This window comes from Lactuca saligna, chromosome 4 (assembly GCF_052625555.1).
Source record: "Lactuca saligna cultivar CGN05327 chromosome 4, ASM5262555v1, whole genome shotgun sequence".
Taxonomy (NCBI): domain Eukaryota; kingdom Viridiplantae; phylum Streptophyta; class Magnoliopsida; order Asterales; family Asteraceae; genus Lactuca; species Lactuca saligna.
Window position 1 is genome coordinate 52,790,945 of NC_136420.1, and position 72,089 is coordinate 52,863,033.

General features: G+C 36.5%; 4 protein-coding genes and 1 pseudogene across 6 annotated transcripts; 3 read left to right on the top strand and 2 right to left on the bottom strand.

Moving 5' to 3' along the window:
• The first annotated feature begins 1,791 nt into the window (after nt 1-1,791).
• Nucleotides 1,792-5,278, top strand: LOC145041849 (cell division control protein 48 homolog C-like; annotated as a pseudogene). The gene is made up of 9 exons (XR_013680439.1): nt 1,792-2,615; nt 2,755-3,479; nt 3,576-3,692; nt 3,781-3,885; nt 4,011-4,076; nt 4,183-4,247; nt 4,325-4,526; nt 4,765-4,929; nt 5,034-5,278. The product of XR_013680439.1 is annotated as a cell division control protein 48 homolog C-like (transcript).
• Nucleotides 5,279-6,102: 824 nt separating this feature from the next.
• LOC145041848 (conserved oligomeric Golgi complex subunit 4-like) lies at nt 6,103-8,559 on the bottom strand. Its single transcript, XM_078990054.1, has 2 exons — nt 6,904-8,559; nt 6,103-6,824 (listed from the first exon to the last, which is right to left on the bottom strand). Exons 1-2 carry the CDS (start codon nt 8,485-8,487, stop codon nt 6,195-6,197), a joined length of 2,214 nt encoding a protein of 737 aa, XP_078846180.1. The 5' UTR covers nt 8,488-8,559; the 3' UTR covers nt 6,103-6,194.
• Nucleotides 8,560-23,767: 15,208 nt separating this feature from the next.
• Nucleotides 23,768-27,499, top strand: LOC145041850 (cell division control protein 48 homolog C-like). The gene is made up of 9 exons (XM_078990056.1): nt 23,768-24,795; nt 24,948-25,711; nt 25,812-25,928; nt 26,014-26,118; nt 26,235-26,300; nt 26,456-26,520; nt 26,616-26,817; nt 26,958-27,122; nt 27,229-27,499. The coding sequence occupies exons 1-9, from the start codon at nt 23,820-23,822 to the stop codon at nt 27,274-27,276; spliced, it is 2,508 nt and encodes an 835-aa protein (XP_078846182.1). The 5' UTR covers nt 23,768-23,819; the 3' UTR covers nt 27,277-27,499.
• A 2,266-nt stretch (nt 27,500-29,765) lies between these two features.
• LOC145041851 (uncharacterized) lies at nt 29,766-32,024 on the top strand. Of its 2 annotated transcripts, XR_013680440.1 has the most exons (5): nt 29,766-29,780; nt 30,235-30,440; nt 30,714-30,793; nt 30,990-31,113; nt 31,710-32,024. XR_013680440.1 is itself a non-coding variant. In XM_078990057.1 (4 exons), the coding sequence occupies exons 1-4, from the start codon at nt 30,418-30,420 to the stop codon at nt 31,827-31,829; spliced, it is 336 nt and encodes a 111-aa protein (XP_078846183.1). In that variant the 5' UTR covers nt 30,241-30,417; the 3' UTR covers nt 31,830-32,024. The 2 variants fall into 2 exon arrangements, 1 of the variants encoding a protein (XP_078846183.1); XM_078990057.1 differs by lacking the exon at nt 29,766-29,780 and having other exon boundaries at nt 30,241-30,429.
• Nucleotides 32,025-46,003: 13,979 nt separating this feature from the next.
• LOC145041852 (Mitochondrial transcription termination factor family protein) lies at nt 46,004-47,855 on the bottom strand. Its single transcript, XM_078990058.1, has one exon. It carries the CDS (start codon nt 47,607-47,609, stop codon nt 46,080-46,082), a length of 1,530 nt encoding a protein of 509 aa, XP_078846184.1. The 5' UTR covers nt 47,610-47,855; the 3' UTR covers nt 46,004-46,079.
• Nucleotides 47,856-72,089: the final 24,234 nt, after the last annotated feature.

The window sequence follows — 72,089 nt, forward strand, 5'->3', positions numbered from 1 at the left end:
CCTAATTAAATACTTCCCATTTACTTTGTAATTAAATATTTACAAATAGTTTTTAAGAATGCAATATTAAAATTCATAAGTTATCAGAATTAATGAAATATAATATTATTAAATAATTAATTTTTAAATTCAATTCAAAATCAAGAGGGTTAACCTAGTATTATAATAGGAAAAAGGCAAAAACTATCTCAATTTCTCAATCGACGCCTCTAGTATCGACAGAATACAGAGAGAACCCGTTTGCAACCCAAACTCCAAACAATGTCGACAAACACAATCGACTGAAGAGTACCTTCGATTTTCAATTTCTCCGATTTTCTATCGACCGAAGGGGCAAGGATTCCTCCGATTTGCGCTCCACCACCGGCGACTCGGTGAGGATTTCCACCAGAGTGATAGAATCGACACTTCCATAATACAAAGGTAAGTATTCAACACTTCCTATCAGGCTATAACTGTTTCAGTGTTACTCTTTTGTGTAGACTAAAACCAATGTTCTATGATTCTGAAAATAGACCCGACCCCAACACACGAGCCATATATAGGCGTTTAGCTTTAGACTTTTAGTCACTGTTTTGGAGCTTTTGTACAGTTAACAGCTTAACATTGATGCCAACCTGACTTGCTATATAGTTAACATTTAACAACGATAAATTGGTTATTATTTTCGGAAATCATTTGGATTTTTTAGCATGTTTACTTGTTTATGATTGCTTAGGATTGTTTAGCATGTTCATTGTTTCTCAGTTAATATCTACTTTTCTTTTATGAATTTTTATGATTGTTTAGGATTACTAAGGCCAAATGGTATACATTGCACGAGATGGTCCGTGGTCTAGGTGGCCACGAACCACGACCGTGCACACCACCCAGGTGGTTCGTGGTGGGTCGTGGTCGTGGTCGTGGCCTTCCGTGCTCTGGACAACGAATTCAAACGGCCAATAGCTTCATTTCTTGCATTAAATCACGTTTGACCTTTCTTCCCCCTTCGTAACGGCTATTTTTCAATTTCTTCAATATTTATCTATAAATACTACCAATATCTTCTTATTTTTCATATAATTCTACTCCATTTAGATATATTTTTGTTGTTTGATCCTTTAAAAATCATGTCTCCCAAAAATAAGAAATGGTCAGAAGAAGAAGAAGAGAAATTAGCACAAGCTTGGTTGACGATTTCGGAAGAAGACGTTGGTGAAACTTCCGATTCTTTTTGGAGAAATGTTGAAAGTGTTTTCAATGGTTTAATGGGTGGTGCAGTTCGAAATGTTGATGAAATATGCTTGAAGTGGCACGATATGAGGGTCAAGTGTTCTGAGTTCAATGGAATTTACAACTTTGTTATAAACAACGTTCATGAAGCCGAAATCGATCCGGTTAATATGATCATGGAGCAATATGAAAACACAAATCAGCAACGTTTTAGACATGTCAAAGCTTGGCAAAAATTGAAGAATTCCCCAAAATGGAATAATCTTGCTTAAAAAAACACAAATTAGAAGTTTGGTATTTTTAGCTTTTTAATTATTAATGTATTTTTTATTGTTTTTTTTATTTTACTTAATGTAGTTTTTAGTTTTAACGTAATTTTTTTCGTTTTAGTTAATGTAGTTTTTAATTAATGTAATTTAGTATTTTAAATTAATGAAAAATAGTATTTAAAAAAACAATTATATGAATTTTTTAATTAAAATAATAAGTTGGAGTGGTGTGTTAGCGATAGGTATGCTAGGTATGCTATGTGGTCTAATAATACGATATAAATGTAACATTGATTGTTTGTGTTTCTATATAATAAACTTCTTAAACCTAATTTAATAGAGAAGCCACAGTGTCGCCGGCGGCTGCCTTCGAGCATGCTCCGATGAGGAAAGCAGGCCGTACCTCTCTGTTGAAGGACGTCCTTTGGGTACAAGAAACCTACGGTAATGACGCGTCATCAGTCGACCAACTTGTCGACCGCCTCCGCTCCACTTTTAACATATACAGTCGTCACAAGCTCCAACCTTTCACCAGAAAGGTGAAACAAACCCTAGCTTCCAGCAACATAACACGAAAGAAAAGACGAATTGAGTTACATGAATCAGAGTCTTCATCCTCGCAATCGCAATCAGATGATGGAGACGAAGAAGATAGAAATGCAGTTTTGACATCTGAGGATGATGTCCATAGCCTGGAATTAGAACCGGAGTTTGATTTAACAAAGTCGAGACTTAGAAACACGTACAGAAAAGAAACAAAAACGGTTGGTTCAGCGAAAGAATATACATATAGACGTCTTAAGGCACAAAAACAGAGCAACTTATCAAATGATGTTGATGCGAATGTAAGACACAATGATGATGGTGTTGATGCGAATGGAAGACACAATGATGGGCCAAGGTTTAAGGACTTTGGTGGAATGGATGATGTGATAAATATGTTGAAGAAACAGGTGATTATTCCTTTATATCATCCAGAGTTACCTCGTAGGCATGGAGTTAGGCCAACGGTTGGCATTTAGTTACATGGTCCACCAGGGTGTGGAAAGTCAACGCTAGCTCGAGCCATTGCTAACGAAACTGGATTTCCATTCTATGAGGTTGCAGCCAGTGAGATTGTCTCTGGTATATCAGGTAATTAATGTAACGTGAATAAATCATGTAAGTTCACCAAAGATCCATTTCATGTTAATTTACACATTTTCAAACATAAGTTATTAATTAGTTCGTGAATAGTTTCATTGTAATTTATTTTCCGTTGCAAAAATTTCAGGTGCATCAGAAGAGAACATACGAGAGCTATTTTCAAAAGCATACAGAACAACACCATCTATAGTTTTCATCGATGAAATCGATGCAATCGCTTCAAAAAGAGAAAATCATCAAACGAAAATGGAAAGCCGGATTGTGACACAATTATTGGCATGCATGGATCAATCCCACAGAGGTGAAAAACAAGGATACGTCTTAGTAATCGGTGCTACTAACAGACCTGATGTTCTTGACCCAGCATTAAGAAGGACTGGAAGGTTTGATCGCGAGATTGCTTTAGGTGTTCCAGATGAAAAAGGAAGATTCCAGATTCTTAAAGTTCTTACACGTGAATTGAGAGTGTCAGGTGATCTTGATCTAGTGAAAGTTTCTAGGGCGACTTCAGGGTTTGTTGGTGCTGATTTGGAAGGACTGGTGACTGAAGCTGGGAGTCTTGCAATGGCAAGAGTCATAGATGAAAGAGAGTTGGAACTTTGTAAAGGAAGTGAGAAAAATGAACGTTGGTGGGAGAAAGGGTGGTATGTTGAGGAATTAGAGAAACTTGAAGGCGTGAGAATGTTGGATTTTGAGGTAGCAATAAAAAATGTTGTCGCTTCTTCCAAAAGAGAAGGGTTTTCTATGATTCCAAATGTTAAATGGGAAGTTGTTGGAGGTCTTGATACTTTGAGAAGGGAGTTTAATCGTAATATAATTGGGCCTATAAAATTTCCTGATGAGTTTGATCAGGTAATTAATTAATAATGAAACTTACGTGATCACTACTCTTGATTTATTTAGCGTGAAAAAAGAAATAGTCTTTGTTCATACAACTTATATTTTCAGAAATGTGGAGTTGATATGGAGATGGGGTTTTTGCTATATGGACCACCTGGTTGTGGGAAAACATTAATCGCACAAGCTGTTGCTAATGAATCAGGAGCAAATTTCATATACGTTAAGGTTTTTCACAAACTCTCTCTATATATATATTTTTACTCATGTGGCTATTTTTTATCAATACTTTTTGATTATTTTTTCAACTGTGAAGGGTCCTGAGCTTTTGAGCAAATATGTTGGTGAGGCGGAATCGGCAATTCGAAAAATATTCAGTCGTGCTAGGACGTGTTCCCCATGCATAGTGTTCTTCGATGAGGTTTTCCTTTTTCAGATTTTTCTCCTTTTTTTTATTATCAAATTTTGGATTTGAAAATTTAGATGGGTGATTCAAGGTTGATAGCCATGTTTTTGGGATTAATGTTGGTGCTTTGTTTATTGCAGATAGATGCTCTGACAACAAACCGTGGAAAAGAAGGGGGACACGTGGTTCAGGGAGTTGTGACCCAGGTGTGACACGTCATTCTACTCATAAAAGACTTAATGGAAAAACAAAAAGAAACAACCCTTAAGTTCATTTATTTAGTCAAAACGAAAAGCTCTTTTATTTTTGCAGCTTTTGGTAGAGCTAGATGGTGTTGACCAAAGAAAGGGCGTTTATGTAATTGGTGCTACAAACAGGTGTGACACGTCATCATTGATTTTCTTTATAAATTACTTTATTTATGACTGATCCTGTTGATTTGATTTGATTTTAGGCCTGAGATGGTGGACAAGGCACTCTTAAGACCCAAAAGAATGGAGAAACTTGTGTATGTGCCTCTGCCAAATCCAGATGAACGTGGGTTGATCTTGAAAGCTCTTGCTAGGAATAAGCCAATAGATGCTGACGTGGACTTGATTGCTATTGGTCAGAGTGAGGCTTGTGCAAATTTTAGTGGAGCCGATCTTTTTGCATTGGTTCGCATCTCTTCCATACACATGCATATGACAAATTATAAGCATCATAAAGATTTAAAATAGTAATGGCTTTTCAATATACCTATCAAGCTATTTTAATTTAATACTAAAAACTAATAATCATGTACTATATCACACAAAAAGTTCAACATTTAATTTGATGTAAGATATAATAAAAAATATAGATAGTCAATGCTCGAATGTTTAGCCTTGACGTCAATTTTTGTCCAAATTTCAGATGAAAGAAGCTATCATGATTGTTCGTGAAGAGAGATTAAACATAAAGCAAGCTGCAACAGCTACTGATGAACCAGAAAGCTCATTACGTGGGTTGCCACATACTATTAAAGCTATACATTTTGAGCAAGCTTTGGGGAAAATCTCCCCTTCTGTCTCAGATAAGGTATATGATTTAGCTTGTAAATCATGCATTGAAAGTTGTACTTTGCTCTTGGAAGCCTATAACATAAAGAGATCTACTTCTAATATGTGTGTTTTTTGCTGTAGCAAAAACAGTATTTCCATCGACTATCAAAGACGTTTGGAACATCGTAAATGTGGAAAAAGTATGGGTTTATTGCACCTTATTTTTGATACTTCATATTTGATAATAGATAAAGCAGTTTGGGTGCTTTGACTTGAGGATGTTAAAATTATCGACTATTTACTATTTACATAGGTTGTTTAAAAAATAGAATCAGTTTTATTTTCATGGGTCAACAACCTATGTACCACTTCATACAACCTTATACACATTTTTTGTGGTATTTCTCTCTGGTGGTTTTAAGTTATTATCAAAAATTTATTGCATAATAGTCTTTTTATGATTTTGAATATTTTTTAGTTGGGTATTTGCTTTTAGTTCATATATAATTAAACGTAAGATAAATCAATGTTATAACTCAATCATACATGACTCGTAATTTGGGTATTTGATGCCCTCACCTCATTTCTGTATTCTGGCCTCCTTACCTCTATGGCAAACATGTGGGTGTATATTTAAAGGGCTTAATACAAGAAATAACAACGTAGTTCCATTCGTTTATGGATTATAGCATCCTAGTTAATTTTTCTATTACAACATTCTACTTTCATTATCTTATCAACGCATCTTATTTTAAGAAAATTAACCAATCACAACGCATCTTATTTTAAGAAAATTAACCAATCACAACATTACACTCGGTTTTTTTATTCTTTTTGAAAAATCTATTCAGTCATAGTAGTGAAAATTACATTCTTCTTGGATGATACTTGCTATAATTTGGTAGAGTTTTGAAAACATTGTGCTTTAATCAGAAAACATCATATAACAGGATGACAACAGGAACTAGGTTCAAAACAAAGCAAAATTATAAGGCCAAACCACATAATTCAAATTAAATCTCAGCCGTTTGATCAAAAAATCAATGACTATAAAAGTCATGACCCCTTTCAAATCACGTATGTCGGATGAATTTCATCAACGCATGAGTTTGGGTGTAGAATTTGGTTCCCTTAAAACTTAAAACCCACCCCTAATAAACAAATCAAGATAAGTATATTTCTATTTCTTGCATTTAACTTGTAGGATAACTAAGAAGCAATAGAAAGATATCCCGCTTTACTTTTTAACAAAATACAAGATACAAAGAACATTACGGATTACAAATTGATTCAAATCCTACATCACAACTTTAAAGCAGCAATAGCCTCCGGTTTAAAATCAACTCTCATCCCCAAAACCCTCCTAACCTCAGCAGGAGTCAACCTCCAAGTCATAGGCCCCGAATTCTCCCCCCAAAAGTCCAAAATCTCCGACACCTTCTCCAAATTCAAAATCGTAGCCATTTGTGTCAACCTCGCAAACTTATCCCTCACAGTCCTCTGAGTCATCCCCGAGAAATGACTCACCAGGGCCCGCACGTCCCGGTCAAGTTGCAAACCTCCAAGCTGACTGAACCTTTTTTGCATCATGATAAGTTCGAGTCTTTTTACAATAAAGTCGATCACCAAATGAACAAAAGAGTCATAGTTGTTGGCAGTCATTAGTGGTTGGAGCCACGATGTGTTGGTTTCGACTGCGTGAAGGAGGCGTTGGACCCACGGGTCGTTTACCTCGTTTTCCGCGTATTCCGATTCGGAAAGCTCGTAGGATACGGTTGCTACGGTGTCTAGGACCGGACGGATTCGGTGGGTCACGGTGCCTACGAGGTGTTCTAGACTGGAATTTAGGGTTTTTTTGAAGCTGTTGCTCATTTCTCCTAATTCTGATAGACATGATTTGATTCTTTCTCTGTCATTTGGTGTGGGGAATACCTGATTAAGAAAACCAAAAACTATTAGAGTCGATAGTGGAGGAAATGTAGGTTTAGATGATAAATACAATAATACATACCTCAGCACATTGCTCTTCAATCTCATGTCTTAATTTCAGGGCATACTCACTGCTCACATCCATGTTATTCAAGGCAGTAGAAATATCAATTCCTGTTTTCTGCACTCCAACACCACCCAAAAACAGCTTTCCTCCAAGGTTAGGCTCTCTCATTTTCTGCTGCAGAGCATCATTATACTCACCACCCAGCAAACTTACAGCACTGCTCAAAACTGCAATAACAGAATTAATATTGGATGTGGATATGGACCTGCGACAGCAACTCTGAAGAACATAGAACACATCATCAACCATGGAAGTTGTGAGGCTGTCCATTACATGCTCATCAATCTTAATAGCCTTCCTCACATTTTCAACCATGAAGAATCCCTCCAAGATCACGTAATAACTGGTTATGTCTTGAATAACTTTGCTAAAATTCCCACTCCTGAAAGCTTTGGTGGCTCTTGGTGTCAGTTCTGGATCAACTTGACTTAGGCCCTTTATCTTTGAAACCATGTACTCTGTGTAGTCCTCACCTAGCTGTGTGAGTGACAATATTTCTTCCAGATATAACTCAATTTCCCTGGGGTCTGGCCCTTCCTCCCCAGCAGATAGCAAATCGTTCTTGTAAGTATTGATTTCAGATGTCAATTTGGAAAGCTTACGAAATTCCATGTACTTCTTTAAGATCAAAGAACCCCTGGAATCACACTCTTCTTGGAGCTCGCAGATTGCATAGACAATGCCATCTTCTCCACACAGACTTCTCAATATATCTTCATTCTCTTCGATTGCTAGAACAATGTCTTTAAATAAATTGGTCAAACAGGCAACGAAATTTACCTGGCTCTGATTCTGCCCCATGAGTTCCACTAACTGCTCGAATTCAAGTTTAGATCTCAAGGATATCACCTTCTTTAAGTAACTAACGTAGACCTGCAATCCCTCTTCCTCTAGAGAAAGGGGGGAATAAAGTCTGATGAAACGGAGGACAGTTTGGTGGTCTCTCTGGTCGACAGCCGCAGATAGTCTTCGCCTAACAATTGATTCGAGTTGTTTCTTGGAAGCAAAGAGCTGCTCCCTCTGATCTGAACCGGAATCCTTGTATTTGGCGTCGATTTGAAGAAATGTTTGGACGTAATTAGCAGCCGACTCAAAGTATTCATTCTCCAAGGCCTTCTGAACGCCATCAATGCAATTGGATCTCTCTACGATGGCGTCGATGCGGTGGAGGGTTTCATTGACGCGAGATTGTGCAAGGTCGAGTTCGCGGACCTTCCCGGAGACCTGATCGGCGAGAACACAAGTGGAATCGACGTTCGAGAGCATGTGATCTGATTCAGCTTTGACAATTTCTAGAACGTCGGCGGATTTCTGGAGGAAAGAAAGATGCTTGTCAAGATCAGGTCGGAGAGAGAGGATGTTCTCGAGTTGGAGATCAAGGCCTCGCTGGTATGCAATGCACTCATGGAGAAGGCGAGTCATCGCTCCAACGTCGGTGAGCTGCTGGACGTGTTCAAGGGATTCGGGGGTCCCAAATTTAACTGAAGAAGAAGAGTTAAAGGTTTCTTCCTCTTCCGTCAACGACGGAGACGACGCCATAGTGAACCGCTGATCCGAATTCTTCCTACACCGAAAATTTGCAGATCAGATATCGCCGTGGGAAGACATCCCAAAACCCAAATTTTCATTATTCCTTTTCAAGTAAAAAGACAAAACTACCCTTTCATAACCTATATAATTACCTTTTAAACCTAAAAATTTCATATGATGTGTTGCTTCCTACATGCTCGTCATCCTCTGGCGGAAGCAGGTAAGCCGCATGTGAAGTCGTCGTTGTTCGACAAAGTCCTACGTTGCTGTAAGAAATCTACGGTAATGCCACTTCACCCGTCACCCAACTTGCCTACCGCCTCTGTGCCAATTTTCTTGAATACAGACGCTACAAACTCCAAACTTTTCGTATGCCAGATAGTTACTTGTATTTCATATATTTTGTTTATTATTTAGGTTCGCAGTTTAGGCTGTTGATTTAGGTATCATGACCTCATAGATCAGAGCCTAACCGATTCTTTTCTCACATTGTATATATAGGAGGGTTAATTAGATATAGAGAGTATCTTTTAAGAGATAGGTTCTTACGTCAAAACTAAGGTCAAAATTACCAACAACAGCCATCCACGATATAGCCTTCCTTGGCCACGTCGTGGGCACAAAATGCAAAAATAGTCGTTGATTCCTTAGTCGCCACACTGTGGCAGCCTAAGGCCACACCCTAGGGACCGGCCTGAACAACTCAAGCGAGCTTTAATCCATTTTCTTCCAATTTCAAGAGCTCCAAAGCTTATATATGATTATATCCAAGGTCTTAATGGATAAAGTTTCTAACTTTATCCATTAGGAAGGTCCAAACCACCAAGATGTAGACTTTAAGTCTCAAAGGGACCCACTTTCAAATCTGAATCAACAAGATGTCTAAATAGATAAAGTTTCTAACCTTATCCATAATAATGCCACAATCTTTCAAGATCTAAACTTTAATACACCAAAATGGCCTAAAGGACCAAGATAACTTGCATGGCTAAAAGGGAAGGCAAAAGATCATAACTTTCCTAATCTATGAGGTCCAAGAAATATTCCAAAATGATCAAAAAGATGTTGGAGTCCACTTAACTCCAAGATCACCCATAAAATGGACCAAGAGTGACAAAAACCCCAAATAACAAGATCTAAAGAACTAGATAGCAAGATTGGAACTTTATACTTGCAATAGTTCAGTAATGTAATGTCTTTGATGGATCTAAACTTTAAGCGTCATTCCTTGCAACCAAAAGAGCCTTCTTGATCTTTAAATTCACCAAAATATCATAAAAAGCACCCAAAAAAGGAGAGAGGAGAGAGGAGAAGCCCAAATCTTGAAGGTGGAGACTAGGGTTTCTCCTAAGGGGTTCTAGAGGTGATGGAGGCTGATAAAATGGTCAAAAAGTCAGAACCTTATGCTTAAATATGTTGAAAACCCTAAAAATCACGGGCTTAGGTCTAATTGATCGTCGTGTCCATGTCGTGGCGACTGCCACGCTGTGGGATCTGATCCCCACTTCGTGGTTATGGTTTTCACCCAAATTCTTATTATTTATAATAGGAACTAAAACAAAATGCCTAGAAGGAGTAATCGGCTAAACCCTAACCGACCATCAACACCACAACAACAACAACCGCAACCACCACCAGAAATAAACCCCTCAATAAGTACAGTACAATTTGAAGAAATCACATCTCAAAGAATTGTTGCGGCTCTATCTAATGTCACAAGAGATGGAGTTAGAAATGAAGGCCATGTAGGGACCACCAGAACATGTACCTACAAAGATTTTATGAATTGCAGGCCAAAAAGCTTTCATGGAAATGAAGGGGTAGTTAATTTGACGAGGTGGATAGAAAAGACAGAGTCCGTCTTTCAAATAAGCTTTCGTCCAAACGATTGTAAAGTACAATTTGCAGCATGTACTTTCGCTGATGCAACACTTAAATGGTGGGATAGCCATGTGAATACAATGAGGATTGATACTGCAAATTCCATGAAATGGGAAGAGCTAAAAATGATGCTAGTAGAGGAGTATTGTCCTAGGGAGGAAATACATAAGCTGGAACAAGAATTGTGGACCCTAACCATGAAGGGTTCAGAGATAAAAGCTTATACCGCTAGATTTGATGATCTTGCAGTAATGTGTCCAGCACTTGTAACCCATGAATATAAGAAGATTGAGCGATATATCTGGGGTTTAGCATCGCAAATCAAAGGCATGGTGATCGCATCAAAGCCTACGACTTGTGACAGCACCAAAAGGATAGCTCATCAGCTAACCCTCACAGAGATCCAAGGAACATAAGTAATCTCAAAGGCTGAGTCTCCCAAATCTAGAACAAACAAGCGTAAGTTTAATAGGAAGAATCCCAAACAATCATCTGATAAAAGACAAGAAGTGGCAACCAATTATGCAGCCACAACAATAGTACCTACACAACCAAAATCTTCATTGTGCAATCAGTGCAACCGTCATCATCCAGGTGACTATTTTGTCTGCATGAAGTGCAAGAAAAAGGAGCATATTGCTAGTTACTGCAGGATCACAACACCTACAACAGTTGATCAACAAACCAATAATGGGACAGGCCATGGTGAAGGAAGAAAATGCTACGAGTGTGGGGAGGTTGGACATATCAAGAAAGAATGTCCAAAGTTAAGGAGTAAAGGAGGCATAGGACGTGGCAGGGCGTTTGTGATCGGAAGCAGAGAGGCTACCAGGACCCTTCGGTCGTATTTGGTACGTTTCTCATAGATAATTTATATGCTACCATACTCTTCGACTCTGGAGCAGATCAAAGTTTTATAACTCCGACATTTAGAAAGTTGTTAAGTCATAAGTCTAGCATATTAAAAGAAATCTATGAAGTAGAATCTGAGAAAACACATGAAATCCTAGAAAACTATTTGTTAACTCTTAATAACTACCTTTTTCACGTCAACCTCATGCCAATGCCTATCGGTAGTTTTGATGTCATAATTGGCATGGATTGGTTATCTTCACACCGAACCGAAATTTTATGTCATGAGAAAGCCATACGACTACCCTTACCAAACGGCGAAGCCCTGATTATCTATGGTGATAAATCTAGGAAGAACCTCAAAGTCATCTCTTGTACTAAGACCTAGAAATATCTACATAAGAAATGTAGCGCATTCTTAGCCCACATTGTAGATAGGAAGATAAAGACAAAAGAAATCAAGGACATACCTCAAGTATGTAATTTCCCTGATGTGTTTCCTGAAGATCTACCTGGAATACCTCCCGTCCGACAAGTTGAGTTTCGAATCGACTTAATTCCATGAGCAGTTCCAGTAGCGAAATCTCCTTATCGATTGGCTCCATCTGAAATGCAAGAATTGTCTAGTCAACTACAAGAACTTCTTGAAAAAGGCTTTATCCGACCAAGTTTTTCACCTTGGGGAGCACCAATCTTGTTTGTCAAGAAGAAGGACAAATCCTTTTGAATGTGTATTGATTATCGGGAGCTGAACAAGCTAACAATCAAGAATCCTTATCCGCTTCCAAGAATTGATGATCTATTCGATCAACTGCAAGGATCTAGCTACTACTCAAAGATAGATCTTAGATCAGGATACCATCACCTCAGGGTACAAGAAGACGACACTCCAAAAACAACATTTAGAACTCGTTATGGTCATTATGAGTTCTTAGTTATGTCTTTTGGATTGACCAATGCCCCAGCAGTGTTTATGGATCTCATGAATCGCATTTGCAAACCATACTTGGATAAATTTGTGATCGTATTTATCGATGATATATTGATATATTCACGAACCAATGAAGAACATGGTCAACACCTGCAAATAATCTTGGAGCTACTAAGAAAAGAAAATTTGCACGCTAAATTCTCCAAATGCGAGTTTTGGATTAGAGAAGTACAATTTTTAGGTCATGTAGTTAGCAATGAAGTAATTCATGTTGACCCATCCAAAGTCGAGGCAATTAGGAATTGGAACGCACCAAAGACACCAACAGAAGTGCGTTATTTCCTAGGACTGGCTGGCTATTACCGCAAATGCATAGATAATTTCTCTAAAATAGCCAAGTCGCTTACAACACTAACCCAGAAGGATACGAAGTTCAAATGGGAAGACAAACATGAAGCTGCTTTTCAGAAACTGAAGCAAATGTTGTGTAGTGCACCAATCCTATCCCTTCCAAATGGGACATAAGATTTCGTTGTGTACTGCGACGCATCAAATCAAGGATTGGATGCATCACGACAACTTAAGGTGCATGAGAATAATTACACTACCCATGATCTTGAATTGGGAGTTGTAGTTTTTTCACTAAAAATTTGGAGACATTACTTATATGGTACTAAGTGTACTATTTTTACCGACCACAAGAGTCTCCAACACATATTAGACCAAAAAGATCTTAATATGAGACAAAGAAGATGGGTTGAATTGTTGAATGATTACGAATGTGAGATTTGTTATCATCCAGGAAAACCAAACGTGGTAGCAGATGTCTTGAGCCGGAAAGAATATATTAAACCCCGACTGGTACGAGCATTAACTATAACTATCCATTCTAACTTTACTACACAAATTAGAGAATCTCAACTTAAGGATCTAAAAGAAGACATCAAGAACGAAGCTTTGCGAGGAATGGAAAAGCAACTTATACAAAAAGATGATGGAATGAGACACTTTATGAACCGAATTTGGACGCCTAAGTTCGGTGGAGTCAGGGACTTGGTCTTAGAAGAAGCCCACAAGTCCAGATTTTCCGTGCATCTAGGCTCTGACAAAATGTACTCGGATTTAAAAGTACATTATTGGTGGCCAAACATGAAGGTGGAAATTGCTACTTATGAGAGCAAATGTTTGACTTGTTCTAGAGTAAAGGCAGAACATCAAAAGCCTTCAGGTTTACTTTAACAACCGGAAATACCAGAATGGAAATGGGAGCAGATTTCAATGGACTTCATCACTAAGTTACCCAAAACTCCTAGTGGGTTCGACACTATTTGGGTAATTGTCGATAGATTGACTAAGTCCGCCCATTTCTTACTAATTAAGGAGAACGACAAGATGGAGAAGCTGACTAGAGTTTATCTTAAGGAAATTGTCAGATTGCATGGAGTTCCAAATTCTATTATTTCTGACCGAGATAGTAGATTCACTTCACGATTTTGGCAATCTCTACAAAAATCCTTAGGAACACGTCTAGATATGAGTACAACTTACAATCCACAGACTGATGGTCAGAGTGAGAGAACCATTCAAAAATTAGAAGACATGCTACGAGCCTGTGTAATAGACTTTGGAAATGCATGAGATACTCATTTACCATTAATTGAGTTTTCCTACAGCAATAGTCATCCCACCAGCATCAAGGCTGCACCGTTTGAGGCTCTTTATGGACGAAAATGTCGTTCCCCTATATGATGGGCAGAAGTTGGAGATACACAAATGGCCAGAGAAACGTACAAGCGATACCTTACGTACTGGACCAGAAATAATCCACGAGACAACTGAAAAGATCGTGCAAATTAAGGATCGATTAAAGGTTGCACGTGATCGTCAAAAGAGTTATGCCGACGTAAGACGTAAGCCTTTAGAATTCCAAGTTGGAGACAAAGTAATGTTGAGGATCTCTCCTTGGAAAGGTGTAATTCGATTCGGGAAGTGAGGCAAACTAAATCCACGATATATAGGACCTTTTGAAATTCTAGCAAGAATTGGTTCTGTCGTATACCAACTCAAGTTTCCTCAAGAGCTAAGTAAGGTACACGATGTTTTTCACATATCAAATCTCAAAAGATGTCTATCTGATGACACTCTTTTTGTACCTCTCGATGAGATACAATTCAATACTAAAATCAACTTTGTAGAAGAACCTGTCGAGATCATGGATCGAGAAGTCAAACGATTAAAGCAAAGTCGTATTCCCATAGTGAAAGTTCGATGGAACTCTTTACGAGGACCTGAATTTACTTGGGAACGTAAAGATCAGATGAAAGAAAATTACCCCCCAACTATTTGACAAAATCCCATCCACAAGATAAATTTCGGGATGAAATTATTCTAACGGGGGGAGAATGTAACACCAGTCAAAATAGATTAATAGACAATCACATTTGATTATACCAATCATATAATTTTGTAAACTAGTAATGTGATAAACGTACTATGTAGTTCATGATAAATTCTAATACAAATATGAACTTTCTTGATAATACAACTCAAAGTATATGTCCATACGATTCCAAAGATATAGAGAACGTCTGAATCTGACTTCACATAAGGAAGTTGTGATAAACCGAACACTATATATATATATATATATATATATATATATATATATATATATATAATAAGAGTAATTTAAAATAGACTTAGAATTAGCCATTGGAGTATAAAAGACAGTTGTAGTACTCATAAATACCTACACGTGGATATAAAGAACGTTAAAAACAAAGTTCGTATGTGAAAGTTATGACCTTCCGAATATTCAGCTATCAGAAACCCTAATCTGACTGAACTCACGACGTGAACAAAGGTTTATTCACGACGTGAGGTGTCATTTTGCCACATCTCGGAATCTAGAAGGTGTGTGATGAGGCTACGAAGGGATAAGATCCAAACTCACGACGTGAGGAGTCACATGGCCACCCTCCGAAGCTAGGGATACAAATGGCAAGTCTACGGGATGAGCATGCAAGACTCACGACGTGAGTTTTATAAAACTCACGACATGAGAGTCCAAAATCCTTACTATAAATAGCAGTTCTGACCTCAGCTATTCCTTACACCATTTCCCTTTCTCCTTTCTCCCTTGCTGAAGCCATCTTGCATCCCGGGCCCCGACGACCTCGTATCGCTGACTGTTTCTGCTTAGATACATAAAATCACGCTACTAGGGTGAGTTTCACGGCCCCACTTTCTAATATTTTCGGGGGAAAACGCATGTTATATATTGTATATACGTTACTATTATGTCTATATGATGGTTTATTTGTATCAATATAGATAGTTATATTAACCGAGATATAGTTGTTCTAAATATAATATTTTAAATATATACAACTATTATCAACTTGTTAGCATGTTATTGTTATGGAAATATATTAATGTAGATCTTGAGTTATACTTAAGATTCTATATATGTTGTGTGTGATATAGTCCCGAAGTTATATTCAGAAGTTCTATATGTTAAAAAGTATGTACATTGTTATTGTTGGTTTTATGTTAATATAAAACTTGTTATGTTATATGTTGTTGTTATTGGTTTTATGTCACGATAAAACTTGGTTTTACTTAAAGTTATAGTTGTTATACTGCCAAAATGTTATGAAGTTACAAGTAATGTTTAAAAGAAAAGTCTAGTAACTTAGGGTTTTAGACACGAAAATGCTTTTGTTGTTAGGGCTATAGGAAGTCGTCGAAGTCTACATGAGTAATTGTATTCATCAACTAAGATTGGGGATCTTAGCGAAAATCCTCTGAACTGTAACCGTTAATCCCGTGTGAGCGAGGAAGTCATGTATAATTAGTATACGGGTTGACAACCCCACTTGTGATTGTTAATTACAGTCAACCATAAACAAGTGACGAACTATCCTTTTACTTGTTATTATTCCGGCGTCGATGAAGCGTACGGTGTTGTTTCTCATAGAAATTATGAGTGTATTGTTTCTCATGGAAATCATGAGTGTGTTTTATCAGAGGTATTGTGTCGTAGCAGCGGTTACAGGCTCAGGGTAGCAATTTGTTAGAAACATTATACTTTGTCGTATATAAGTATTAATGTTATGTATAAGTTTCCCCCTACTTATACTCTAGGTTCAAAGAACATTTAGGTATAGCACTTATTTGATAAGTAGAATATTATACCTAATATATATACTAAATGTTGAAGAGTCAAAATGATACTTTCAAAACTATATTTTTGAACTTGGAAAATGTGTTATTTTTATATAGAGTCAAAACTTGTGGACTCACCAACTTTATGTTGACGTATTTTAAAATGTATGTGTTTTCAGGATCTTGAAAAGCTGGTATGTATTCGAACAAGAGAAGTTTTACTATTATCTTTCTGTTCGTTAAGAAGTATGCCATAGTCGGATATTATGTAATAGTTTCTAGAAAAACAGTTATGTAACTTTCAATTATCAATAAAGGTATGTATTTTCTTTAATAATGTTCATTGTATGTTATATAACTGTGATACGAAGAATGATGTTACACCACCCGGTGTTTCCGCCAACGGCCAGGGTGTGACAATCAAGACCGCTAAGAAACTATATTAGTTTCATTAGCTTTGAATGATCACTAAGCTTAGTAGCAGCCTCACAAACACACTCACTGTTAAGCCATCAAACTATTTCCACAAAGAATCAAGTTTATTGTAATAATCGAAAAGAGAAGAGCCATTTTGTTTTGAAGTATTAATTTGTTGATGAATATTAAAGATTACAGACCCATCAGATTTGTTATACGTTTCAAACAACTCAGTCCAAATATCCTCAACTTTATCAAAATATACATCACTAGCATATATAGTTTCCTAGATTGGTCCTCTTGGGTTATGAGCATATCTACAATCCTATGTGATCAATCAACCCTAATTGCTTTGGATCTAAGTTTTTCATAATTGAACATGCAAATTGAATACCAAAGCAATAACCCTAGATCTAGCATACAATTTCGAAATTCATGTGTAAATTAGGGTTAGAAGATTACCTTGCTTGTTATGTAGTAATAACAAGAACAACCTTTGAAGATCCTTAACTCTTGAAAGCTTGGTGCCCCAAATGTTGCACCTGTAATGGTTCACAAACACCTAATGTAATAAGATGAATGGAGAGAGGAGGAGGCACTCTATGATTTTCAGCTATGCTAGGGTTAGCTTCCAGTGGCTGAAATTCAAGGAGTAAGCCTCCTTAAATACTTGTGGTTACTAGGGTTTTCAGGTGGAAACCCTAATTTCCTGCTTAGGGACTAAGCAACCTACAAACCGCTCCTTTAGAAGCCCTTGGACGAAAATCTATAGGGCCTCCCTATAGTTTTCATTCACTCGTATCCAAGGGATCCAAGAGCCTAGTTTTACAACTATCAATGATTTGCAAAAAGCCCTTGCATTATTAATCAGTTTCTTTAATCACAAAATTAATCCCAGATTAATTTCTGATTAATCACAAATTAATAATATGATTTCTAATTAATATATTATTTTCATAATACATTAATAAATCAATTATTCCAATTTATTATTCTAAATAATAAATTCAACATTTCTCTCCAAAAATCATCCTGTCAAGTTGCATGAGTGAAGACAACTCAAAAGGACCTTGCTACCATTAAATCAAATACATATCAATTATAGTTATTGGCTTAGACACCTAATCCAACATATCCTATGATCCAATTACAAACAACAACATTAACTAGTTCCCATTTGGAAGCTTTAGAATAGCTCTTTTGTTTTTATTTATTTATTTATTTATAGTCTTCTATGTTTATTTTGTGTTATTAAAGCATGCATTGTGCTTTTTAGTTATTTCTTACTGGGGAATTGTAGTTTAAAAGTTCAACCCATTGTAGCAATGTGGTAAACGATTTAAAACATAGCAGGTTGCCTATTTCAAAATTTGGGTAGATATTCATATTACAATGCTTTCATAAGATATGATAGGGAAATAAGAAGAATGAAAGTCCAATGCTTCCATTGATTTGTGTATTTTAGCATCCTATATTTATTTATTTCTATTACAACGTTGTGCTTTGGAAGATCTATTCGAAGTATAGCAAAGTCATCCAAATCCAAAGCAATTTTTATTGCTATGATTGCGTAAATTTTTTAAAATACATTCGTCAATTTTGAACAAAATTGAAACTACAATGTTATAGTACACAAAAAAATGAAAAGACATTTCTACCCCAAAAGATTTACAAAGTACATTGCTTTTTCCATTCATTTAGTCCTAAAAAAATTGGAAAGTACATTGCTATTTTTTGCGTTTAGTCTTGGCGTCATGTTTTGGCAAAAATTTAGATGCACGAAGCTGCTTTGGTTGCTGTTGAGGAGAGATTCAACGACTTTGAAGCTGAATTCAAAACTAGACATTTTGAGCAAGTATTGCTGTATTGGGAAAAATCTTCCATTCTGTCTCAAGGTATGATTTGGCTTGGCTTGTAAATCATGCAATGAAAGTTGTACCTTGGTCTTGGAAGCCCTTAAAATAAAGAGATATGCTAGTTCTAATATGGGTGTTTTTTTTTGTTGCAGCAAAAACGACATTATGGTAAACTGTCAAAGAGCTTTAGAGCATCGTGAATATATTTATCAGATTCAGAGTTATTGCTAACAAAGAGTCGCAACCAGTTTTGTTCCTCGAGAATTCAGATATAGAATTTTAGGTATAAGTTTTGATTATTGATATTAAGTCTAGGTGCCGTTTTGGTTGATTAAATTAGTACACATAACCATTTGATTAAACATTATTCAGATTTTTTGTGGCATTTAGTTTTAAAGGTTATTAATTAGAAAAATATTATATCGATGTTAATTGTTTATTTATGATGGAGTTGTTTGGTAACTATAACGAGAATCATGTTTTTATTTTTAGTAAACCCATTAATAAATTAATATACTAGAGTTGTTTATTTTCGGAATTAAAAGGTCAATCTATAAACCTTTTTATTAATGACTTGTAAATTGTAACAGAGGTTTATCAAATTTATCTTCTATAAGACTATAACATTCAAACATTCATAGGGAAGTACCACAAGTGTGCCTTATTGAAACTGTCTTCCCGATTTTTATGAGGGTGTCGTTCCCTCTTCGTAAAATTCTTAGTTTCGAGTAAAGTCAATTTGGGCGTAACATATTTATAGGTATGCTTCTTTGTGGGTTTCGTCTCTTATTTTAACCATTTTTTGATTTCATCCTTCAGCGACTTCATGTGCCCCTTGCATGAGGAGTTTTAAAAAAAAAAAGAATATATGGCTAGAATTTGATAATCCAAATAAGTCGTATGAAGGTATAAGGAACTAAACAGAGTTTCTAAAAATGGCTAATGCAAACTAGGTCACGTTCGATATCCCATATTAGGCCATGGGGTATGGTTACAATGTGTTTACTAGAAAAGTGATACCACGTATGTGTCACATTACCCACCACTATATGTTCACCACATATTCATTAGTCTTGGAAATGGTTATCACTAGACAATGTTTTTTTTTTTTTTTTTTTTTTTTTTTTTTTTTTTTGTATTTTTTAAATATATTTAGATTAAAATTAAAAAAAAAAACTAAATTAATAACATAATTAGATATTTCACGTTATATAAAAACATAAAACATAAAGTTTCAAATCTAGATTCCGAATAATCATAAAAAATAAAACTTAAAACCTAAATAACAAAAATCCATAGATAAACATAAATATTAAAAACGTTAAAACCTAAAATCCATGCTTTTCCCAAACTTCTTTTTGGATTTTCAGAAACACTGCTAAATTTTCCGGGTCGATATCTGGTTGCGGCTTCATGTTTAAAATTTGAAGATCGGTGAGTACTTAGAGTTTTGTCAATTTTGTCCACAAGCACGTCTTCGTTAATCGCTTTTTCGCTTGAAGACGCCGCTTTTTTCCCTTTATCCCTTCCCGGAGGCCGACGAAGTTGGACTTCCGGTGGACCCTCCCCTTCGGTCCCATCGAAGTTGTCATTGAGGTCGACAGTAAAACCCACATCAGATTGTGAAGTTCTTGGCCTTTTGTTGGAGCCGATGGTCGATTCCAAATGCGAAGTCTCCGGGTTAAGGACCCATTTTGGACCCTTATGACAAATTTCCCACGCTTTTTGGTGGCCGAACGCTTTACCGTCGGTGGTAACTTTGAATTGTTGGCATGTGGTTGATAACATATTCAAATTGTTGCTACCACTTTTATGCATATTTTTCATATTTTCAAATATGTCGTTAAACTTGGTGCATGCCGCTCGTAGTTCACGCCATTTTCCGTTGACCGTGTCGTGCATTCGACCCGTTTGCCTTCCCAAAAGCGAGTGAAAGTGATCTAAAACACGAACCCCAAAACTGGTTCCGTTTGCGCGTTGCTCGTCCTTGAGACACACGATATAGAAATCCAAGTTTTAGCTAAAGTTTCCTCCTCCTCTTCGATCCAAGTTGTTCCTCTTCTATTTGTAGCTTTTCCTTTTTATTTCCTACGCCTAGATGGTTGTGTTTCTTCGACCCGATCGTCCTCGTCGTTGTCCAAGTTTATAGTTGGGGATTGAGAACAAGGGACTTAAGATGGTTGTGTTTGGAATTGTTGAGATGGTTGTGTTTGGAATTGTTGGGGTCGAAATTGTTGAAAACCTTGGAATTGGGATTGTGGTAATTATTGTTGGAAGTAGTTTGGTTGAAATGGAATGTTAGTAAATAGAGATTGATGTTGGATTGGGGATGTTAGCATTTGAATGTAACCTTGATATTGATCATTTGGAGTGGTTGGGGTTTTTTGGGTGTTTGGAGTGGTAGAGGTATTTTAATTTTGCTTTATATTTTTGAGAGATAATGAGATAGTAGAGAGATATTATTTGTAGAGAGAGATATGTTTTGTGTGTTTATATGTTTGTGTATATATAGTAGAGGAAATACATTGAATTTTTTTTAATTCACCAAACGGTCAAAAAAGAACGATAAAAAACCTTCAGCCAATCACAATTCACGTAACCGTCCATGATACCCATCAATCCGCGTCACATTCACCGGTAGGGGGGCGGTGTTCACGCGTGAATACCCCCTACACGTCATCCCTTACGCGTCAAAACATACCCCATACCCCATGGCCTTAGCGAAAACTTTTGAATAAACGAGTGAATACTTACTTTTTGAGATATCATGTCCTTCAACAAACTCTAAAATAGTTTGTTCTTGGTCTCTTCACCTTATCCCTAAAAGAGAAGTTCATTATATGAATAGGGAAAAGTTTGGACAATAAGATCGTAATTCATGATCAATTCTTCACATGCTTGGTGGTTATTTGTGTTAATTTTGAAAATTTTGATTATTTTATAGGGTTTTTGCTATAAAAGCCCATAATTTTACACAAAATGTTTGGTTATACCCAAAGTCAGATTTTTGGTGCATTAATGCCTCAATTACCGTAAAATATGTTCAGTTTTGAACTCTAACCGCTTTTTACCTTCTAAAGTCGGTTACCCGTTTGTTGACTTGGAAGAGATGTTGACTTTAAGCACGTCAGCATTGCTGATTTCCTTCCTCAAGAGAAAATAAAAATAAACAGAAGAAAGGAGCTGGTGGCTTTCAAACCCACAACCCTCCGACTCCGAATGCAACACTCCTACCACTAGGCTGAGATGATTTTTGGTTCTTATATTCTAATAGAAATTATTTAATGTCTATTACACAAACGTCTACTACACAACAACAATTTAATAATATGTATTATTATTATTATTATTATTATTATTATTATTATTATTATTACTATTATTATTAAAATACATTTTTAAACGTATAAAAGATGTATTTATATATTTAAAATCGTATTCGTACATTTAGAAATATGTATTATTATTATTATTATTATTATTATTATTATTATTTTATGAATTTATACATACATTTTATATGTTTATATATGTTTTTATACGTATGAATAATTTTATATGTATGAAAAAAGTTTTTATATGTATATTATTATAATATTATTATATGTATTGAAAAAACATATTTATATATTTAAAATCATATTTATGTGTATTAAAAATGTTTTTATATGATAAATATTTTTTTATATGTTTATATATGTTTTGAAAAAAGTTTTTATATGTATACTATTATTATGTGTATTCTATATATAATCATATTTATTTGTATATATAGGTATTTATGTGTATGAAAAGAAATTAAGGAATGAAGATTACGGTGGTTTGGATATTTTTTTAATATACATAAATACGTATATATATACAAATAAATATGATATATATATATATATATATATATATATATATATATATATATATATATATAATAAATAATAAATAAATAAATAAATAAATAATAAATAACCTACGTGACATCTATTAAGTACAATATTTCAGGATAAGTTTTCAAGAAACCTATTTGATTTGATGGTGAAGATCTTTTGTTTTATAAGGAGGAGACTTGGGTTCGAAACCCCCTAGCTCCAATTTTCCTTCCATAAGTGTTTTTTCCTAACAATGTCAACAACGCTTATGTGGCTTGCCATGTAAAATTTGACTTAACAATCTCACCCAATCAGCTAAAGGATCTCCAATTTTCCTTCCATGAGTGTTTTTTCCTAACAATGCCAACAATGCTTACGTGGCTTGCCATGTAATATCTTACTCAACAATCTTGCCCAATCAGCTAAAGGGTGACCGGGTAACTAAGGTAAAATCCAATTGTGGGGTAAAAATGAACCAATTTTCCCGTATGTTGGGGTTTTATCGCACCAAAAAACTCACTTAGGACATAACCAAACATTTTGTGTAAAATTGGAGACTTTTATGACAAAAAACCCTATGTTATAATATGAGCTCCTCTACAAATAAAAAAAAAGTTTAAAATAAAGCAATTACCAACACATGCGATAATATTTCCACCTTTCTGTTGCTTCACGTCCTCTTTAGTTATAAATATCCTCAAATGGTCTAGGCGAGCCAGAAAAAATGATCTTTATTGTTATTATAAATTTTTTTATTTTTGTATGAGTATAGATTCATATATAATATAATAAAAAAATTGAGCCAAAAAAAAAAAGTTAAGCACTGTATAGTTGCCCACTTTTTGATCGACTTTCCAAAAAACGCAAAAAGTGAAGCTTAAGATGAGTTTTGTTTAAGGGTTCTTTGCTAATTTTTATATAAAAATATTCAAATGTTATTTTTTATTTGGTCAACATTCAATTCAGTGTGTTTTATACATTTTTGATACCATATTTGAATAAGTAACTTCATTATTTTAACCATTAATATGTATGGTTTTTAATTAAATAACCATAAATAAGCAAGGTAGCCTAGCTCATTTGATAGAGGGTTTACTTCTTAGTATGGTGATCTCAAATTTTAACTCTTAAATAATTTTGTAATACTAACTTGTAATTACTAACCCCATCGTTAAAAAAAAAAAAAAAAAAAAAAAAAAAAAAAAAAAAAAAACCACTAAATAAGTAAAAGTATCAAGTTTTTGTGACTCTATTGTAAATTTTAAAACTTATGTGGTCGAAATAACATTATTAAAATCCAATATATAAAAACAAAACCACATCGGTGCCCAAATTTGCAGAAATCACAGGGAGTTAGCTGCCGCCGCATTACCCATGACGAGGAAAGGAAGTAGGCCGCCGGTGAAGTCGTCGCTGTTCGAAAGAGTCCTACGCCGCCGGGTACAAGAAACCTACGGTAACGCCACTCCATCTGTTGGCGAACTTGTCGACCGCCTCCGCGCCAATTTTCCCGAATACGGCCGCCACAAGATACAACCTTTCACCAGAATGGTGACACAAACCCTAGATTCCAACGACAGCAAAGGAAAGCAGAAATCAACAAGAAAGAATGAAGATTACAATTCTAAATTCAATTACGACGATGAAGATGATAGCACGTCTCCATCGTTACGCAGCCCTGTAAGCAAGAAAGCAAAGAAAATTGATAGTAGAGAGCAGAGACTGCAGATGCTTGAGAAGAAGCACGTTTCACAAAGACGAATTAAGCTGCAATCAGAGTCATCATCCTCGGAATCGGAATCGGATGACGGAGAAGAAGATAGAAGTGCCGTTTCCTCGTCTGAAGATGATGTCTATAGCCTGCAATTTGACCCGGAGTTTGATATAACGAAGTCTATGCTCCGAAACAAGTACAGCGGGTCAAAACTCGATGGAAAAGTCGACGGGAAACCTCAAAATATTGAGTTAGAAGTGGTCACGAATAGCAACAACAAGGAGACTAGAAAGGTTGATTTGATGAAGGAAGATCAAGGTGGTAAGTTAAAAGCAAAGGCACAAAAACCGAACAACTTATCAAACGAAGATGTTGATGCTAATGGGAAAGAAGATGGGCCAAGGTTTAAGGACCTTGGAGGTATGGATGTTGTGTTGGATGAATTGAAAATGGAGGTGATTGTTCCTTTATTCCATCCAGAGTTACCTCGAAGGCTTGGAGTTAGGCCAATGGCTGGCATTTTGTTACATGGGCCACCAGGGTGTGGAAAGACTAAACTAGCTCACGCCATTGCTAATGAGACTGGAGTTCCATTCTATAAGATTTCAGCCACTGAGTTGGTCTCTGGTATATCAGGTAGCGTCTATTTTCTTTACTTGAATTCTGTACCTTTAAGCCTGCAATCTTACCTTTTTCTTTTCAACCATGTTCACTATCATAGAGCATCATTGTAGAGAATTAGGTAACTAGAACTATCAATACTTCTTATTCTATTGCAAGAATTTCAGGTGCATCAGAGGAAAACATACGAGAGCTATTTTCAAAAGCATACAGAACAGCACCTTCCATAGTTTTCATCGATGAAATCGATGCAATCGCTTCAAAAAGAGAAAATCTCCAAAGAGAAATGGAACGCAGGATAGTGACACAATTAATGACATGCATGGATGAATCCCACAGAGTCACAAAACCAGATGACACCTCAAAGAATCTAGAACCTTCCAATAACAAACCAGGATACGTCTTAGTAATCGGAGCCACCAACAGACCCGATGCTGTGGACCCCGCGTTAAGAAGGCCCGGAAGATTCGACCGTGAGATCAGTCTAGGTGTCCCTGACGAAAACGCAAGAATCAAGATTCTTGAAGTTCTTACACGTGATTTGAAACGTGAAGATGCTTTTGATCTTGTGAAAATTGCTAGGGCAACTCCGGGTTTTGTTGGTGCTGATCTGGCAGCTTTGGTGAATAAAGCTGGGAATCTTGCTATGAAGAGAATCATAGATGGAAGAAAATCGGAGCTTTCTAAAGAAAGTGAAGAAGAAAGTGAAGATTGGTGGAGGAAGGAGTGGACTGTTGAGGAAATGGAGAAGCTTTGTATAACAATGTTGGATTTTGAGGTAGCTGCTAAACAGGTTCAACCTTCTTCTAGAAGAGAAGGGTTTTCTAGCATTCCAAATGTTAAATGGGAAGATGTTGGAGGTCTTGATATTTTGAGAAGGGAGTTTGATCGTTATATAGTTAGGCGTATTAAATATCCTGATGAGTATGAGGTAAGTGAAATCTTTGCCAATTATGTCATTACTCTTATTCATTCCTAAAAAAGTAAAATAGTTTTTGTTCATAACTTGATACAACAACTTATGTTTTCAGGAATATGGAGTTGATTTGGAGACTGGGTTTTTGCTATATGGACCACCTGGTTGTGGAAAAACGTTAATTGCCAAAGCTGTTGCTAATGAAGCAGGAGCAAATTTCATACACATTAAGGTTTTTTCTTTTTACTGATTTTACACGATATTTTACTCACGTGACAATTTCATTTAAAATTAATGATTTTTTTTTATTGGTGAAGGGTCCTGAGCTTTTGAACAAATATGTTGGGGAGAGTGAATTGGCAGTTAGGACAATATTTAGTCGTGCAAGGACATGTTCTCCATGCATACTGTTCTTTGATGAGGTTTTCTTTTTTGAAATTTTTTTAATGATTAAATTGGGATTTGAAAACTGAGATGGATGATTTAAGCTTTGATAGCTAAGTTTTTGGGATTAATGCTGATGCTTTGTTTGTTGCAGATAGATGCTCTGACAACAAAGCGTGGAAAGGAAGGGGGATGGGTTGTTGAGCGACTTCTGAATCAGGTTAGCAAATTTTGTTTATTGCATGAATAAAGATTCTTTCTCTTCTGGACTGAAAAATGACCATTTTACCCTTTTGTTACTTTACCCTTACAAGACATAACGGAAAAAAACTGCCTTTGTAACCTAGAGAGATAAAAGCTCTTTTCTTTTTGCAGCTATTGATAGAGCTAGATGGTGCTGACCAACGCAAGGGCGTTTACGTAATTGGTGCCACCAACAGGTGCAACACATCATCTTTTTTTTTTTTGATAAATTACTTTATTCATGACAAATGATTATAATTATTGAATTTTTTTTTTCTTAAAATGATTGTAGGCCCGAGGTGATGGATAGAGCAGTGTTAAGGCCAGGAAGATTTGGGAAACTTATGTATGTGCCTCTGCCAAATGCAGATGAACGTGGGTTGATCTTAAAAGCTGTTTCTAGAAAGAAACCACTAGATGATGACGTGGACTTGATTGCTATTGGTCGAAGTGAGGCTTGTGCAAATTTAAGTGGAGCTGATCTTTCCTCATTGGTTCGTATCTATTTCCTTGTGGATTTTATAATGTTTTTGGTTCATTTAACTATTTAGTTTGAAACAAACAGGTAGTAATGATCATTTAGCTTTTATCAAAAAAAAAATAGTTAAGAAATAAAATTTGTCAAAAATTTCAGATGAACGAAGCTGCCATGGCTGCAGTTGAAGAGAAATTCAAGAAAATCGAAGCTGCAAAAGCTAGTGATGAACCACAAAGCTCATTAGGTGGCTTGCCACATACTATTAAAGCCATACATTTTGAGCAAGCATTGGGAAAAATCTCACCTTCTGTCTCAGATAAGGTATATGATTTGGCTTGTAAATCATGCATTGGAAGTTGTACCTTGCTCTTGGAAGCCTGTAACATGAAGAGAGATCTACTTCTAATATTTATGTTTTTTGTTGCAGCAAAAACAGTATTACCATCTACTATCAGAGAGCTTCAACGCATCTTAACTGTGGATTGTTTATGGTTTTGTTGCATTTTTTTTTTTCAGAGTTATTGCCAAAAACGAGTGGCATCCAGTTTTGTTCCTTCAAATATATAATTTTTATCTATTATTTGTTTTACTCCATTGAATTTCGGTGATTGATATGACCAGTGTAGTTTGGTTGATTAGATTTGTAAGTTATGTGTAGAAGAGCTTAAATGGTGTTGCAATTTGTGATCAGTTAGATATCTTCTGGACTCTTTAAAGTATTATTTTATTTTTACGGGTTTAACAACATATGTACCACTTGATTCTACCTTACACCCATTTTTTTGGCGTTTTTCTCATGTTTTAAAGGTTGTTAACCAAAAAATTATTTGTTTTAATTGCGATCATCTCTTTGCAACGGTGGTGAAAATTATGAGGGATGTATTAAAATTGATGTGTGAAAGATGGAAGTTTGTGGGGTTAGCTAGGGTGGTGGGTAGTTGCCGGCAGTCAAGGTGATTCCTGATGGTGGTTGCTTGCGGTTGTTCCTAAAATAGAGATGAGAGAATAGACAGAGGATGATATAATGTTTCAGCTTCATGTGGCCTAAGGGTATGGTTTGAGAAGGCATGTCCAATGACCTTTCTTATATTCTATCCTTTCTGTTTCCTGCAAAACTTTTTGTGGCCTCGTGATATATATACCGGAATGTCTAAGGCGTTGGGTGGGATAGGGGAATGGCGGGTATGGGAGTGGGGCCATACAGTTTTGATATTAATGTAAAAATTAATATATATATATATATATATATATATATATATATATATATATATATATATATATATATATATATATATATATATGCTTACACTTTTCAGAAAAAGTAATATAGTTATTTGCTTTTGGTCATAATGTGGTTTAACTTGAACAACTAGTAGGTTGTTAAATTTTGTTAGAATGATAATTTTACCTTCAAATCAATAGAACTATTTGCTTTTTAATTTATTGGATTATCATTTTTAATAAATTTTATTTTTAATATTATTAAAAATAAAACATAATTTTTTGTGTATATATGCATATATGCACATTTAAATAAAACATCATTTTTTATATGTTTTTGTATTTATTTTTCATGGGTTTGAATTTGTGTTTAAAAACAACATATATATATATATATATATATATATATATATATATATATATATATATATATATATATATATATATATATAACATCATAAATAGTCCTTGTGGTTTTCCAAAATCTGAAATTTAATCCCTATGGTTTAAAAACATCATAGAAGGTCCGTGTGCTTTCAAAACTTTTGACGATTGGTCCTTATTGCTGATTTCGTTAAGTTTTGTTCGTTAACTAAAGAGCATTTTCATCATTTCGTTACCATAAGGACTATTTATGATGTTTTTTATTATTTTTCTGAAAAAAAAAAAATGAAATTTAATATGTAAGGGATCCCCCTCTCTCTCCATCAGCCCATCATCATTCCTTCTTCCTCCACTCATTCCATCGTCTAAATGGAAAAGAATACCATCGAAGCAGACAACAATTTCGCCAGTTACATATTCACAACTTAATCGGATCATTACTATTTTTCCCCAAAATCAGAATCAATATAGGAGGCGGAAGAATTACGACAAGGGTGGAGAGAAACCTGAAACGGACCCAATTAAGAATCAGTGATGAAAGCTCCAAAAATAGAGAGACCATTTGAAAGTTCTAACTAGATAGAGAGTATGCTTGTTCCAATTACAACTTTTATGTGATAAACCTCCATGAGATAGAATATGATGTTCGGCAACAATCCATAGATCGCTACTCTCTTGAATGCTTCATTCAATGCCCTCAAAACCAAAATTAAAACCCTAATTACTACAACTAAGATGCATTTTTATACGAGCTAATGAAAACTGATTAAGTTTTCTATGAATCCGTGTACATGGTACATATAAGGATGGAAGAATTTAGGGATTTTGAAGTACCTTTGATGAATGACATGATATGATCCAAGTGCCTTTTAGTGGGTCTCGATTCTCGATTTATCCATGAACTTAAATTGAAAAAACAAGTGAGGAACAAGAATCCCTCATCTCTATACTCCTTCTGCTTGAATCGATCAACCACTCATTCTGAATCAATCATCAAGCTTGCAGCAACCTCACGAAAAAAAACGAAGCACCCTCACCCCTTAATTCTGATTCACATAACCTGTAGGTTTCGATTTTAAAAAACACTTCCTTGAAGGTGGGTTTCGTTTCCTTGAATGCTTGGGTTGGATTTCGATTTCATAAGTAATGAAAGAGATGAAATCGATGGTACTTTATGATGTTGATGTGGATATAGAAAAAATGATTAAGGTAATACACCTTCCTTAATCAAAGAATCGATTTACTATGCGTCTATCTTCCTTTTTCTTTCTACTTCTTAAGGTAGCGAATTGGAAAAAGAATTAAAGAAGACGATCTAGAGCAGATGGAGGCGTGCAAGTGGATTGAGAGAGAGAGAGAGAAAGAGAGAGAGAGGTGGGACATTATATATATATATATATTAAATAATAATATTTAATTTAAAAAAACAAAAAAAAAACATCATAGCCCATGTGGTATTGAAATGACGAAAACATCATTTATTTAACATTGAAAACTTAATGGACTCAACAATAAGGACCAATCGTCAAAAGTTTTGAAAACACAAAGAACATCTATGATGTTTTTAAGCTATTGGAACTAAACTTTAGATTTTGGGAAACCACAATGACCATTTATGATATATATATATATATATATATATATATATATGTGTGTGTGTGTGTGCGCGTTTTTTCCATCACTTTTTCGTGTTTTTGCTTTTTTTTTTTTTTCGTTTATAGCATTTATTTTTCACTATTTTGTATGTGAGTTTTTGCATTTTTTCAAACTATAGGGACTACTAATGTAACTTACTCTAGACTTTGTTGACAAACCCCACCTCATACAGGTCCTAATCCGAATTCCGACATGCCGATGACGGTGCGAGGACTTAAAAAGAGATTCAGAAAGCGGCTAATGCAAATTGTGTCGCACTCGATATCCCCTAACTGTTAGACTAGCTGTTTTGTTCGATTAAAAGCATTCGATACAGAAACTAATTTCATCGTCGTCACTGGAGGAAGTCAAGGCGATGGAAACTCCGGTATCATAGCTGTAAACATTCTTTCAGTTTCTAATTTCGATTGCATATGCTTTACAATCTATATAATGGTTCTGCTCCTTGATTGTTACGAAAGACGCACTAGCTGTTTGTTTATATTCCCAAGATAGTTTTCATTATCGTCTAGGTTTTTAGTTCATATGCTTCGATTTGTGGGGTTTGAAATTGATATAGTAATACAACTTCCTGATAAATTTCGGTTAATTTGTCGCACTTTTAGCAATTAAAGATCAACTTTTGATGTTGGATTTATGTCATATGCACAGCATGCTCATCATTTGTGGGTAGATGAGAAACAAAGTGATGTCTTAGATCCATCCCTTGTCAACGATCATCCAGCACTCAGGTTTGTAAATTGTAATGCCTCTTTACTTAATAGCTTATCATTTTTATCGGATTGTTTTCATATGTCACCAAAAATTATGCTGATTAGTCATTAGTCTCTACTTGGAAAGGTGTCAAGTTGAATTAAACTTGTTCGACTCTGCTTCATTTTATATTTATGGATGCCATTTAACATTAGCATTTATGTTTGAAAACAGCATGCTGAACGCAGAAAAGGAGAAACTATTGACAGATGATATAAATCAAGGGGTTAATTTGTTGAGTGTAGCAGAGATGGACTACATGGAGAAGATAAAGGAGTTTCATGAGAGACTTGATATGGTAATGTCATTGCCCCAATTCATATGTCTAAAGTTGATAGTGCATATGAATTAGAAGTCGAAAATTTTCACAACAATAGTTGAAACTTGAGTGCTTAAACTTATTAAAAAAAGTTGAGCAAGCTACACTGAATTAACTGTGAAACTTGGTTATTATTTAATAACATTATCTTACTGAAATTGGTTTTACCTCGGTAAAAAAAATACACGACATGATTATCATTCAAAGACTAATATTATCACTTGATAGTGTCAAAATAGATAAATCGTATGGCCAAATATTTTGTAAGGACTGCTAGTGATCAAAAGGTAATCTTGGATTTGAATTTTTCCAAAAATGGAAATGTTTTCATTGATTTTGTATATCCCTAAAAGGAAACTATTACGTTTATTTGGGGCACACAAAGAAGTTCCCTAAATTTTCGAAACTCCATCTTATCTTGTTATACCATTTGGGTGTTGTTTGATTTTTAAGAGGAAAAACGTTTGTAGTTTATTTCGACATCTACAAAGAAGATGTGGGCCAAAAGTCTGTAATCTGTAAAAAATAAATAAATAAATAGATAAAAGGAAATTAAGGGTGGTTGTTATTTACAGGTGAAGAAGATAGTTAAACCGGGTTGTTCTCATGAGGTATTGAACATAGCCTTGTGTAGTTTGTCATCACTTGCCAGAATTCTGTCCCAGATGCCACAAAAACTTCATGCGTCACTTTGAACAAAGATGCTTTTCTTCTTAGAATTTTCAATGGATGTTGTATGTTGAATGTAAAACTACTTTTGCAACAGAAAGTGCAATGTGTATTTAGAGGGCGTGATTGTGTTCCTTTGATTTTGTAGTTTATTTTCATAACAATATTGATAAAGATATTGAGCTTTAGAGAAGTAAAACATAAATGTTAAATAATTTTAAGGAGGGATATTATTATACATGTTTTATCAACTACTTGATCGCGCTGAATGGCCATTAACGGAGAACATTTGACGTAAAGTGTGTCAATAAACTCAAACGTCAATGATGATTTATATTATGCGTTTTGATTAAATTACAAAAAAGAGATATAATATCATATTTTATTATACAAGTATAAGTAATAATTACTTTTTTTCAAATAAGTAATTGAAATAAATTATAAAAATATCGATGTTCGCCTATTAGAAACACTCTTTGGGCAAAAAGAAGAGAATCTAATCTAAAGGGGTATCTAAAAAATAAACCACATAAGTTCTTCAAAAAAAAAAAAAAAAAAAAAAAAAAAAAAAAAAAAAAAAAACCAAGTCAATCCCACTATCGATTTTTTCTTTATTTTCATAAACCAAACACGCTTTGTGCAAACAGAATCTAATCTAAAGAAATATCTTTAAAAAAAAAACACATAAATTCTTTTCACTTCATTCACATCTACAATTATTTCACCTCCATCAATCCCACTATCGATTTTTTTTTCTTTACATTCATAAAATTAATATAGATTATTCATAAATATATTTTTATTCCTTAAATCAATTATCCAAATTATACAAAATCATATTATCATTTTTATTTATTTATCTTTATATTTAAAATTTATTTAATTTGTTTCGATGTTTTATTTGAATATATTATTTAATGTTGTTTTTTTACGTTTTGTTCATTTACATTATATAATTTTTTTCGAATACACAAATTAATATTCATTTTTGAGTTGTAAATAGGTTAATCTGAAACGATTATAGACTAATATGAAACTGATTTTGAGTTATACTATAAAAACCAGTTCAAATATTATGTTGTTTTTACATTCTACTCATTTACAATATCTAATGATGTAAATATAAATTTGTTGACTTTAAACTATAATTTTTCTTTATTAAAAACTTCAACAATAATATATTGTAGTTTGTCGTTAGACTATAATATAAATTTAAAGAAATAATATAATGTTATTTAAAGCTCAATAATGAATCCAACAAAAATATTTTAATTTTTATTTGAAAATAAAAAAATATATATATATATATATATATATATATATATATATATATATATATATATATATATATATATATATATATATTAGATAAATAGAAGTTAAAATCATTTAAATCATTCTTATAAGTTGAAATCATTTAAATATATCAACACTAAAAATATAGTTGTTAAAAATTGCGTCTTGAATAAATAAAAAATATATAATTTTATATAAGTTATTTATTTATTTATTTAGAATGTAAATTAATCTAATAATAATGCTAATAATAACAACAATATAAATTGTAACGTCTCGTTCTAAAAGTATTTATTAATGGATTCTTGAGATCAAGAGTAAGGGTGTTTCGGTCTTTTATGGGCAATGGGTTTCATTCGAGAAGGTTTCAGACCGGGATGTGTTGCTAGAAGCGTAGGACTTCTCGTCACCTTTACGTGGATATAAAGTTCGTCGGGAACGGACTTAGGATAAATGAGATATTGTAATTTGAAGTTATTAGCATCAATGGTCCCTAAGGGGAAAAGTTTGGCAAAGAGGTCCACTACATGCTAAGTATGCATGCACATGATTGGCTGGGTACGCCCAACGTAAGCTAGGTTATTGCCAACGTATGAAGGAAAGTGAACGCGGAGCCTCATAGCGTACGCCCATCATACATGATGTACGCTCATCGTACACCTATCATCCAAAAACCTTAATTCTTTGAGTGTGAAGGCTATTTAAACAATGTTAAGAGCTCATAACTCTACCTTACCTTAGGCCCCACTATTTAGAGCCGTTTTCCCCAAACCCTAGCCAACTTCTTGAGTGTGTGAGCTATTGAAGTGAATTTGGAGTGTTTTGAGAAGAAGGTGTTGCATCTAGTGAGTGGAGGAAGAAGGCCAATGTGTACATCTAAAGTTTTCTGGTGGTTCAAGAGCTCCTAAAGGTATAAAGCTTCTTGATTGACATCTATTTTGTGTAGATCTAAGTGTTGTGAAGTTTTGACACCATTCTTGTCCTAAAAAAACCCCCCAATATGATGCATGATGTGTTTTGGTTAAGATAAGTTGTCCTTTCAGACAATAGGAGAGGTCTTAAGTGAGAAAAATGAGGTCCCAATGGCTTTGGTTGTCCCATGTATAATGTAGGAAGGTCTTAATGGGTTAAGACCTTGAGTTAAGAGCTTTGTGGACGTTAAACAGGATAAAGTTTGAGACTTTATGAGTCATAGGCCCTTTTTGTCACTGGATATGGCATATAGGCTTAAGTGCTTAAGCCATTGAGCACATGGAAGGATTTTTGTACAGACGCGCGTACGCCCATCGTAAATTGTAGAACGCCCAACGTAGTGGGTCAGTGACCCGCTTTCCAGTCAACGAGCCGACATACGCCCCGCATACCAGAGGAGTACGCCTAGCGTACGCCCTCTGTTGGGTTTTCGAATTTGGGCCTTGAAGTATTGGACTGTTTATGGGCTAGCTGGGCTTAGGCTGTAACTGAACAATATAGATGGAGTAATTTGGGCCCAATAATTATTACGGACCTTGGATCTAGGCCCGATTAGAAAGATGGGCCCAATTTAGTAAATTGGGCCAATATTGGGCTTTGCATAAGGACTTAGTTTTGGGACTTGGCCCAATAAAAGGAAAATGGATTTAATGATTGGTGTAGGCACTTGGCCTAGAAAGTCATGTTGGATTCTAACTTGGTGATTATCATGTGATAGTTGGGATTTCCGGTGAGTCAGCGGTCAGAGATTTGTAGGATTTCGGCGCTACTCGCGAAGTGAGTTATCCTCACTATACCAAGGGTCTAAGGCACCAAGGCCGACCCTTTGAATTGTTATTTGAGTAATTGCTGTCGTGATATGTTAGTTGGTGTTCTGCTAGAATGGATGATTATATGCTAGTATGGCTGGTTAGATTGGCAACCTGGCAGACTAGATGTGGCTATGCTTAGTGACTTGTAGTTGGTCGGATTGTCTGTATGTTGGTAGGAGATTACATGTGATATATGCACAAGTTTGAGCAGTTGTAGAGGGTATTCCATCCTGGTAGGATGATAGGGCCCTAGTATGTGTTTCTGTAGACTGTTATGTGATTTATCTGATAGGTGCACATGTTTATTAGCGTGTGGGCATTCCAACCCGATGGTTGTGGGCCAGGCGTATTCCATCCCGGTAGGATGATTGGACTCATAGTAGGTAGGGAATTCCAACCCGATGGTTGTGGGTCAGGAGTATTCCATCCCGGTAGGATGATTGGACTCATAATATGTTGGCATTCCAACCCGATGGTTGAGGGCCTGGGGTATTCCATCTTGAGGGATGATTGGATCCATAGTAGTTGTTGTTGTAGGTGTAGGTTTCCGGGAATTCCATCCTGATGGTTGTGGGCCGAGAGTATTCCATCCTGGTAGGATGATTGGACTCATAGTATGTTGGTATTCTAACCCGATGGTTGAGGGCCAGGGGTATTCCAACCGGATGGTTGATTGGACTCATAGTATGTTGTTTATTGATGTATGTGTATGGTTATGTGTGTATGGGTATTTTGGGGGAACCCACTAAGCTTTCGAGCTTACGATTTCAGTTTATTGTTTCAGGTACATCAGGTGATCGTGGCAAGATAAAAGCATGATCGTACCACTCCTCATATTTCATGATTTTGTGATTTGGTTATGGGGATACTCTGATGTTTAAAACTGTTTTGAAAGCAAGTTGTATTAACTTAATGGCTTTTGAATGGATTAAAATGTTTTAAATTGGACAAAACTATAAAATTGGTCCCTGTGGTATTCAAAAATCTTTGGATAGGATCCAAAAAGTTTTCAACTTGCATGGATGGTCCAAAATCAAGAATTTCCTTTGGTTTTGGTCTTGAAAAATTGAAAGGACTACTTTTCCCTTAATATTACTTTTTACATTTTTTTATTTGTTTTAGTATTTAAATAATTATAAAAAATAGAAAATAAAATAAACCCACAACCCCCCTCTCCCTCTCTCTATCTATCTCTCTCTCAATCGGCAATCCTTAAATGACGCCACCATTGATGGTGACCCTCACCCCCAATTTGCAGTCCATAATGGAGATGGATCTTTGGTTGATACTGTGGATATGGATCGAAGGTGGTGAAGGAAGGCATGAAGGCTAACGATCATCCCTGATCCACATGAAGCATTCCTAATCCTATCTCCTTCTCCGTTTACACAATCACTGACCAATCTCTGAACCACCCTAATTGCTATGACAACATTGACGTGTGACCTCCCTAGAAGTCCAAGAAACACAACTATTGTTGTCTTTATCCCAAAAGTGCCTACTATCTGTAAGTATGACTCCATTGCTGATACCCAAACACCCTCTAGAATCCCTTTATTCACCACCATGCCCTTTAGATCCTTCTCTGCTTCCTTCTCTATATCTTCCTAACCCTAACCAAGCCTTCATCGCCAAAGTGGTGAAGGAAGGAATGGAGGCTAACGATCAGATCCAAACGAAGCATTTCTAAGCTATGCCACCGTTAAAATCTTACCTGGTCCTTCCTTACACTTAAAATCTTACTCTGACATCGATTGAAGCTTCGATAAACTCTAGATCATTGGTCATTTGTTTATTTGATCTATACCCCTTCTCCTTACTCTGCCCTTTCATTTATGTTTCAATTTCATTTTCCCCACCTAGGATTTGTTCAGAAATTGATGATTTCTCACTGGAATCACCTATTATTGTGTTATCCTGAGTTGAAAACATTGATAGTCTATTGATGTTTTTGTAAGGAATGGAGCAGGTCTTGATTGGTGATGCTGAGAATTGGTAAAGTCCCGTAAATTTAATGATTTGTTAATTAGAGATTACGCCTTGTTGGTGAATTTAAAGGGGTGTTATAGGAAGAATTATTGGTAAACGCAAATTTGTCTTTGAAATTGACAGGAGGTGATAATCGGTGGTGGTTGTGGTGTTGCCGGAAAAATGAAGGTGCGATGAATGGAGATAGGGTTGGGACCAAATCCGACTGTGAGAGAGAGAGAGAGAGAGAGAGAGAGTGTGTGTGTGTGTGTATGTGTGTGTCAGATTTTTTATTTTCAATTAAAGTATAAAAATAAATATGAAAAAAATACAAAAAAGGAATTAGAAGGGCAAAACGGTCATTACAAGTGCTTTATGGACCAAATTCACAAGAAATTCATGATTTTAGGACTAAAACCAAAGAAAATTCTTGATTTTGGACCATCCATGCAAGTTGAAAACTTTTTGGATCATATCCAAAAAAAATTGAATACCACAAGGACCAATTTTGCAGTTTTGTCTTTAAATTGACTTAAATTTTATGGATGTTACATAAATATAAATATTATTAATATATTGCTTTTTAATAAATTAGTGATTTATCTAAGTTCTAAAAAGTTTGTGATGACGTATATGATGGGTTTTGGTCATAAGACATCCTATGTGCTCATACAAACCCTAATGCTTGGATCTAGGTTTCTCTATTGTACATGCTTTGAATCCAAGACTATAAACCCTAATTCTAGCATACATATAATCATATTAACATGAGAATAAGTTTATAGTGTTACCTTGATTGTTATGTAGCAATAACAATCCCAAATCTCCTTGTATTGACTTTGGAATGCTTAGAGTCACAAGTGTCACTCCTCTAATGGCTCACAAACACCATAAGCAAGTGGAGAAGGTATAAGGAGAGAGGTGAGAGGTTAGAATTCGTATCTAGGACCTCTTGGGAAGGGATACACGAATTCATGGCCCTAGGGGTGTTTATATAGGTGTAGAGATAGGGTTTCAGTCATTATCCTTATCTAGTTGATTATCCATTAAGCAACCAATAAGATAATCCTTGAATCCTTATCATACTAGAATTCTAAGGGATTTACACCTCAAATTCGTTCACCATATATATAAGATAATCCTTACCTTATTTTGTAACTATCACATAATTACAATTCAGCCCCTCTAGTTTAATTAATTACATTCGATCACAAAACTAATTCTTAATTAATTATTGACCAATATTAATTAAACAAATATGATTTCTCCTTTAATATATTATTCTTATAACATATTAATAAATCATATTATCCTCTCTCTCTTTATTCATTTCTCCAATCAAGTTGCTTTGGTGAAGGCAACCCAAAAGGACCATGCACCATCGGGTCAAGTACATACCAAAATAGTTATGGACTTAGACACTAATCCAACAGTCTCCCACTTGGATAAGTCTAACAACTATTCTGCGTATGACTTCAGATCCTGATCTGCAATCGTAGCTTTCCAAAGCCGCTGTCAACTCTGATCATATCAGATATGCGTGTCCTTAGATAAGGGATCATATATTCCTCCATTCTAGATATCGTATGAGATATGATTTCAAATCATTCTCTTTGTACTATATCTCGATTTCCGATTTATGACGACAGACTAATTGAACAAATCAAACTAGCCCTAGCCCGGCCGAGCATTTACGTATGCCATCACTAAACCATCGAGGGGCCCAAAGATATCGCTTTTATCCTACTTTGGATAAAAGGAACGGATAAACTTTGATACAATGCTTGCTTGCACTCACTAACCAAATCACACACAACAATATGTTTTATAACACCAAGTTACTAGTGCGTTTACATATTATCAATGTGCAACCGATTCGCAAGATACAACTCACACATCTCGGTTTCAAGAATATAAGATGTTATCGTCTCACCAATCACTCTTAATACAATTCATGGAGTGATCCAAGTGAGCGTGGGTTTAATCCAATGCTCAAATCATATTCATAAGCACTCATGAACTTTGCAGCAAACATTTGCTTATGTCTAATACTCTTCTAGACAATCCACACACCAATTCACGACAGTCTTCATTCATATCTACTTCCAACATATGAACGACTGTGGCCCGTTTGAATAATTCGATTATTCTTAATAAACTCAATTATTCTGGAAGTCAAAACATGCAAGGTGAAACACAAGAATAATACTAATCCCATATGGCCTCAAACCTTTGAGTATAAACAAACACGTTTTATTTATCACCATATCGATTACTCATTATTTGTCGTTTCGGGTAATCAACTTCGCATTTGAATTCCAACACTTGTCCCATGCTCCTAGCATGCACACAATGTTTACCTATGGTTCTTACTTTTGCGAAATAGACAAATTGAACACATTTCCAATCATTCTCATTTTACAACACCAAATCCATTTTCTTAAGTGTAAGAATGTCAAATTCTTGTTACTTATAGAATACACTAGATTCTAACACTTTATGCAACGATCCTTTTTTAATGTCACTGCACCAAAGTCTCAAAGACTATTGCCAATGATATTACAAATTCCTCTATCGGAGATTGTTACAAGACAATTCCTTAGATATGATGTCTCTCACTCAAAGTACATTCCTTTGAACATCCTTTTGCAAAAAAGTTTCTAATCTAGACATAGATTTTCAATATTTACTTCCCAACATGGACACACTTCCATATTTTCCATATGACAACTCATTCTTAATAGAATCTTATCTATTCGTAATGATGTCGATATTGTCCATCCAATATGGAAACACTTCCATAATTTCCAATACTATACTTCCAACTACTCACAAGCAACCAATCCTCGTCGAACTTTGGATTGTCCTTTGATAGTTGTTTAATTATTTTAGTCAAAACCAATTCTAGTCCCTTTTCCCTCTAAATGCACTAGACATTTGGAAAATTTTAGAATGGTCAAACATTAAAGCATTTGCAATCGATCCTATACCCGAAGCGTAAGGGACATGATGCACAATGTTTTATTTGCTATGTTCTCAAAATTCGAATTGCGAAGAGGAATGCCGTAATCACAATCGAAATTTTAAGAACACACTATGTACCTTTGACTAAATTTATCAACATTTCGCAACCTAATCCTTTAGATTTGAAATGAAGCATAATATTCTCTCCCTTAATTATAGCAAAACAACCTTTAAACTCTTACAACTTTGCAAAGTATGACTCTTGTTTTCTATAATTAATATTGCCAACTATGCAATATGTGCCTTAATAATCATACAATCATAACATTTATGCTCCCACTATCATGATGATTATTATAAAACATAACACTTATGCTCCCACTAGCTTCGACATGTATTCATAAACATCTTAACTTTCAGAAAAACAATACTTATTGAATTTCATAAGTCCATGTTTTTAATACTTAGTGCTTTGATAATCTTTTATCAAGACTTCTTGAACTTATACACTTTTGCCTTAGATAGTTCATATGTGTGTCTTAACAATTAAGACTAATTGCCAAACCTCACAATTCAAATTATGGAAAGGGATGCCGTAACCATGATCGAATTCGAGAATGCAATTTTACAATCCCTATCTTTTAAAATCTTTCTTAGTGAAAGCATTTTCTCACAATCATTTTCATGAAGGAGGAAATCTTATGACACTTAGATTTAAACGGTGTATGTGTTCCTATCCATGTGAATTTGTTAAAACCAAAGTTTACGACAAATTCAAACTCATATGGATCGAACTTTCTTAATCTTGATTTCTTGCCTTATGGTAGCACAGCTGCCCACCACGTCTTCCAAGTAGTTAAGCATCTTACCTTTTTCCTATCAATGTACCTTTCATTGATCAAGGTCCTTGCCTTTTATGCATTCAAATGAGAACTCATAGGACTCACATGCATAATTAACTCGATTGGATTGGCACAGAAACAAAATAATGTCTTTACGATAGGTTGTAAACCTCAACTCGTGTGCTAGTGATGATCGATAAGGCTTATTTGATTTGTTCTTGAAACTTTTCGAGACCATTAAGACTCCCACTGACTCCTTGACATATAAGATTCTTTTGTCAATAACCATTTCTTGACAAACAAATTTTCAAGAGTTAGTGTAGCTTGTATCAAAACACTTCATAAATTGGTCATAGTTGGTCTCTGTCTTATCCAAGACATCACAACTTTCCACATTTGATGAATGTTATAAACCTTTAATACTTTTTACTCATTGTCACAATCTTAACTTTAAGACTTGTTATTGGAACAAAGTATGATTGTCTTCTTGATTTGACCATTTCATCAATCTTTGATTCCTCTTCTTGGACATACAATTGTACCAAGACTCACTTAGAGGATCAATTGAGATATGGTTCTTAATCATTAAGACCTATCATAAAGCATAAAAGCCACTCTCCCTTCTTCTTAGAATGGAGAAACTCTTATCTTTCTGCCTATTTGATTCTTCTTATTCGTTTTGCTATTGATATAAATCCTTTAATCAATTCAAAATTACACTTAATCTTGTAAGTATAATCATATTTACTAAACCTTTAGTAAATGATGACGAATATCTTTGTTACTCTTATGGTGAACTTGATCAACACACAACTTTGTGTACTCGATCTCCTAGTCATTCACTTGACACTTTGTCAATGAATTAGTCCAATTTCCAAATACGAAATTTCTCATTCATCATGCAACCAAGTTACATGATTCCAAGTTTCTGTCCAATTGAAACTTGGGCGATGAGAAACTCTCCCTATTTGGTAAATTCTCGACATTTCCATAAATAACATAACTAAGAATCACATCCATTCGTTGTAGAAATATTCAAACATCAATTTTCACATAACGATTTCATTGCAAGGAAGTAAACAAATAAATAAGTCAAACAAAATTTATTTTATTTATAAAAGCAGCGGAAAAACATTTGTCCTTACAATGCAAAATCTATTGAAAACTATGTAAAAAAAAAAATTTCTAACAACTCTATCAAAACTATCTAAGCTCAAAATCCAATCTTCAAGTCCATGAGATCGAGATCCATCACTTGTGATTAGATTCATCTTGCTCTCTTATCAAGCTTCCTTTCTTTTCACCGATCCTTCAAAACATTCAAATGCAATCTTATCACATCATGTATTAAGAATCAATGAATAGGAACTTAATGGAGTTAGATAGTGGATTCTTACCTAAAGCGTAGTCATACTTTTGACTCTCCCATCTCTTAGATCTCTTAGGTAAATAGGGCAACTTCGTATCCAATGCCCCTTCTCTTGGCAATAAAAGCAAACTGACTCTTTTGGAACAATACATGGAACTACCTCAGACATAGCCTTTCTCTCATGATCAAACTTTTCGATCATTGCATGTCTTTCATTTCCATTGTCTATATCCATAGAGGTCTTGAAGGCAGATTCACCAATCAACTTTGCTTTTCTATTGCGCCAAACCATTGCTGATTCAGCAGCAATAAGCATGTGGGTGAGATATATAAGGGTCACGTCGTGGTCTATCATATAGTACTCTCTTGCGAACTTACTACATGAGTTAGGAAGTGACTGAAGAACCCAATCAACAGCCATCGCTTTACCGACAACGGATCCCATCATTCTTAATCTATCAATGTGTGACTTCATCCCTAAGACGTGTGCACACACCGACTTGCCCTCTTTATGTTCTCTTGCCAAAAGGGCTTGAGTGATATTGAACCTTTCAATTTTACAATCTTGTGGGTTAGGGAGAATAATTGGAGGAGGAGGAGGAAGTGAAGCATGATTTCTTGTTCCTCGATCGAATCGTGGAATATCATCTTCATGTGGAATGCTTGTTCCACGGGATTTGAGAAGACCATAGTTGTCGAACTTTGACATCGGGAGAAAAACGAATTCAAGTTAGTTGATTGATTGAGTCCTTGGTAAATCACCCAAATGAAATTCCAAGGCTAGGACCCAACACAATATCCTACAACTCGGGAGAGGGATGCCGTAACCCAAATCGCAGAACATTTGAAGGTAAGTGAATGACGATTCACTAGTTTTCACCATGAGAACCGAAAAAGAAATTTAAGTTTTAAATCTATGAAAACTCCTAGATCCTTTGAGATTCATTGAACATTTCAATGGCATGTTTAAATCTCGATATGCCCCTCTTGTTTGTGACTGGGATGCCGAGGATCACAAAGCGGGTGTGAATAACCATGCAAACTACATGGTGCCCTCACATGTTACAATCACCTATTCGATGTGCCGGTAAACCACACACGCTCCACCGAACTATGACAAACATTGAGTCACCCTTTGCTACCTTTGCTTAGAACCATTTAGTGTGCCGGTAAACCACACACGCTCCACTAACGTCTTCGCAAGGGCACAAAGTGTAATTTCATGGAATTGCATCAATTCACTTTTGCCTAAGTAACTAAGATTGGGAATTTGCGAAACATTTAGTTACTCTGTATTTCATTATACTTATAATGGAAGGTTTCGTCCTATCCTACCCGTTCGGCTAACGACCCTCCACTAGTCAAGAGTGCGGTGGGTAAGAGTGGATACCCATTCATTCGCCATTTTATAGGCAATTTCCTTAAACACCCCTTATAGACCAGCTTCGTGAATGAGGCCTACTAACGGTAAGACTGACTTTTACTCATACATATATATAATGTTAGACTTTTAATCTTATATATAGTATAGGGTGTATTTTATACTTTTAAAATACTATGTGGTTAACTTTAATAATTACACTTTTAATTCAATTAAATTGTTAACCTAAACTTTTATGGATTTATTAAACCTCTTTTAATTATACTCCTTAATTAATTAATAAAACCATAAAGGGGTGATTTGAACTTTTCAAAACATTACTAGAGTTTTAGAATTTAACATTTCTAATTAACCTTTTAATCAACCTTTAAATTCCAAAACTTGAGGGCAAGTTTTGAAACATTTCAAAACATTAGGGTTTTAACTATTTAAATTTCAAAACAACAAAACTTTTGGGGTTCAAATTTAAACTATAAAACCTAAAGGGATAAATTGAAACTATTTCACAAGATAATTCAAATCTAAATTACAAATAATCAAACTTTATCTAATAAAACAAGTGATTATCTAAATTTTGACAATTATCTTCTATTTTGGTAAGGATAATCACATAATAATGAAAAAATTCGGATTTTATCACAAAAGCAAGTTTATGGTAATTATCCAAAACCAAAACAGGAAGAAAATCGCAAATCTGAGCTGTCAGACCCTTTGACTCGTCGAGTACAGCTGACTCGGCGAGTTCACCAAGTGACTCGGCGAGTCAAACACTCAGAAACTCAAAAAATCGATTTTCAGTGCTTATTGCGATCAAATATGCATCAATACAATTGAAACCAATCTAGGCTCTGATATCACTGATGGGTTTTGGTCATAAGACATCCTATGTGCTCATACAAACCCTAATGCTTGGATCTAGGTTTCTCTATTGTACATGCTTTGAATCCAAGACTATAAACTCTAATTCTAGCATACATATAATCATATTAACATGAGAATAAGTTTATAGTGTTACCTTGATTGTTATGTAGCAATAACAATCCCAAATCTCCTTGTATTGACTTTGGAATGCTTAGAGTCACAAGTGTCACTCCTCTAATGGCTCACAAACACCATAAGCAAGTGGAGAAGGTATAAGGAGAGAGGTGAGAGGTTAGAATTCGTATCTAGGACCTCTTGGGAAGGGATACACGAATTCATGGCCCTAGGGGTGTTTATATAGGTGTAGAGATAGGGTTTCAGTCATTATCCTTATCTAGTTGATTATCCATTAAGCAACCAATAAGATAATCCTTGAATCCTTATCATACTAGAATTCTAAGGGATTTACACCTCAAATTCGTTCACCATATATATAAGATAATCCTTACCTTATTTTGTAACTATCACATAATTACAATTCAGCCCCTCTAGTTTAATTAATTACATTCGATCACAAAACTAATTCTTAATTAATTATTGACCAATATTAATTAAACAAATATGATTTCTCCTTTAATATATTATTCTTATAACATATTAATAAATCATATTATCCTCTCTCTCTTTATTCATTTCTCCAATCAAGTTGCTTTGGTGAAGGCAACCCAAAAGGACCATGCACCATCGGGTCAAGTACATACCAAAATAGTTATGGACTTAGACACTAATCCAACAGTATATTGGTTTCAAAGCTTGTATTTGACGTCACGTTTTAATAAAATATCGCCTTAAGCTATATATTCATTAACTATGTCATTTTATTAGCTAAAAATTACAATTAGACGATTCACAATTAACACTAGAAGCTACAGATTCAAGATTGAAGAAATAATTTTGATATGGAAGTAAAAATATTGATTATCTTCGATCTTCATGATGGTGGAAAACAATAATATTCACTGGGCTGAAGTAATAAATGATAACGGAGGAAAGAAAAATGGATGATTAAATGATAATAGAGTAAATAAATGTTATGAGGAATAGTATATTTACCAAGTGAAAACCAAACCAGGTATATTTATTAACATAAAATGACACATTTTAGAAATTTAGTATCTAACGTTAAAATCTTGATATTTATTAAAAAGAGAAATGCATATATAATTAATCTAATTTTATTAAATTAATTTAATAACTAAAATAAAACTAATAATAAATAATCCTATAAATTAAGTAATTGAAAAGAGAATTATTTTAATATTGATTGATTTTATTAGGCCAAAAAAAAAAAAGGATTTTTTAGCACCACCAAATCTAAATTACAAATAATGATATTGTGCCTACTGTCACTAAACTGTTTAACACACCAGGGCAGCCGTTAAAATCATGCCAAATATAATCATTTTACCCTTTTCACCCTCTTTCAAGAACCCTAATTTTCCTTCTTCAAATTCATTCTAACAAAATCAAAATCAAAATCACATAAGTCAAATCTAAAACTAAAACAAAACGAAAACTTAAGCAAGATACAAAACCCAAATCACAGCATCTACCGATCTTTTACTATCAATATCATCTATCATATATAACAATATAAAATGGACAAATAACTAGTTTAGTTTCAAGATTCACCAAGATAGATAAAACGATCCACCAATCAATGTACAACACCCAAAAACAAAATTCTTGCAATTCTAAAAACTGGTAACTTTAATCAAAACGTACAAAAGAAACTTTAAGTCATTTGTGTACTAAAGAGAAACCGTACGTCTATAAAGTATCTCATCATCACTCTCATCTTCCTCATCACACACCACTTCATTCCCTGGCAACTCCAACTTTCCACCCATAACAAACATGGGCCCTTCACTTTCCATTTCAACATAATCCCCATACAATCTTTCTTCAAATCTTTGATCACTACAATTCAAAAACCAACTCAAAGAACACCTAATCCCCTTATGCTTCAACCTCATAAACCTCGGCTTAATTCTCGATTCCAAACCATAAGTAAAATACTCAGGAAACTCCACCAACTCCTTCAATGGTCTCTCCATTTCACTCTTGAAAAAGTAAAAACTATTCTTCATTAATCCAACTTGCAAACCAACCAATTGTGGGCATCTCACAATCATCTTAGCCACATCTTGTGCTAAAATCCCACGTCCAAGAAGAAACTCAATCGGTTTCATCATCACATTTTGACCAAGGCTAATTACTTGAGGCATTCTTTCAATTACACGTGCAAAACCTTCGGGATCTATTTTAAGCTTCAAATTGAAAAAATATTGTTGTGTTGATAACTTAGCTTTTAAAGGGAGGCCAAGAATTTGTGGGTATTGGGCGATGATTGATGCGAGTTTTTCCTTTTGAACCCCGAAACTAATCAAACAGTCAACATTTGGTTTGACCATTTCTTCGAGATCATACCCGATTATATACGCGCGTTTTTCAAACATTCTTGCTAATACTTTCTTTGGTAAACCTAATGAAATTAGGTATTCGACTAATGGTTTGATCATGGTTCCAACTCTCATGCCTAAAAAGTATGGATATTGTGTCACCATGGGACCGATGTCTCTTGGATTGACACCAATACTTACTAAATATGCAACTGAAGTACTCATTGTGCCTTCTAATTTGAACCCTAAAAGCTCAGGGTACTTCATTAACACATATCCAATATCTTGTCTTTCTACATCTAATCCACGAAGAAACCTGATTACAGGCACAAGCTCCACAACTACACTAGCGTGCAAGACTTGTGGGTATTTCTTCACAAATTCACCCATTCTTGATCTTTGAATTCCGACTTTTTCTAAGTATCCGAGTACTGGAATGATGTTTTTTCTGACACTGCAACCGAGCATTAATGGGTATTCATTGAAGTCGTCGATTGTTAGACCTATCTTTTGCAGAAACTCAACGCGTTCACGCATTACTTCGATTGTGGAAGGTAGTTCGAGATTCTCCAGTTCATCAGGGATTATGCCTATGCTTTTTAAGTAATCGCAGATTATTACTCGTGATACGAGTTTTTCCTTTCGGCCTTGCACAACGCCCCATGTAACCGTTGGCATTTCATATTCGGGGAATTTGGAGGATTGTGTCGAAAAGGGTTTGAATGTCAAAACCCTAGGATTGTTAAGTTGGGGGTTTTGAGAGGGTTTAGGGGAAAGGAGTGGCGGAAAGATATACCCTTTTGATTCGTTGGATACAAAGTGTATTGGATTAGTGAGGGATGATTTGAAGGCATGTTTTCTTCGAAGAAGAAAGATCATTTCAGCTAGAGAAGAAATAACTAGGGTTTATAGGTGGTGAAGAACCGAAGTATTTGTGTAGAAACGAGGTACTGGAAATTCGGGTTTATAAATAGAGTAATCAGAAATATGAATACAGGCTTACCGGTAAGAAAAGGTTGAAGGGTGATTGATTTCGGCCATGGCTGCGATCGGGCAAGAGGGACTCTGTGTTAGTTGATTGTGTTTGCGAGCCAGCAGCTAAAGTGAACAACAAATAAGATTTCAGCCAATACCTCATCAGTTACACCATTTTTTTAAATAGTTTAATTTATTTTTAAAACAAATTATCGAGATGTACATAGGTATGATTATAAGTTTGATATTAATGTTCAGAAAACACCATTTAAGTATTACATGTTCAAAAAAAATACCATCAAACTAAGATATATATTCAAAAAACACATTTTTTATGGTTTGGGGTAACTTATATGTTTAGCCCCAACTTTTTTTTTCTTAACTCGGACAGTGCCTAACGTTTGTATTTATTTTTCCTTCGGACCATGATCGTATTAAAAGACTAATATACTCTTATTAGTTTCATTTAACATTTATTTTTATTACTTGTTAATTATTTATACAATTGATATACTTATAATAAATAATAACATAAATTATATAAATAATTAATAAATATATAAAATAACGTTAAATGAAAGTAATAAGGGTATATTAGTCTTTTAACTCGATCAAGATCGGAAGTCGAAGCAAATTTCAACTAAAGGGACCGTCCAAGTTAATAAAAAAAAAGTTAGGGACTAAATATGTAAGTTACCCCAAAACATAAAGATGATATTTTTTTAACAGAACATGTACTTTGTTGGTGTTTTTTGAACATATGTCTTAGTTTGATAATGTTTTTTGAAAATGTAATACTTGAATGGTTTTTTCCGAACGAATTTGAAACTTCGATGACCTCTTTGGTCATTTTCCTAACTTTTATTTTGTATCTAGCTGGTCTCTAACACATCATTTTGTCGTTTTTTTTAATCTCTTGTAGAGATAAAAAAAAACTATATTACCTTTTGTATATTATTTTTTAGTGTTTTTATTTGTTAATTAAATAAAATAATTTAATTTGATTAATATATATATATATATATATATATATATATATATATATATATATATATATATTAAAAAAAATCCAAAGTTAGGAACAATGAAGTTCCTAACTTTTTAGTTGTTTTGGTCATTGGTTTATAATCGTTCTTACAATCTTATATCTTTTCTTTTATAAGTCATATTTTGACACTTTGCTTATTTTTGGTGGATACGACTTCTTTCCACCGCCCATCTAAACCAATAGAGATGGGATTGTCTAATACTGTTCATCGGGTTTACTCCCTCAACAATGGTCACCACCTCATTATCCTATAACCCGCCGCCTTCATCTTGATCCTTCCTCAACCCTCTTCGTCTCCACCGCTTCTCCCTTTTCTTCATTACCCATTCATCTTCACAATTTGATACCTTCATCGATATCCTGATATTTGGTCGTAAGCCCTCTTCATCGACATCTGACTCCTTTCACCTGACGTCACTTGTCTTTCAATTTCCGACCCACTTTGTTTTTTTTGTTAGCATCGATTTCTTACAGCTGCTTAGTAATCAGTTGTGATTTCTTTACTTCACCACATTGTGCAGTAATTAACCATTCTTTCTTTAGTAATCAACCGAAATCTGTAGTCCCTATTTCACCAATCGGCCCTAATCTTTGATTTCTTTCTTTATTTTCTTACTGTGTTTTCAGTTCTACTGCTATCGTTGTTGGCCAACAATCCCCTAACATCAATTTCTTAGAGATGGTTAGTAATCAACACTTCTGTTGATTTCGTTATTTCTGTAAACACTGACTTCTTATGTTGTGTTGTTAGTACCATCTGTGTTGCCCCTGGTGAAAGGTTGAAGATGCCAATAATGGAGGTATTGATGAAATTTTCGGTTTCATTTTATTGATATCAGCACCCATATGTTTTTGATTGTTTGTTGCAGAAGTTTATTTGACAATAGGAAAAGGGAAAATAGGAAAATGCTGCAAGTTTGATGAACAACTTGATGGGGCAAATCAAAGTCTTAAGGCTCTTAAAGACACTTTGAGGAGGTAGATTGGAGAGTGAGCCAACAATAACAGATGGTATTCTCTAAAATGAGGATTTTCAGAGAATCAAACAGCTAAAAATAAGTCTTGATTATGCACCACAATATCAATATGGGATTATTCTGCTACTTATAATTATACATTTTTTTTTTCGGAAATAGCCATTCTAAATCGACAGCTTATGAAATCAACAACATCCTATGAGGTCCCAACTCAGTTTGAAAAGACTCCATGTATTTTCACTTAAACTAAGTCTCAAAAATCTTTTTTTTATTTTATTGAAAAAACATCATAAAAGGTCCTTATGGTTTCCCAAAATCTGAAGTTCAGTACCCGTGGTTTAAAAACATCATAGTTGGTCCCTGTGCTTTCAAAACTTTTGATAGTTAGTCCTTATCCCTAACTCTGTTAAGTTTTGTCCGTTAACTGAAGGGCATTTCGCCATTTCAATACTATAGGGACCATTTATGATGTTTTCTCTTATTAAAAAAATAAAAAAATGAAATAATATTCTCTCTCTCTCTCTCTCTCTCTCTCTCTGTCAACAGCATTGCAACTGATCTACAATTTCCCTCTGTTATTTCTTATAGTGAGAAACCGACCTCCACCGTACGGTGATTATCCCTTCTCCATCCTCTAGCTCCAACGCCTCTCACCGGCCATCACCTTCATCCTTCCCCCAACGTTAATCTTACAGTAAGAATGTACACCTCCATGAAAACAATGGAATGCCTCCGAAATACTCAACAACGCATCCGCCAGTGACTCTGAAATCAATCATCATCCCCCGCTTCTAACCTCAAAGATATCAATGGATACTAAGAAGTCAACACAGCAGTACAAAATCATTAATTCCTGTTGCCTCGAAAGACTCATACCTAAATCACTGATTCGATGTTGGTTTGGATTGTTTCATAGTTAGGTATCGGAAGAGAAGCACCAATATATTCCTTGCTTCTTCCTTATTCCCCCCCCCCTCATGCTCGTTTCCTTCATCTCCATAGCCAAATTTGACCACCTTTCATCTTACTCCGATCACTTAAACCTAAAAGCGACAAAGTGGATTCATTCGAAGCTCTTGATGAAGAATCAAAGTGTAGATGCACTGCATATCTTAAAGAAGTATCCAAGTGTAGATGCCCTGCATCTATCGAATAAGAATCGATCGATGTTCTTCCCCAAACCAGTCATAAGTGTATGTGTGTACATTTCTAGATCTGTAAGTTTGTATGTGTATCGATTTTAGGTGTGTAATCTGTAGATGTGTAAATGCGACAAGACCAGGCACTTTAGCAAGGATTGTACAACCCTTACCCCTACCATTCAGACGTTTGCTTTCGCTGCTATTAGAGGGGCCATAAAAAGGCCAACTTCCCTTGGCTGACACCAGGAGTGCCAATGGTGGCACCAGCTCCAGCGACCCTACGGATCACAGATGGCCGACAGAGCAAGACAAATGCTCTAGTGGTGAGTTACTGAGCCTTGCAGTTGATCGCCGAGGAGGCGTGTGCCGTACTGGATGTGGTGTTGGGTATGTTTTCTTCTCCCTAACTTTTATTAGATGTCGATTATGATATTTATGTGCTATGTTTATGTGTTTTATTTAGGATCGTTCCATGTGAACGACATTCCAGTATAGGTGTTATTTGACTCGGGGGCTACACGATCATTTGTCTCTGTTGCTCTTAGCAAGAGGTTTTTTGAGTCTTCGGGCATGTTGGATTGCCCTTTAGAGGTCGATATTTCTGACGACCGCTCTTTCCGTGCATCAAAGGTTTTCAGAGATTGCGGTTTGAGGTTGTATGACGAGCGTTACCTAGTGGATTTGGTTTCCATTCCGTTGCGTGGGAATAAGGTTATCATCAGCATGGATTGGCTGAGCCCTAATGGGGGTGGTGATCGACTGTGCGCAACAGTTGATACGTGTCAGTACCCCAAATGAGGGAGAGATGGTGATTCAGGGTGAGAGGCCGTAGTGCGTACTAGCTATATGTTTGGCAGTGAGGGCTAGGCGCTGCCTTCAATAGGGTTGTGCGGGGTATGTCATCTATGTTGTGGATACCCGGGAGGAAGGTAAGGCGACTGTGAGTGATGTACCAATGGTGCGGGATTACTCGGACGTATTTCTAGAGGAGCTGCCTGTGATACCTCCGGAGAGACAGGTGGAGTTTAGGATCGACCTAGTCCTTGGTTCGGCTCTGATAGCTAAGGCACCATATTGGCTGGCTCCTCCCAAGATGTAGGAGTTGTCTATAGAGTTGCAGGAGTTGTTTGACAAGGGGTTCAATAGACCGAGCAGTTCGCCTTGGGACCGGCGATCCTGTTTGTGAAGAAGAAGCACGAGTCGTATCGAATTTGTATATAGATTACCGGGAGCTGAACAAGGTAACGGTGAAGAACCTTTACCAACTCCCGATGATTGATGATCTCGTCGACCAACTATAGGGGTATCTTGGTTTTCCAAGATAGATTTGTGTTCAGGCTACCACCAGATGTGATTCAGAGGTGAGGATATACAAAAGACTGCTTTAAGGACTCGCTATGGCCACTACGAGTTCGTGGTGATGCTCTTTAGGTTCACCGATGCTCCTGCCGTGTTCATGGACCTAATGAACCGTATATGCAGACTGATGTTGGATCGGTGTGTGATCGTCTTTATTGATGACATCTTGGTTTACTCCAAGACATAGGAGCAACATGAGGAGCACTTGCGAGACGTGGTGGATACCCTGAGGAGGGAGAGATTGTATGCCAATTTCTCAAAGTGCGAGTTCTGGTTGTGTGAGGTGCAGTTTCTTGGGCATCTTGTCAACCAGAACAGTATTCTGGTCGACCCATACAAAGTGGAGGCCGTGATGAGATGGGAGGTTCCAAAGTCTCCATCTGAGATTCAGAGCTTCCTTGGGCTATCAGGCTATTACCGGAGATTCATACAGGACTTCTCCAATATAGTAGTACCCTTGACCCGATTGACGAAGATGGTCGTGGTCTTTTGTTGGGGGCCTGAGCATCAGACATTGCCTGAGACGCTGAGACAGAGGTTGTGCGAGGCACTGATATTAGCCCTGCCATAGGGCGTGGAGGATTTTATAGTATACTGTGATGCGTCCATCTCGTGTTTGGGTGCAGTATTGAAGCAGAGGGGGCACGTCATCGCTTAAGCCTCGAGGCAGCTGAAGCATCACAAGGCGAACTACCCGACACACGATATGGAGTTAGGGGCAGTTGTTTTCGCCCTCAAGATTTGGCGGCATTACCTCTATGGGGTTCGATGTACCATTTGTTGGGTTTTGAGCAATCTAACACTTCCTAAGTGTGCATGCAACCCTAATAAACCTTGGATCTATGTTTGTCTAAATACATGCAAAATAATAATTTTCCAAGGTTTATAACCTATCTAACATGGCATGGGGAACATTTCAACATAAAAGCGTTAGAAGAGATTACATACCTTTTGGTGAGTTTGGTTCTAAGGAGTTTGAGGGCCAAGCACCAATAGTGTGAATGCCTCAAATGGGATCACAAACACCACAAACTCTTGGAAAACTTTGAGAGAGTATACACCTTGTATAAAATCGGCCACACACATGCACACACATACTAGTTCACTAGTTTTCTCTTAGGCTTCATTTCATGCTCCATAAGCATGCTTATATAGTGTGCATGGTTAGGGTGAAACCCTAATAACCCATGTATTTTCCTTTCCAAGGATCCATGGGTTAAAAGCTCCATGGATCATCCATGGACTTCCACATGAGCCTAGCCCATTAACAAATGAGTATTAGCCCACACTATATAAAACAAATAGCGAATAATCTAATTAGTCTTCCTTTTAATCTCTAAATTAATTCATAATTAATTTAAGACTAAAACTAATTAAATAACGTAACTTCATATTAATATATTATAACTCATAATATATTAATAAACATATGTGTATAACTCTCATAAAATTATCCATAATAGTTTGGATGAGATGCAACCCAAATGGACCATGCCGGTCGGGTCAAGTATATACCAAATAAGTTATGGACTTAGACACCTTATCCAACAGACTCCCACTTGGATAAGTCTAATAACTGTATTTGCCTATAACTTCAGGAACCAACCAGCAATCGTAGCTCTCGAAAACTCCCTCGAAGTATGAAGACTCTGTCGAACTATGAAGCGCCATTTAAGATAAGTGATCACATAATCCTCTGTTCTCATGATATCAGTCGGACAAACACATGGAACTATGTCTTGCTTATTGTCTAGCAGTTGTTTCTCGATTTTCCGATTTGTTTGACGAAGAACTTCACTGAACACATCGGTTTAGTTCTGACCAGGCCTGGTACATGGGTCAACACAAAATCATCGAGGGGCCCAGATATCGCTTCTATTTCTAGAAGGAACAGATAAACTTCGACTGATATGCTTGTTCTACTACTTATTGAATTGTACACAAAGGCACGTTTTATAACATCAAGTTACTGATGCATTTACGTGCAATCAATGCACAACCAACTCATAGGTAACAACTCATATCTCTAGGTTTAAAGATTTATATGATGTTATCGTCTCACGATCACTCGAGATAAATTCCATGAAGTGATACAAGTGAGCGTGGGTTTATACCAATACTCATAACTTATGAGTACTCATGAATGTTGTAGCAACCATTGCCATGTCTAAACACCTTTAGGGCATCTACAAACCCAATTCATGACAATCTTGATTCATACCTACTTCTGACGTATGATCGATTGTGGAGGTTTGAATAAATTAATTATTTTGGAAGTCAAAACATGCAAAACTGAAACAATAGTAAATAATTAACAATGATAGTAACACTTTACTCATAAATAAATCACAAATTTTATTCATCATCAAACGTCGATTACATTTTACAAGTTTCAGAAAAACTATCTAATCTGTAAAACTAATATCGTCCCTCAGCCCGATGCGTCTCGCATGCTGAAAATGCTTAACCCTCGTCAGTCCCTTCGTAAGGGGATCTGCAGGATTCTCATCCGACGATATCCTCCTTGTCACAAGGAGTCCTTCTTCAATCTTGTGTCTTATGAAGTGATATTTTCTGTCAATGTGTCAGGATCTACCATGATCTCTTGGTTCCTTGGCTAAGATAACCGCACCATTGTTGTCACAGAAAATCTCTATAGGTTCCTTAATAGCTGGTACAACTCCAAGGTCTCCGATGAAGTTCTTTAGCCATATCGCCTCCTTCGCTGCTTCACTCGCTGCTATATACTCTGATTCACAAGTCGAATCAGCCACCGTCTCCTGCTTGGAACTCTTCCAAGAAATTGCCCCTCCATTTAAGGTAAAGATCCAGCCCGACTGAGAGCGGAAATTATCCCTATCAGTCTGAAAACCAGCATCACTATACCCTAATACTTTCAAGTCATCACTGCCACCAAGGGTAAGGATCCAATCCTTAGTCCTCCGCAGGTACTTGAGAATGTTCTTTACCGCGGTCCAATGAGCCTTGCCAGGGTTCCCCTGATACCTGCTGACCATGCTCAAAGCAAATGCCACATCAGGACGGGTACAAGTCATAGCATACATGATCGAGCCAACTGCGGAAGCATATGGTAATTGGCTCATCTCAACTATTTCTGCCTCTGTACTCGGACTCTGAGTCTTACTCAGTTTGGTATTGCTTTGGATCGGTAAATCTCCTTTCTTGGAATTCTCCATGTTGAACCTTTTCAACACCTTATCCAAGTAGGTACTCTAACTAAGTCCAATTAGTCTTCTACTCCTTTCTCTTAATATCCTTATCCCTAGGATATAGGTAGCCTCCCCTAGGTCCTTCATAGCAAAGCACTTCCCAAGCCAGGACTTAACCTCCTGCAAGGTTGGGATGTCATTTCCTATGAGTAGTATGTCATCCACATACAGTACCAAGAAGCTAACTATACTCCCACTAGCTCTGACATACACGCAAGACTCATCTTCGCTTCTCGAGAAGCCAAACTCTTTTACCTTCTCATCAAAACAAAGATTCCAGCTACGAGATGCTTGTTTTAATCCATAAATGGATTTCTCAAGCTTGCATACTCTATCAGGGTACTCTGCACTGACAAAACCCTCTGGCTGATTCATGTACACATCCTCAGCCAACTTTCCGTTAAGGAAAGCGGTTTTGACATCCATTTGCCATATTTCATAATCATGAAATGCTGCAATGGTTAACATAACCTTAATAGACTTAATCTTTGCTACCGGCGAGAAGGTTTCATCATAATCAATACCTTGAGTTTGAGTAAAACCCTTCGCAACCAGTCGAGCCTTATAAGTATGCACTTTTCCTTCCATGTCTGTCTTCTGCTTGAAGATCCATTTGCACCCGACTGTTTTACGGCCTGGTACATTGTCAACCAAGTTCCAAACTTGATTGTCATACATGGACTGTATCTCGCTGTCCATAGCCTCCTTCCATTTAGCAGACTCCGGGCCTGCCATGGCTTCCTTAACACTGCAGGGTTCATCCAAATTTACTAGTGTACTATCACTAATAAACGTATCACCTTCCGTAGTAATATGAAAGCCATAATAAAACGAAGGTGTGTTCCTAACCTGTGTGGAACGCCTCGGAGGTACAAACTCGTCAGCTAGATCAACAGGAGTTTCCTCCTCAGGTTGATTGCTAGTGTCTGAGGTTCCTTCACCAATTGATTCTTGAATTTCTTCAAGATCAATCTTCCTCCCACTGTCTCCTTGGCTTATAAATTCTTTCTCGCGAAAGATCCCTCTTCGTGCTACAAAGACCACATTCTCACTGGGTCTATAGAAGAGGTAACCGAAGGATTTCTGTGGGTAGCCGATGAAAATACACCTTTCACTTCGGGGTTCAAGCTTATCATGAGTTTCACGCCTCACGAAAGCTTCGCAACCCCAAATTTTGATGTGGTCCAAATTGGGAACCTTCCCAGTCCACATCTCATGAGGTGTTTTGGTAACCTTCTTTGTAGGGACTAGATTAAGGATATGGGCGACAGTCTCTAAGGCATACCCCCAAAAAGAGATTGGTAACGAAACTCGACTCATCATAGAGCGAACCATGTCCAACAAGGTTTGATTACGCCTCTCAGCTACACCATTCAGCTGTGGTGTCCTGGGAGAAGTCAATTGTGATACAATCCCACACTCCTTAAGATAGTCAAGGAACTCGGTGCTAAGATACTCACCACCTCGATTGGATCGAAGCATCTTAATGTTCCTGGCCAATTGATTTTCTACTTCCTGTTTGAATTCCTTAAACCTTTCAAAGGTTTCGGACTTATGTTTGATTAAGTAGACATACCCATATCTACTAAAATCATCAATAAAAGTCACATAATACCGATTAGCATCCCTTGTGGCGGTTTTGAATGGCCCACATACATCAGTATGTATTAGGTCCAACAAAACCTCACCCCTCTCACAAGTTCCAGTGAAGGGTGATTTTGTCATCTTTCCAAGTAGACAAGATTCACAATTATCATCCGATTTAAGGTCAAATGATTCCAAGAATCCACTCTTTTGGAGTTGGCCTATGCGTTTCTTGTTTACATGTCCAAGACGACAATGCCACAATGATGCTTTATCTAGGCTAGTAGAAGAATCAATATACAACACATTATTTCCTAAGTTGTCTACAATCGACACAGTTTCATACACACCATCACAAGGTAATGCTTTAAAATAAAACACATTTTTAAAGAAAGCATTAATACCACCACATTCATTATCAAACGAAAAGGTAAAACCTTGTTTGTACAAAGCATGAAAAGAAATTATATTCCTCGCCATTTCAGACGAGTACACACATTTATTCAAATCTAATTTTAACCCATTATTAAGCAACAAAGTATAAACTCCAATCTTGGAAACAGGTGAAGCCTTCCTATTCCCCATGATTAAGTTTATTTTTCCGTGCTCCACATCCTCACTTCTTCTTAGGCCCTATAAATCAGAACATATGTGAATACCACATCCTGTATCAAGCACCCAAGAGTTAGAGTATGTTGAGTAATTAGAAAATATAGTGTAAATACCTGCATAGGTGGGTTTCACTTTCCCATCCTTTAGATCATGCAAGTACTTAGGGCGGTTTCGCTTCCAGTGTGCCTTTTCATGGCAATAAAAGCATTCAGCATCCTTGGGAATGGCAGAGGGAGTGGCAGAACCGTTCTTGGTTTTTGATGAGGAGCCTTCAAGAGACTTTCCCTTGGTACCCTTCGAAGGGTGCTTCCTCTTCTTCCCTTTGCCTTGCCCAATAGCTAAAACGGGGGTAGATGTTGGAGTAGGAGTAGTAGAGGTAACAACCACTTTACCCTTAAGACCGGATTCTGCGGTCTTCAAGAGTCCTTGAAGCTTGCTGAGGGTAACTTCCTCCTTGTTCATATGATATGTCATTTGAAAATGATCATAACAAGAAGGCAAGGAGTGCAAAATGATGTCAATTGCCAACTCCTCAGGGATGTTAACATTTAGCTTCAGCAAACGGTCCACATACCTTTGCATCTTTTGCATGTGGCCCGTGACGGATTCACCGTCCTTCATGCGGGTAGTTATTATGGAGGAGATTATTTCATACCACTCCTGACGAGCACTCTGATGGTACCTTTCCATCAGGTCTTGGTGCATCTCAAAAGGGTAGAAATCTTCATACGACTTTTGGAGCTCGGCTGTCATCGTGGCCATCATGATACATGCCACCTTAGTAGCATCTCTCTCATGAGTCCTGAATTCAGCGATCTCCTCAGGAGTAGCGTTAGACTCATCAAGTTCTTTTAACTCCTTATCGAGGACATATTCCTTGTCCTCATAACGAGTAACCATCCTGATGTTCCTAATCCAATCCATGAAATTGGAACCATCAAAGATGACCCTCCCACAAAGATTCATGAGAGAGAAAGAACCAGTTGGGTTAGAGCCTGAAGCATTAGTGTTGGAAGACATCTGAAAGAAGAGAGTAAGTTTAGATTAGATATATAGGATCCTTAATAAGACACCCAAATGTAATATTAAGGCTAGGATCCAATCACAATATATTACACTTAGAAGAGGGATGCCGTAATCTAAGTAATAATATATTTGAAAGGTAGGTGAATGACGATTCACCAATTTCCACCATGAAAACGAAATGATTTATTAGGTTTAATTGGATTTGAAATTCCTAGATTCTTTTGAGATTCATTGAACTTTTCAATGGCATGTTTCAATCTCGATTGTGCCCTTCAAGTTTTGTGACTGGGATGCCGAGGATCACAAAACAAGGTGTGAATAACCATGCTAATTCACTTGGTACCCTTAATATTATCACCTAATCAATGTGCCGGTTAACCACACACGCTCCATTGATCTATGACAAACATTAAGTCACCCTTCGTGATCCTTACTAGTCCTAGTTAGTGTGCCGGTTAACCACACACACTCCACCAACGACTTGGTAAGGTACAAAGTGTGAATTCCATGGACTAGCACCATGTTCACATTTTTCCTAAAATAACTAAGATTGGGAATTAAAAAAGTTTAGTTACTTTATAATATTCATTATAATTTTAATGAGGATTTAAAGTCATTGTTCTACCCGTTCGGCTAACGACCCTCCACCGATCAAGCAAGCGGTGGGTGAGAGTGTACACCCATTAAGTCGCCATTTTATAGGCACAACCTTATAGACCGGCTTCGTGAATGAGGCCTACTAACGGTAAAACGACTTATTCTTATACATATATATAATAATTAACCATTAATGTTATAAATAGTATAAGGGTTGAATTTTAACTATTAAAACTCTAAGGGTTGGAATTAAAGTTTATTAAAGTGTGTGAAACTTTACAAATTCCAATACTTGAGGGCAAGTTTTGTAACTTTGCAAAACTCTTCATTTCATAACTTATGAATTAAAGGTTCATAAAAATGAAGACTCTTCATTTTCATGTAACTTATGTGTTTTAAGTGTGTGTTAAATAAGAGTGACCTTTGGAAATCCATAACTTGAGGACAAATTATGGACTCCATTAAAACACATAAATGATCAAGAATTAATCCTAAACAATTTAGCAAATAATTCCTATCATTTTCTAAATTCATAAGAACATGAACATGATCATCAAAAATTCAAGAATTATATGAACACATAAAATCATGGAATTTTGATATATGCTATTGTAAATGGATTAGAACAACCATTACACCAACTAAAATAAGTTTTATAACACCAAAAAAATTTAGGGTAATGTTTCTATTCCATTTCCAGCAGCAAAAGTCGAGAATCTGCACTCTTTCAATCCTACTCGTCGAGTGCATGAACTGACTCGTCGAGTAGGTTGAAGTTTGCCTTGGACTCGTCGAGTCCCCCCAATGGACTCGGCGAGTCGACCATGCAGACAGCAACGATTTCGACTTTTATCACTATTTTGCATCAAGTATCAAACAAGCAAGCCTAGGCTTTGATACCACTGTTGGATTTTGAGCAATCTAACACTTCCTAAGTGTGCATGCAACCCTAATAAACCTTGGATCTATGTTTGTCTAAATACATGCAAAATAATAATTTTCCAAGGTTTATAACCTATCTAACATGGCATGGGGAACATTTCAACATAAAAGAGTTAGAAGAGATTACATACCTTTTGGTGAGTTTGGTTCTAAGGAGTTTGAGGGCCAAGCACCAATAGTGTGAATGCCTCAAATGGGATCACAAACACCACAAACTCTTGGAAAACTTTGAGAGAGTATACACCTTGTATAAAATCGGCCACACACATTCACACACACACTAGTTCACTAGTTTTCTCTTAGGCTCCATTTCATGCTCCATAAGCATGCTTATATAGTGTGCATGGTTAGGGTGAAACCCTAATAACCCATGTCTTTTCCTTTTCCAAGGATCCATGGGTTAAAAGCTCCATGGATCATCCATGGACTTCCACATAAGCCTAGCCCATTAACAAATGAGTATTAGCCCACACTATATAAAACAAATAGCCCATAATTTAATTAGTATTCCTTTTAATCTCTAAATTAATTCATAATTAATTTAAGACTAAAACTAATTAAATAACGTAACTTCATATTAATATATTATAACTCATAATATATTAATAAACATATGTGTATAACTCTCATAAAATTATCCATAATAGTTTGGATGAGATGCAACCCAAATGGACCATGCCGGTCGGGTCAAGTATATACCAAATAAGTTATGGACTTAGACACCTTATCCAACACCATTTACATGTACCACAAGAGCTTGAGGTACCTCATGGACCAGCTGAATCTGAACATGAGGCAACGTCAGTGGCTAGATGTGGTGAAGGATAACGACTGTGAGATCCTCTGCCACCCGGGGAAGGCCAATGTTGTGGTTGATGCACTTAGCCGTAAGGCAGCCCCGATCAGAGATATTTTAATGAGGATGAGGGTGGTGACTCCACTTTTGGAGCGGATCCGAGCGGCGTAGGTTGAGAGTACGAAGGAAGAGCGTCGGAAGTGTGAGCGGATCATAGGCCAGGTGGCCTCGTTCGACTATGACAGTCATGGGTTCTGACCCTGCATGGGAGGGTCTGGGTTCTGTACCGGGGCAGAGTGATACTTGTGTATAGATCTATACGAGATTGACAATCCTGCACCTAAACTGTTAGCTACAGTTAGACCGGCAGGTCTGGGGTGACAAACGTCATAACATACCAACGTCTGAAGAATGTTGGTACAGGCAGTCTAGGTCAATAGCATGTTTATAAAACTCACATGGAGTATTAAAAACACGATGATTTACGGGGTTATCAAATGTATTAGTGATTTATACATACATAAATCTATTATTCTAGGCATGAAAACTACTAATGCATTACAGTTTTGGAACTTTTAAACTACCACACGCTCATGGAAAAATATTGGATTTTCCTGAAGCACACTCAGTGATTTTATACCAAACTTACAAATTTTATACATAAATGCTTATGAACTCACCAACTTAATTGTTGACACTCTTTCAAAACTACTTGTATTTCTTAGGGATTCAGTAATACAAGTAAACTTCAGCTTTTGGAGAAGTGACGCTAAGGCGTTAGTTTAAACTCATTTTGTCATCATATTGTAATTTGTTTTGAACAAGTATCATTCAACAATGTAACTTTTAAATTATATATATGATGGTTGATTTACTTTCTTTACTATGTATTCAAATGTTACGATACTACATGCAGTTATCCGCCCTCGAACTATTCCGCCATTCTGGTTTGGGGGTGTGACAACATTTGGGAGAGGGAGATAGTGTGAGAAAGACTTTGCCAATTTCATTTATTATTGTTTGGCTCCATAGTGCAAGGTTTGTAGACCCCACTATAACTCGTTATGAGTGTTATATGCGCCCGAAGGGTATGCAATAGTGTTTTATCGGGTCGTTACATCATTCACCCTGATTAGGGTTTAGATTTTCTGAACATTTGAAACTTCTGAGTGATTCTTTGTATTAGGGTAGAGAGTTGTACACTAGTAAACATAGAGTAAGTCCTATCATACAAGTACTGGTTGAGTTTACCGGTTTGATTCGTTGACTTAGTTTGACTTTGATTTGACCAGAAATTGATGGTTGTCATAGAAAAGAGATTATATATTCTTTCAAGTGAAAGCTCACTCAATGATCGAATTTCATGGATAACACGAACAATGGGAGGCAAGCTAGGAGTTGAACCATTTTTATGCTGACCGGATAATGCTCCCTTCGGCTCCCGAACTTTTATACAGTAACTGCTAACTGAAAAACATTGATACTCTTACCTGGACCAATCATCCTCGGCTGGAATACCAAACATGTTAGGCCAAATCAATCATCGGGTCCGATCATTCTCGGGATGGAATACCCTAGATTAGAATAACACTATATACTTGACTCGGGCCTAAACTCATAACTTGAGATCTAAGAGCTTACCCCTGTATTTCGCTAAAATCTTCTGATTCATCGTGACCCCTCATTATCCCTAGATGCAAAGATTTCCCTCAACCGTTGCTGAGACTACCAGTCTCACACCTGGTCCTGCCAACCGATTATGACTCGTCCGAACCTCAATAATGCATCCATCCCGAAAGCGCTCCAAATAGGAGAAATGAACCATTAAGATCATTAGGCCCACAACCTATAACTGGAATATCCATACAAAGTCCTCATCATAGGGCTGGATTGCCTCTGAGCCTACAACACGAGTCTGGTATGCCTTCCCTGGACCTAGCTCATGACTGGAGTGCTCCTAATAATCTATTGACATTGTTGTCGTCACATCGGTTGCCCAATACTCCATGCCTGAAGGTACCCACCTTCTTTTGTTTCGAAAAAGGCCTAATCAACATCCCTCACACCACCAAACAAGCATCACAACACAAAAATCCTACCATACACGATTCCCTTATAGAACAAATTGTTGCCCAAGAGTTTTCAGGCTCTCCTACATGACCACTGATAGTCCCTAAGGGCACTCCATAGGTGATAACTAGCATGCACAGATAACATATGGTTCCACAAGTTAATATCACAAAGCGGCATGCTCAATACTACGAGACAAGCCTACTGATTGCTATAGCATAACAGTACACTCAATACCCAAACATATTTCTAACAGGATACATACAGATTCTTCAGCATGACTGGACCGCCTTATTGGGCCTTCAGTCTATATGGACCACTCTGAGAACCTTCATCATGTCTGGACCGCCTCTTCGATCCTTCAGCCTGTCTAGACCGTTTTCCGGGCCTTCGGCCTGAATGGTACGTCCCATTAGCCTTCAGTCTATCCGGGCCCCCGTAGGTTTGTTGAGCAAAACCGTGGACCCATCCTGGTGCCCTCTACCATATAGCCAGCTCTCCCCCCACTTGGGGTTTCGAACTCTCAATCCAATCCGTAGGCTATAATCCTGACCTAACAATGCCTACAAACTGATTCAACTCTAATGCTACCTTGAGCACCCACATGTATGCAAGAAGGATCACCCCAAGTTTCTGACGGACGATACCACAAATCATGCATAAAAGATCCTCAAACAGGTCTATATCGAACCTTTCCCAATCCGAATTCATATGATACACCGAAACCTTAGCATAACCTTTGACCCTCTACCATGCCATTACCAACCTTCGAACCGACGAAAGGCGATAATCAAACCAAGAAATTCTGAATTGCATCCGACACCTAACCACAAATTGCGGACAAGCAGAAGTAAAACAATCATTCCACATAGTTACTCTGAAATTTGACTAGCATTCCCAACGACCCTTGACCGTTCCCTAACCAAACCAACTGATTTATGGGTTCTCCGATCCCCATCAACGTGTCACTACCGAGAGTATCACAAATAGAAAAATAACCTGACCATGTATGATTCAAGTATCGATCAATATGCTACTGTAACATCCCAAATTTTATGACCAAAAATTTCATTTTACATAAACAATTATAAAACTATGTGTATGAAAACAATAATAGAAATACTCATATCAAAAACCAATGTATCCATAATGAAAATATTTCATGAAAAAATAATATCAGAGTATAAATCCCATAGATATCATTTGCGGAAATCCAGGTGTGATGCGCTACAGTCATGTCGGCTCCTTTCCCTTTGAAGAGGAAGTACTTGAAACCAAAACTGAAAACCGTAAGCACAAAGCTTAGTGAGTTCCCCCTGATGGGTTTCATGTATAAGAACAATCATATGTGCTCATACAAACCCTAATGCTTGTATCTAGGTTTCTCTATTGTATATGCAATGAATCCAAGACTTACAAACCCTAATCTAGCATACATAATTTGAAAATTAACTTAATACATCAAATATAGATGTTTACCTCTTCAAATAGTGGCTTAGATCTTCTTCTCTTCTTCTCTTAAGCATAGAGTCACAATTGTAACTCCTCTAATGGATCACAAACACCACAAGCAAAAAGGAAACTTTAAGAGAGGAGGGAGGATGCTAATTTTTGGCCCTAGGGTTTCTCTTGGAAGCAAGTGGTCAAAAATTGGAGCCTTGGGGTCATACTTATATTGCTAACTGCTAGGGTTTCAGTCTAACCCTAATGGATAACTTAGCCACCAAGCAACCCAAGGAACCTTATGGAATAAGGCCCTTGGACGAAAATATGATGATCATTCATCATAATTTCGTTCCCCCTTAGTCCATCGGGTTCCCTTAGCCCAAAACTCAACTATCATACATTTGACAGTTTATGCCCCTTTATTTAATTAATCTCTTTTAGTCACCAAATTAATTCCTAATTAATTTATGACCAATACTAATTAAATAAACATGATTTCTCCTTTAATATATTATTCTTATAATATATTAATGAACCATAATATCCTCTATCTTACCTCAAATTACCTTGTCTAGTTGCTTTGGTGAATGCAACCCAAAAGGACCATGCACAACCAGGTCAAGTACATACCAAATATAGTTACAGACTTAGACACTAATCCAACACCTCCATCATACCACATACCATACAATAACATACTTCCTATCATATCTAGGTGTTGGCCTACCCTTCGGTCTCTTTAAACTGGTAACTGACTAGCATATCTGGGTGTTGGCCTACCTCTTCGATCTCTTTCAACCAGTAACTGCCTATCATATCTGGGTGCTGGCCTACCCCTTTGGTCTCTTTCAACCGGTATCTGGGGACTATTTCACCCCTACCACTACCACATAATATCCAAGCATATTAAGGTGCTGGCCTACCCCTGCGGTCTCTTTCAACTAGTAACTGCCTAGCATATCTGGGTGCCATCCTACCCCTTCGGTCTCTTTCAACCGGTAACCGGAAACTATCCTACCGTTCCTACCACTATCACATAATATCATAACATACTAGCACATAAAGCATAACATATAGTGGCATACCAGACAATTATCACAAAGACAATCATCTCAACTATAATCAACTACTAGTGGGTCAGCATTGGTGTCTTCGACCCACTTCTACCTGAAGGTAACTCACCTCGATAATTGGTAAATAGCTGTAAAGGCTCCTACTCTGAAAGCGACCCCTCTCAGACTCCTAGACATAAGCATTTGCTTTAATTACCCGTTTCATAGTCATAATCCTTTTAAGGTTCAACTTTGGTCAATGTCAAAGTCAAAGTCAACATCCTGGTCAAAGTCAACATCCTGGTTGACTCAACTCGCCGATTTGGTCCACCAACTCGTCGAGTTCCATGAATCAGGAACCCTGAATCACGATCCAACTCATCGAGTTCTTTCATAACTCATAGAGTTCCTCCTATCCATAGAATCGGGACTTTTCGCTACAACTTTTTGAGTCCTCCCTTGAACTTATCGAGTTCTTTAGTCTTCAAAATTCGTAAAACCTTAACCAAGTTGTCGAGCCATCTCCTAGACTCACTGAGTTTGCTCAAGAATCAGGAAAAGGTTGGGGATCACGATCCAACTCGCCAAGTTGCATGAACAACTCATCGAGTTCCTTTAGTCTACACCCGTTTAGTCATTTCCATTCGAGTTCACTGCTTCCAAAATATAGATATGGTCCCCTAGGACTAAGTTACCATGTAAAGTTGCTGACTTTATGTCCATGCATGGTGTCATGAAGCTAGAAACACCAAAACTAAGCTATATAAGAGATATATGGCATGGGGAAGGGCCAATGCTTGAAAATTTTAGCAACTTTAAGCCTCATAAGCTCATAAGTGCTTAGATCTAAAGTCACAACTTCATGATATACTCAAATCCTGAAAATGACTTCAATATGGCCCAAAAGTGATAACATACTAACCTAAATGAAGATCTAAGTAATAGAAAGCCAAGGTATCAACTTTATACCTCAAATGAGTCAGAAATGCAGCTCAAACTTCTACTAGCTTCCACTTGAATCCCCAAGCTGCTCCTTCCTTCTCAAGCTTCAATATCACAAAGAATGCACAAAATGGCTCAAAACTCTCCAAAAGTGGATTAGGCTTTATTGGCTAGGGTTTGGGATGATGGAGGCTGCAAATGAGGCCAGCCTTTGAAGGTTAAGGTGCTTAAATAAGGTGCTAAACCATGAAAATTAGGGTTTCAATCTGGCAACCCTACTCGTCGTGTTGAGTCCCTCAACTCATCGAGTAGACTTTAGGTTCCGCATCCAAATTCCGATCCTATTCGATGAGATTGGGGCCTCCAACTTATCGAGTTCATGTACAAAAATGAATAAATTGATTTAAAATACATACCAGGAACTGGTCGTTACAACTACCCAAGCAAAACCTTACGAACTCATGGTCGCAACCCACCTGAGGATAGGATAATAGTCGAACTCTTGACCCAATTGGAAGGATATAATACAAAACCATGCATATTCTTAGGTAAACCCAAACCTCATCCAAAAGGAACGATTTCCCGAGATAAGGCAACACACCACCTCCAACAATAATAGAAGACATCTACATCACCGATCGAAACAAGATTCCATACTTAATCGAGACTGCACAGATTCTACCCACACAAAACTAGCCTGAGAAGACTTCCAAGGCGATCTCAAAAGTTGCCAAACCCGAGTTACTATGAATAAGAAATTCCACTATACCACTGATGTAACAGCCCAATTTTCACATCCAAAAGTTTCATTTTAATTAATTAATTTAATTAGACATTCGTAGAAAGTATTTTCGAATCATAACATCTCATAAAACTATTCATAATGTCTGAAAACCCAAATCGTAAAATAGTGATAATGTCAGAGTACAATCCTAAGGAATCTCATAGTGCGGAATCTGAGGTGTGTGTATGATGTGAAGCTACCATGCCGACTCATTCCCCTTCACTGAAGAGGTACCTGAAACAAAACTGAAAACTGTAAGCACGATGCTTAGTGAGTTCCCCCACTGTGCCACATACCATACAATATACTGTCAGGCAATTCTGGGGCGCCTAACTTACCCATGTCAAACCATTCTGGTTTGTTTGACGTACCCAGGTCAAGCCATTATGGGGTGCTTGACGTACCCGTTGGTCTACTTCACCCGACTACCAGGGACTATTTTTCCCCTACTACTACCACATAAACACATATCATGCTAGGATATAAACATATCAGGTAATAGTAATCCTAGGTGAATATCATAAAGATAATCACCTAACATCCGACTCCTACTGGTGGGCCGACATTATGGCCTTAGATCCACCGCTACTAGAAGATAACTCACCTCGTAAGGCTGACTGCTGGAAAACTACTCAGCAACTGTCTGACTGCTGCTCCGGTAATCCTTCGGCTATAATTCCCCCAAAACACTCAGTCAGAATCTGATATCTACTCTTAGGGTAAAATGACTATTTTACCCCTAACCAAGTCCAAGTCAAAGTGAACTTCCAGTTGACCCGACTCGCTGAGTTGGGCCGCCAACTTGTCGAGTCCCTAACCCTTTACCCGTCCTTATCCACGACTCTACTCGTCGAGTTTAGCAATGACTCGACGAGTTCCCCTTCTATATGAACATCGAATGAACCTTAATCCGACTCGCCGAGTTGTATGAACAACTCGTTGAGTTTACCTTCATTTGATAAACAAGTCCAGTCTTTGACTTGCTGAGTTGTATGAATGTACAACTCGTCGAGTTCATCTTCAACCATAAGGAGATTGCCTTGGACTCACCGAGTCTGTTCTAGCACTCGTCGAGTCCTATGAACTCCAGGTCTAAGGTTAAGTCCAATACGTTGGGTCACTCCCTTGGACCCTCTAAAAACCCTTCTAGCGCTCAATTGGGTTCCTTCAAACCCTAACAGAAAAGGGGAGTCTCGCCTCGGACTCACCGAGTCCTAAGAACGACTAGTCGAGTCGAGTATGTCCAAGTCTCATTTCTCGATTACCAATGTATAACTCTTGACCAAAATATAGATCTAAGCTCTTCCAATCGTTCTAGCACGTAAAGTTACAAACTTTACGTGCATGAATGGGACTTTGAGCTCAAAAGGACATAAAATAAGCCCTCATGATGCATGGGACCTTAAATGGGTGCAAAAGCAGCCCCTAACTGCCTTGTGACTCCCTTAATGACCTAATTCTGAAGCCTCAACCCCCAACCATGCTTGCAATCATGAATAATATATTAATTGAGAAATCATATTATTGGATTAGTATTGATAAATAATTAATTTGGAATTAATTTAGTGATAAAAAGAGACTGATTAAATTTATGAGGACTGATTAAGAAAATCAGCAATACTTATAGTTTGGACTAATGATCCATGTTGATTAGGGATGGGCTAAACCTATATGATAGTCCATAAAGGTTTAACCTAAAGGGCCTATGAAATATGAAGGTTCATTGTGAATTAGGGTTTGCATGGAAGAAACCCTAGGATTTCCACACATTAAAAGTAACCCCTTAACCCCTCCCCCCCAAATTGGCTAATGCACTCTAAAGGCGAACCATAACCGACTTGGTGCTTTCTAGTCTATCTCTCATAAGCCTCCTCTTGCATTTGGTGTTTGTAACACATTAGAGGCATCACATTTGAGGTGCTAAAGCTTTTAAAGACCAAGAACTACAAGCTACACTAAGAGGTATTCATCTAACATGGTTTTATGTTGTATATCTCCAATTGCATGCTAGCTAGGGTGTATGCTTTGGAAAAATGAAATTGCATGTATAATTAGAGAAAACTTAGATCCAAATCATCTAGGGTTGTATGTGCACCATAAGAGTGTTATAGTACTTAAAACCCAATAGTGGTATCAGACGCTAGGATGTTTTCTATTATATTGATGCAATTGTGTTATTTTCAAAGCTGAAAAAATTGCAATTCTGGACTCTGACTGCTGGACTCGATGAGTCCTATGAATGGACTGGATGAGTTGGATGATTTCATGATGAACTCAACGAGTCTATAGCCAGACTCGACGAGTTGGATTGTTAGATCGAAGTTTTATTGAGTTTTTGGCCAGAATTGGATTAGGATCATTACCACAAACTGTTTTGTATCATAAAATTGGTTATTCCTGATATGGTATTGATTATCCTTATCCTATTAAAGGACAATTATCAAATTTTAAAATAATGATTTGATTATATGATAATTTGATTATATGATAATTTGATTATTTGTATTCTTTGATGCGAATTGTCTTGCTATATAAGTTAAATTACGTCAAATTGGTAAATGATAAATTATATGATAATTGTATTAGTTTAAAATTTTGATCTAAATTTTTCTTGAAGAGTTTCATAACTTGACCTCAAGTTTTGGAATATGAAAAGTCTCATTCATGAAACATTAACTCCATAAGTTATGGAACTGAAAAGGTTTTGAAGAGTTTCAAAACTTGCCCTCAAGTTTTGGAACTTGAAAAGTCTCATTTATGAAACTTTAGTTCTAAACCCTAGAATTTTAAAAGTTTAAAATTCAACCCTTATAGTATTATAATATTAAAAGATTAATACTTATACATATGTATAAGAAAAGTCAGTCTTACCGTTAGTAGGCCTCATTCACGAAGATGGTCTATAAGGGGGTATAAGGAAATTACCTATAAAATGACGATTGAATGAGTATCCACTCTCACCCACCGCTTCCCTGACTAGTGGGGGTCATTAGCCGAACGGGTATGATAGGACATTAATCCTCAATAATAAGTATAATGATATTATAAAGTAACTAAACTTTTATAAATTCCCGATCTTAGTTACTTTATGAAAAAATGTGAAAATAGTGCTAGTCCATGAAATTTCACTTTGCACCTTGCCAAGTCGTTAGTGGAGCATGTGTGGTTAATCGACACACTAATTTGGGACTAACAAGGGTGGAAAAGGGTAGCTTGATGTTTATCATAGATCAATGGAGTGTGTGTGGTTTACCGGCACATTGATTAGGTGATATGTGACATCAAGAGTACCAAGCAATTTGCATCGTTATTCACACCTTTGTTTGTGATCCTCAGTATCCCAATCACAAACCTGAAGGTCATAATCGAGATTTAAACATGACATTGAAATGTTCAATGAATCTTAAAAGAATCTAGGAATTTCAATTCATTTAAACATAATACTCTTTTTCGTTTTTCACGGTGGAAATTGGTAAATCGTTATTTACCTACATTCGGATATTTTGCAATTGGATTACGACATCCCTCTTCTGAATTGTGAAATATTGTTTTGGGTCTTAGCCTTAATATTTCATTTGGGTGTTATGTTAAGGATTCTTCTCTAATCTAAACTTTGTCTTTCTTTTCAGATGTCTTCCAACACCACTTCTGGCTCCAACCCCTCTGTCTCATTCTCCCTCATGAACTTCGTTGGGAGAATTATCTTTGATGGGTCAAACTTCAACAATTGGATCCGAAACATTCGTATGGCCCTTCGCTACGAGGACAATGAATATATCCTCGATAAAGAGCTAAAGGAGATTGATGAACAAACTGCTACTCCCGAGCAAATCGATGAATACAGGGTTCATGTGAGGGACACCACAAATGTGTCATACATCATGATTGCTACCATGACTACTGAGCTTCAAAAGTCCTATGAGGACTTTTGTCCCTATGAGATGCACCAAGACTTGATGGAAAAATACCATCAAAGTGCTCGACATGAAAGGTATGAAATCATTGCATCCATGATTACAACAAAAATAAAGGACGGGGAGTACATCACGTCCCACTTGCAAAAAAATGCAAAGGTTTGTGGACCGCTTGTTGAAGTTGAATGTCAACTTCGATGAAGAGTTGTCTATTGACATTATCCTGCACTATTTGCCTCCTTGTTATGATCAGTTTAGAATGACTTATCATATGAACAAGGAAGAGGTCATTCTAAACAAGCTTCAAGGCCTACTAAGAACTGCTGAAAGTAATTTAAAAGGAAAGTCTATTGTACCCACTCCTACTGCTTCTGTCCCTGTTCTAGCTATTGGACATGGGAAAAGAAAGAAGAGGAAGGCTCCTTCTAAGAGCCACAAGGGAAAGACCCATGATGGATCCTCTTTTAGTGGGACCAAAAGTGGTTCTTCTAAACCCTCATCCAATCCAAAGGAATGAGAATGCTTCCATTGTCATGAAAAGGGCACTGGAAACAAAGCTACCCCAAATACTTCCAGGACATCATGGATGGGAAGATAAAACCCTACTTCGCAAGTATTTACATTATTCTGTCTAATAACTCATCACATGCTAATTCTTGGGTCCTTGATACAGAATGTGGTTTTCACATTTGTTTTGATTTGCAGGGACTAAAAAGAAGTAGGGATGTGGAGCATGGGAAGATGAACCTGATCACGGGGGATAGGAAAGCATCGAATGTCACAATTATTGGAGTTTATTATTTATTGATTAGTAGTGGGTTAAATTTAGAGTTAAATAATTTTTGCTACTCATCTGATATGGA

What these genes read in the sequence shown, in the direction of transcription:
- LOC145041850 (XM_078990056.1), top strand. Translation starts at nt 23,820, where the DNA reads ATGACGAGGAAAGGAAGTAGGCCGCCGGTGAAGTCGTCGCTGTTCGAA. An exon ending in CAAATTTCATACACATTAAG is followed by an intron (nt 25,929 to 26,013) that starts GTTTTTTCTTTT and finishes TTATTGGTGAAG; the next exon opens with GGTCCTGAGCTTTTGAACAA. An exon ending in GCATACTGTTCTTTGATGAG is followed by an intron (nt 26,119 to 26,234) that starts GTTTTCTTTTTT and finishes TGTTTGTTGCAG; the next exon opens with ATAGATGCTCTGACAACAAA.
- LOC145041852 (XM_078990058.1), bottom strand. Translation starts at nt 47,609, where the DNA reads ATGATCTTTCTTCTTCGAAGAAAACATGCCTTCAAATCATCCCTCACT.
- LOC145041848 (XM_078990054.1), bottom strand. Translation starts at nt 8,487, where the DNA reads ATGGCGTCGTCTCCGTCGTTGACGGAAGAGGAAGAAACCTTTAACTCT. An exon ending in TTGAAGAGCAATGTGCTGAG is followed by an intron (nt 6,825 to 6,903) that starts GTATGTATTATT and finishes TTTCTTAATCAG; the next exon opens with GTATTCCCCACACCAAATGA.
- LOC145041851 (XM_078990057.1), top strand. An exon ending in AACGATCATCCAGCACTCAG is followed by an intron (nt 30,794 to 30,989) that starts GTTTGTAAATTG and finishes GTTTGAAAACAG; the next exon opens with CATGCTGAACGCAGAAAAGG. An exon ending in TTCATGAGAGACTTGATATG is followed by an intron (nt 31,114 to 31,709) that starts GTAATGTCATTG and finishes TGTTATTTACAG; the next exon opens with GTGAAGAAGATAGTTAAACC.